We start from the raw sequence: 72,089 nt of genomic DNA on the forward strand, positions 1-72,089 counted from the left end.
GTAACAGGAGTTTTGGGGATTACGCTCAATGCATGGCACAACTACGGGGAAAGTTGTCTTTGAAGAGGCGTCCAGATGTGTAGATAAAATGGGGCTGCCGTGGGATAAACTTGTGGGACTGACAACAGATGGAACGCCTGCAATGTGCGGTCAAAAGAGTGGATTGGATTTCATAATTAATATTGTTTTATAGGCAATACTCTATAGGCCTCGTCAGTTCCAGGTTCAATATGTGCAATAAGGTCGTTTCAATAAATTTTCAGTAAACGTTGAACCCAAGCCCTCGACTTGTTGCAATTTTTTAAATTTGAGTTTAACACCCCTGAGTGACTCCTGCCCTGCACATACATGCCCCATCTTCAACTTTCTTTCAATAAAGTAAGGCATGTAATTACAGTTACAGTTACACACAAGGTATGATACTCTTGTTATTTTTTTATTTGTTATTTATCCCTCTATTATAAGCCTATTGCTCAATGTAGCAGGTAAGGAATAGAAGAACATGTCAGGTAAGCTAACAGTTTTGTTTCCATCAGGCTGGACATCACCTTTCTTTCATTATATTGGCTTGGCACGAGTAGAACCAGCCATTCGTCATGATGTTAGGCTTACAATAAAGTCTCAAACGTAACAAGAGTATCATACCCTGTGTGTACCTAATTACATGCCTTGCCTTTGTTGACCCAGTATGGTAGAAAGCTGTAGATGGGGCATGTATGTGCAGAGCAGGAGTCACCATAGATCCACGGGAGTCACTTGCAGGTTGAATGTTCTCGTGGGATTTCGAAGTATCTTGATAATTCAGAAAAAAAATGACCACGAAAAACATAAAAAAAAATTGTCAGAAAAACAGGAAATAAAATGAATTACTCGGAAAAAACAGAGGTTTATTTTTTTTAATGCAATACACTTCCGTAGGAAACAATATGCCCTTTATGTAAAGAAGCAGAATGTGTGGAGGTTCATGCAGGAAGACCAGAACTCAAGTCTTGTCACAAATCTGGAATTAATGTTTTCTTTAAAAAAACAAAAACAAAAAGATGTTTGCCCAACCTTTACCAACCTCCCCGAACATTAACCAAGGTCTAACCTGAACCAACCACAACCAGCCAGTGCTGCAGTAGCTCAGGTTTGGGAACTGGAGGGTGGCCAGTTCAAGTCCAGTGCAGACCACAGCATGAAGCATAGACCGGATAGCTGTAGAGGTGCCAATTCACCTTGTGGTCATTGATCTCCTAGCAAACCCCTAACTTGCGCTATGTGGTGCTACAAACACATTTGCAATGACATGTTGGAAGTGTTTTTATGGTGGTATTTCAGACCTATGTGTGTTAAAAAAGAATTTAGGGATAGATAAAAGTGAATGTTCTTCCATATATTTACCATAATGATAATCCTTTCAAATGATGCTGTAGTTACCATGCAAATATTTTTTTAGAAAGAAAGAAGTTTGAAAACATTAGCACTGAACATGAAATGAACATAATCTGAGGGAGGTTGCAGACACTGTCAGTGTTCTTGTCTGGCACTGTTATCCTGATATTGCAAAATGATTTTCACACATTACTTATGCTTTGGTTTGTTCAATAAAGGAACACATTTCACACTGAAAGTTTTCATCAAGCACCAGGCAGTGAGAGTGAGGTCAGTATGAATTTTGTGTAACTTAAAGGCCCTGAAAATCTATTTTTCAATCAGCTTCTTGAGTAGTACAATGAGTGATGTAATCCTAAATGAAAACACAATTTCCTGCCTTAATTGGAGCATTTTGGTTATTTCATAAGGTTGTCTGTTTATATAACAATATTTCAATCAAAATGTAATGATAGTCATGGTTTATTTATGTTTCCAGGTCAATCCAATCTGATCAAAGCACACTGACACAGTCCTGATCCTGAGCTCTAAACTCTAAATACCTAATGAATGGTAGGTTATAGAGACTAGGGAGCTTTAAGACATAAAATACTTCCTGCTGATGTCTGTGGCAAAGGTATTGTTAACGTGTGCAGATATCTTGCACAACTAAAACAAACAAAAAAAATACCACAACATCAGCCGTGTGATGAATTACAACCTCAGAGGCTGGTGCAGTTTCACTGCACATAGCAAGAGAGAGAGAGTATGTGTTTGTTCATCCACAGTCCGACATGGTGCCCAGACAGGTGACCTTTTTACCTCACGTCATGGCATGAAAGATGCAACCTGCTGCTGTATGAATTCTGGGTAACCTTGCCCCGTAGGCAGGACATGCCTAAGTATAGCCACATGCAGTGTGATAGGTCAGGAGGCGGCGTACTCGTCAGGAAAAACTGACTCTGTGATTAAAGCATCCTCGTGTCCTCCTCAAACCTGTGTTTGCATTTCAAGAAACGTCAGTAAGAAACCTTCCTGAATTTTTGCAAAGAGTGTGCACACTCGGGAATCATGATGATGTGATCTGACGTTAAGTGAAGCTGGATGGGTTTTTAGCAAGCTGAGAGGTGGAAAAGAGCAATATGGAAAGGGCTGGAGACGTGCTGGCACCTGAGCCTGAAGTGAACTCTTCCAGCGCATTCCAACTTCCCGTAGTGTCACTCCTGCAGGGTGGACGAGTATAATTATATGACGGACAGATCAGAAGTCGGCTCAGACCTCTGCATGATTCAGTCAATATTTATACATCTGCTCCCAATTGAGATCTTGAATAACTACAATGATTCACATGCAAAGGACAATCTGAGTCAAACTTGGGTGGATGCTGGGATCTCTGTGTTTTATTTAGGGTTATGTAAAACAGTTGAGTCATAAATTAGAACAGAAACAGACAGTGCGCGGTGCTTTTCACGGCCGCTGCTGAAACACAGATAGAGATGAGCGTGAGAAGCGTCGCAGAAAGTGCTGTGACTTGCAGCATATTACTTTGGATGTCAGCAGTTTGATTGTAATTAAATACTAAACTGGTGCCCTACTTTTGCCCAACTTTGGCAGCCGAGCACATAATCTCAGCGCTGCCGGGGTGAAGGACATGATTAATGACACGAGCGTCTGAAACCAAGACAAAAGTCTGTGTCATCTATTGCTTTTGTTTGTTTGTTGATGTTTTCTCTTTTTTTTACCCCACCTCCTCTGTGTGTCGGGGGTGTAGTTTTTTTTTCTTAACACCCGTCTCAGCTGTGATTTATCTCCCAGTTGTGCGCGTGCTTCACACAGTAGTCTAAAATTAAAAATGGGATTTTTCTTAAAGAAGAGCTGGAAACACTTGAGTAACATAAACTAGAACATGGCTATTCTGAGGATACATATTATTACTTGGTTTTATCCTTTTTTCATTAGCTTTCAAACACAATTAGCCTCCTCCCTCCTGCCTCGCTGTCATTTCTTTGATAAATCGTACTTAATCTCCGTACCGGGCTAAACAAAGGTTAAATAAAGTAAAAAATGCCCCGGTGATGCTCTGTCAGTGATGAATGACTTGTTCTGTTTTCTGATCTTCTGATGTCAGCAGATACTGTAGCTTTGTGTTTAATGGTGTGTTTGTGACGTCCTTGTTGTTGCTGCTCTTATTTGTTATGCTGTTTGCTCTCCACAGTTCTCAGTGTGTGTCCCGCCAGCTCCTGCCTGTCCTACTTTACTGTCTCCTTCAATATCGTGATTGTTTTATTATCCTGTCAGACTGTTGTCTGGCCTCTCTGCTATTTTGTTTGTTTGTTTGTTCACATTTTCACTATTGCCATACCATAACTGCAAATTAAAATCAATAACATGAACAGATTTTGGTCTGTTCAAATTAACAGTTTATGCTTCCTGCTGTCAAATAGAAATGACTTAATAACTTACTGATTTATTAAGATAAAACAACAACAAGCTACATAATGACTTAAAGCTGCTATAATCCAAATTTCTAAGTAAACACTAAATCAAATGACCATGTGTATCTGGTCAATTTGCACAGAGCATCTTGAGCTGGCAGTCATGGAGTTTTAAAGGAGACCAAAGCAGCGGCGTGACCGCGATGTGCCCAGTGGGGTTTTGGCGTTTTAATGATAATCTCATTGCACTTGCCCTAACAAAACTTTGTGAAGCATTTAAGTGTCTTTCAGTTCATTTTCTGGTGTGTGACTTTAATGTTTTGGTTCAGTCCCAGCAGCATCTCTGATTCTGTTTTTGTTTTTTTGCCTCGGCGTGACTATTGTGACCCATGGACAATGATGGCATATGACTGTGCGACACTCATTATCAATTCACCCCTTTGTAAATGCTCCTCCATGCCTCCATGCTCCACATGTCGACGAAGTCCATCACAATATTGGTGGAAACTCCGAGGTAAATGTGGAGGGACCCACAAGACGGCAACAAAGATCTTCTCTGCCAAGAATTCTACTAACCAACGTTGGATAATAAACTGGACCACCTCCCTGGATCAGGTTCACACTATAAAACTACTAGTTAGCAACCAAAGTTTGATTAAAAGATGTTTTGTATCTACAGTCCACATAACCAAAGTAAATATAGCCGTTTAATAGTGTAGCAAACAAAGATTTAAAAAATAGCCTTAAAATCTCTCAAATATCTCAAAATTGCAGTCCACCACTCACTGAAATGAATGAAATTGGGTACAAAAAACCTGTTTGTTATGTTCCTGAAGAAAAACATTTCATCTGACAACAAAGAAATGAAAACAACTTTGTTCGTTTTGACGTAATTACCAGATCAAACTCATTTCTAACCTTAATTTCTCAACACATGAAACCGGTGACTTTAAGAGGAACGTGTCAGATGCTGATGTGCAGTCTGTTTGTTGGTTATTAAAGTCCATAATTTCCTTGTGAAGCAGAATAACAACACAAGGACAAAACAAGGACACACTGCCAAGGAAAGGCAATTTTTGGGAGACATAAATTTTGGTGTTTCACTGGTAGAAGCTGCCCGTCTTCCTGCAGATAGCCTCGTTTGTTTGTGGTTTTTGTGCTGGTGCCTAAAATTGATTTATAGACGCAGAATTTTATAAGGAACTATGGACAGCCGACTCTTCCCTAAATTGATAAGGCCGATCAGAATGATGAATAATTGGAAAACCTGCACTGGACAGCGACACTGAGACGATGATTGATTCCAAAGAGTTTATTTGCTTGTTTTTGAGCTTTTACACCCAAGGCTTATTTCATAGTCAGGATGACAGTTGTGCAGCACAAAACCTGCCCATAAACCAGGAAATTCACCCTCAGCAGTGACAGGAGTCCACAAATTTGGCCTCCCACTCACTGTCAATAAAGCCAGAGAAAGTCTGTGTGTGATGACAGCGCAATTTGCTCTTCATCTAAAGCGAACAGTTGAAAAATCAAACGAGAATCCACCTTCAGGGTGGACTTTGAAAAATGCTCCTGTTGCCACAACATTTACAAAACATTTCAGACCTTAATTTGTGCTCATTTTCTTTTCCTAAATGATAGAGATTAGGAAACGCCAAGGCAGTCATTGAAGTTGAAGACAAAAGACACCAAGCTGTCCTTTCTGTCTCACACAAAAGCAAAATCACCTCAATAAAACTTGCTCTCTCTCCTCCTTTGAAGCCAGCCTCTATAAATAACTTCCCAGTGGTATTACATGGTGGGACTGCAGAGAAAACCGAGCTAAGAGTGCCCTCTACGTGCAGGCTGAAGCTTTGCATCTGCAAATGTGGCATACAGCCTTACAAAAAGGCTCAAGCTATACACTGAATATATAGAATCAGGCATGTCTCACAGATATTGCGTCAAGACTGCTTCTGCACAGTTAGCTCAAATTCTGATTGGTGAAACATTTTCCCTTTCACCTGCCTCTTAAGCAGCTGAGAAACTGCATTTTTCCATATGGGCTCAATATTAAGAGCATTTGAGGTGAAAGTCGGAGGGGGGGGGGGGGGGGGGGGGGCTTCACATTCTCGCTGCCCCTCTCTAAGTGCAGTGTCATCAGAAGTTAAGTGGGAAGACAGGCCAGATCAAAGCAGTAAAGCAGATCTTCACCGTCTGACTTCATCTCTGCTAAACCCAGAGAAACCCAGTCACAACCTCATATGCTCAAAAAAAGAAGAAGATTTTCCTTCTGGGCTCATTATTCCCTCCAGCACTGGATGATGCTACAAAAAGCAGTCACGCTCGTGTAACCCTAATCAAAGCGCTCGGTTTGAAGACTTGTTTGGTTAATATGTCTATTAGAGAGCTATAAAAACTGCAATTAGATGGAAAATCTGGAGTCAGTGTCAAAATCCCAGCTGATTTTCAGCAGTGAGATTACGGAAAAGAAAGGGTTTGTCACCTGCACCGACTCATGCTGATGAACTGAATGAATTAACAGTCAGAACAAAGAAGACTATCAACATCATGAGGAAAGAGCTACATGAACATATGAGCACACAGCATGTGGATTGTATAGATCAGGCTCTGGATGGTCAGATATTTCAGCTTATATAAAGCAAGTTTTAGTTCATATTTGGGTACAATATTTATAGTATATATTTTACACATTTGGGCCACAGGGAAATGAATGATGTCATATAAAAAAGTTAAATTTGAGATAAAAACAGACATGAGAGTAGTGCAGCTTTTAAATGAATAAAGAACGTTTTAAATAGCACTGTGAAGTTAAGGAAAGCCAAATGATTTTAAAGCCATAAATCATAAAATTAGCAGAAAATTGTAAGAGCATTTCTAAAATTGTGAATTAAAGTGGCGTCACAGTGCGACAAATCGTTCAGTGTAGTTCAAGAAGCGAACCCAAATGCAGACGTGAAGGTAAGAGAACAAAACGTATCTTCAATAACTTACAGGACAGGACTGTAAAGCAAGGGGCAACCTCTGTGGCTGTGAAGTGAAGCTCGTTTTTTAGATTAGCCGGAAGGCAGCAAAGGCAGGACTGCCAAGGTGGTGACAGCCAGAGCCATCACACTCTGACCTTCACATATGGACCTTCAGAAACCTGTGTGTGACATCATACAACCTCGATATTTATATGATAAATTGACTGTACTTATATAGCGCCTTTCTAGTCTTCCGACCACTCAAAGTGCTTTTACACTATCTGGATGGCATTGGCTGCCATGCAAGGTGCCATGCAAGGTGCCAAGGTGTCATCGGTTTGAGGATCTAACCATTCACACACATTCACACACCGATGGCACAGCCTTCAGGAGCAATCTGGGGTTCAGTATCTTGCCCAAGGACACTTCGACATGCAGACTGGAGGAGCCGGGGATTGAACCGCCGATCATCTGACTAGTGGACGACCCGCTCTGCCTGTGAGCCACAGCCGCCACAGGAGTAGTGTCTATGTAGTAAACACAAAAAGTGGCTGAGAAGTCCAAGCAAAAACAAATCCATCAATCAAAGAAAAGTCCAATAAACCGTCCAATGATGGAAAAGATACAAAACTTGGATACACTATACTGACAGGAACACAAGGAGAAGCGCAAATACTGAACAAAGCAGGACTGGGGAACAGATAACAGACAACCTGAAGTGATACCGAAGAACGCAGGGAACAAATACACAAGTAAGGGCAAGATGACAAGACACAGGTGAAACAAATCAGACTAGAAGAGACAATGAAAACTGGCGGGAAACACAACAAGGGAGAATTAGAAAATAAAACAGGAAATGATGAACAAGAAACCCAAAACCATGACACGGATGTAAATATAGAAATCACAGCATGACAACAGAAAATGATTGTAAACAGTAAATGTGGCACCCTGATAGCTCAGCTGGTAGACTGCTTGCCACATGTACAAAGACTGAGTCCTTACTGCAACAAGTAGGTCACCACAGCAGGTCTACAGCACTACATGAAACACCCGTGTTTGGGTGGGTTTAGGCACAAGAACTTCATGCTTTGGGTTTGAAAGAAATGTGTTAATCCAAGTGAATCCAGGAAGTTATCTCCAGGGATGTGCCATGTAGTGAAGTGAGTATGTTGTTCCAGTTCCAGCCCATGCACCTTTGCTGCATGTCAACCCCTCTCTTTCTTTACTCCCTTTCTTAATCTCTCCCTACATAATGTAAAATCGCTGAATAATAGTGCTGCTTCATCACTTGTTCTTTTGGCTTGAGGTGGAGGAATGTGTAGCTGTCCATCAGCAGAAAGTTTTAGACGACCTCAAGTAATTTGAAGGGGCAATTATGTAAGATTGGACTGGAATTATAGTTTAAGACTATTGAATCACCAGAAAGTAAAGACGTAACTGCTATGATGTTATGTCAATGACATCTGGTATTGTACAGATGCACAGATATTTACTGACATTAACAAGATAAATTAATAGCTTGCTAATGTCAGTTATTTGCAATAATGCTTGTGCCTCGAGAGACCAGAGTGAGTCAGGGGGATCTAGGAAGAGACAGCAGGGGCAGAGTCAGAGCTTCTTGAGGGATAAACACCTAGAGTCACGCCGGATTCGTCTCTGATCTGGAGCTGTTTACCAGCAGGAGGAGGGTTTATTTTTGGGATTAAAAAGTGGATTTATCTTCAATCTCGATTCTCAACCTGTCTGCAGCAGTCTGTAGGCAGCCAACTCTCTGTCATTCATGTTTAGACAAAGGCTGGACAAAAAATTGCTTGGAGAAAAGTGAGGGAGGAAGTTGGTCTACCTGTTCAAACGCTGAAACTATGTCCTGGTTACTTGATTACAGCTTTACTTTACTATAATGAACTAAATTAGTATAGCAATGATTGATCCTAACTCATCGAGGGTAGGAAGAGATGAAATTTTGCCCCTCTATTTTTTTATGTGTCCAGGAATTACCCACTGCCCTTTAAATATTGTTCCTTCAATTCTTAATTTGGCACTATGCATTTTTTTATATATCAACAATGGATCATTTGACTGAGAAAGAGGTCTCATAGTGACGAAACCTACAAAAAGTGATTATTCAACTCTGCATTTTATCTTCTCTCAGCTCATTGTTTTGATTTTAATGCATTTATTGATTCAGTTTCACTGCTGTCATCAGCATAATTTCAACAGTATTTATCCAAAAAGCTTTGATAAACCAACTGTACACTAGCTTTCACAGTTAGTGATTAGGTGGTGAACATAGTGGAACATTTAAAAGGTTAAGAACTGCAAAAGTGAATAGTGTTCACTCACTAACACAACTTCATAATAATGCTAGTGTTGATCTGTGTCAGCTGGATGTCCAATTAGGCAACTGCTGTTGCGTTACTATTGTGTTTACAGCTTGTTGCCCTCAAATGGTCAATAAAATCAATTAATACAAATTCAGATAAATGCATTTTTAAAAAGTTATATAATTAACATGTATTAGTAGGAATGTTTGCTATAGCTTGCATTTTTCAGCATTTCAGCATTTTGCTGGCTTGGTCTGATTCATTTCCAGTAAAAGTCAGACTCCTTGCCCCTTTAAGATCAGTATAATGTCTTTTCAAAGTGTCTTCCTGACACTAAAGTACAGTGCGATCCAGTCAGACAGTGGCAGAACACTAGCAGGAGAACGAACAGCCAGTTCTTCACTCTACAACCTGGTGCTGGAGCAGACAGATGTGCTGATATGCCATCTATAGCCGCAGGCCTTTTCTGACTTCTAAAGGCTTCCGCTGTCAAAGTGGGGCGCCTGGGAGTGCATGACACAAAAGTTAAATGAAGGTTAAATGGAAGCACTTCAAAGTGGGAGATCTCCACAGAAAAATAACGGAGGAAAGGTTAATGCGTGTCTTGTTGAGACACCAGAGCAGCTTGTAGCTTTTAGGCATAACGGTTTGAGGTCCAGTTTGGGTCAGAACGCCTTGGGGCCGACGTTTATTGGTTTCATTCACACAATTGCTATGTGCAACATGACAACAGGGTTGTTCACGGATGCTTGGAGAGCATTTTTTTCTTCCAAGTCAGATTTTCCTCTGTTTTAGCTTCAGTACATATTCTGTAAGACTAGAGGCACATAATATTAGCTTTGTACTTGCTGAGGCAGTTTGTAATTGTTAGCTTTTGATATGACAGATGGTCCTCAGTGATTTCTGAAAAGCAGAGAAGCCTCATGTCTTAAATCTTTCATTGGTTCCACAAGTCAACAGTTTTGCTGTGATGCAAGGAATCATTTTCTTGTCAAGAGTGAGTCACTGCACCCAAAAAGTTGTTCGTATGGAGTCCGAATTCTTTCCAACTGCTATCAGTTGTATCCTTATATTAACCCTCTGGGGTTAGGGTTAGGGTTGCTTTTGCAATCATGGGCGATTGCTTGGACCCTAGAGGGTTAAATGGGAGATGAGAATGTTACCAATCTTCTCATCCAACTCTTGGTAATTAAGCAAGTTGAGACGTTTAGGATAAAAGAAACTCTCAATATTCAATGTTCAGCAGGTCAAAAATATATCATGAAATGTCGTCATTGACGACAATGATTGGATGTGATGAAGATCTCTAAAACAAATCTTCATTTTAATTTAAAGACAGAGAATGTTTGAAATGAACAAGTGTTATCCAACCAAGTCTAAAAGCAAAATTGTCTCTATCTATTCAGAACAGAGACTCCAAAGCTAAGCAAAAAGTCTTATAGAGAAAGGTGAGTCATGAAAAGTCGTACAAACTGGGATACCAATGCACACATTCAGTCAGAGGGAATTGATTTCTAGCAAATTGTTGGGTTTGCCAGAGGCTCTGCTCTTTGAGTGTTAAAAGAATCCTAGCAGCAAAGATTCTGCTGCGAGACCCGATCCTATTTTAATAAACAAGTACTTAGACTTTAGCTCTTCATTTATTTTAATTAACAGGCAAAACTCCTCAGAAATAACAAAAATACATGAAGACTTAAAGTGTTTACATGAGGGAATTCCTGGATACAGCATAGAAGACATGTGTTACATGTGCCTGCTGCTTCTATCCAGATACACTTTCACAGTATAAGAGGAGCAGGAAAGAAATAGAAGCTGCCAAATGGTCAACATAAAAATGTTTTCATGTTTTCATGTTTGTGCAGAAAAAGAGCTAGGAATGGAAATCACAGGATTGAGAGCAATTGGAAGCAGGTAGATGTCAGGCAATTACGAGCTTGATGCCACATCAAAAGAATGGTAACATCTCCACTGGGACGCCTGCATCCCTTCACTATTTAACCTATTATCACAACATTGTTAGTGAAGTGCGGCTGGCCTGTTTGTCAGTGTGACAGCCAATTGCCAATCAACAGGACTCAAAGGCAGCCGACCTGAAACTCGGCAAATACAGGGAATAGAGTTTGACACTGTTTTGAAGGTCATCTTCTTCTGCATTCAAGCCCCAACAGCCCCCCCCCCCCCCCCCCTCACCATGGGGTGCCTGGTCCTGCTGAAACGCCTATCACAAGAAACTGGAGAGGCTCATTGTTCTCTCCTCTCCCGATGACCCTTACCGCCCCATTAAAATCTAGCCTGAAACTCTGCCTGAGGGTCTACAACCATCATCGGCACGTGCAGCCTCATCAAAGCATTGCATGCTAATGAGAGAGCGAGATGGGGGGAAGGAACTCGGAGAGGTGGAGGGGGTCCAGGTTTGAATCTTTAAAATGTGGGTTGGGGTTGGTTACCAGGCAGAATTAATGACAGACACACTCACACTTGATTATTAGTGAGTTTGATGCAGGAGGAGAGCAGGACGAGTTGTACTTTGAGCGTAATGAGAGCTGCTGGTCCCATCCAGGTGATCGTGTGTGCTGACTGTTAATGGAAATACACACAGATTTTCACCTGGTAGTTTGTTGTATTCTGAAAAATCTACAATTACAATTTCTGTGCTGATTAAATTAAGCCAGGCGCACACTGTATCCTGACTGAACTGTACCCACATGGTATATTGTATATATTGTATTTCCTTTATTATTGAATAGAGATGCATATATTTTGATCAAGCTCTGTGACCTTTCTTCTGGATGGACATTAAATATATATACATAAAACGATTTAATCTTAACTGAAGTGAAATGATCTAAATAAATATAAATATACCCTATCTATCTACCCTATACAAAAGTGTGAACTTAATGAGCTACAAAAACTCTGATTCATTTTGACAAATTTAAAGTCTTTTCAGTCAAACTCCAGAAAGTGGGTCATTATTTTTCTTTTGGAATATGACCCAAAATGAATACCCCCTCCTCGAATTGTGCCCCCTACCCCCAAAACTTTGTCTTGCATGACGCCCCTGAGTGGCAAAATAAAGGCAGATTCATCTGTCTATTTTTTATTGAATTTCTAGTTTTATTTGTCGACCTTTCAACATTTGCCAGGAGCCAAGTCAGTCGCAGCAGCTCCACACAGTCCAGAAATGAGTGTCACCACGTGCAGATCGCTGGAAGGCTAATATGCACCTTCCATAGCAGCCACCAGATATTACTGAACATTTACTGATGGGTATAAAAAATTGTTTCCAGTGTGAATCTTTTTTTTCTCTTTTAATACGTATCACTGCCGTAAGGTATTACGGTTTTTAACCAGTACATCCAGCATGATTCCTATCTAAGTAGCAGAATAACCACTTCTTCTTGGAAGGGAAACATTTTTAATGTCTTTGTAGACTAAAGGAAAGGTAAGGAAATAGAGTGATTATTTTTTAATAAATTGGGTGCTGAGGGCAAATCCATATTTTTTTTAATAAGTATATACAGTGTAGCTGAAGAAGGGTGTGTTATAACATATAGAAACCTGGTAATCTCACCGATGGTAAATGTCTGTACTTATAGCGTCTTTCTAGTCTTCCGACCACTCAAAGTGCTTTTTTTATACTACATATCTGATTCATACACTGATGGCATCAGCTGCCATGTAAGGTGCCAACTGCTCATCAGTTATAGGAGCTAAGCATGTATACACATTCACACACCGATGACACAGCCTTCAGTAGCAATTTGGGGTTCAGTATCTTACCCAAGGACACTTCAACAGGCAGACTGGAGGAGCCGGGAATCGAACCGCCGATCATCTGATTAGTGGTTGACCCTGAGCCACAGCAGCCCTGATGTGCTGCCTTTGAATAATTTCCCTTTTAGCAGCAGCAGAACGTGTCAGCTTGGTTCAAATTTCAGTGAAACAATAAAACTCACACAGAGTCATGTGTCATATTTGGATATATACTTTATTTTGCTACTGTGACAAGGTGATAACATTGTTAGAATTACAAAAACATTAATCAGTTTTCGATACCCGTGTGGTACTTTTCCTTGCTCTGACATGTTGGCTGCAGAGGTAGTGGAAAGACTGACACAATCTGAAAAACGGTCTAATGCAATTACCCTGATGAGAAAGTACGCGGCACGTCTGCTACTGGAAGGACATAACGGACTGAGTTCAGATTGCTGAAACAAACTACTACTAAGGTCCAAATTTGAACACAACTGCCCTAAACATACTTCATTAAGTGTACAAACCCTATAAACACAATATATAGCAAATGTTGACAAAGACAAAATCATTGACATGTTTAGACTATATCTGGCGTTACACTCGATTTGTTCATGTGTTCATGTGGTGACGCAGACAGATGTGAGTGGCAACGTGCAAGAATAACAATTGACCCTGAATGTTCCAAAAGTTTGAGCAACACAATATCACCGTGTTCACAGAAAAACATTTATAATGGTGAGTATGGCACAATAAGGCACAGTTAACTTAACAGCCAGAGTCCTTCCAATAGCAAACCACCTTTGTATTCAGTCAACACCAACACATGCTCATCTTCATACCACATCACCACGAACAAAACAAAAACGGAAAATTTAAGGGAGAAATGATGGAGGCAGAAATGATCCAAGTGGTTCAATCAGCAGTAACTTGCTTATTTAAAGTTCTGAAAATCCTGAATTCAATGAACCCATTTTCAAAACTTCTGATATAAGGGCAAACATTCATTATGAAAGCACACAATCCAGAGACAAAATTGAAATTCAGAACATCATTGAAATGAATTTGGTTAGTAACAACACTACAAAAACAGCAAAGTTCAAGAAAGAAGTCTTTACATTCTGCATATTGATTTCACACATCACTATACAGTTGTTAAAACAAGTGAACATTTATGAGTGCTTACAGAAATGATACAGGAGGGGTGAAACTATTTAATATTCATTTCAATTTAACTTAGCTAAATTTGGTCTTAAGCAAACCTCAAAACAAACATGTTTCCACACTTAAAGAAACAAAACACAAAATACATGAGATGCTAATCAATATCATTGATAAGGCTATGCATATGAAATTCAATCAATTATCTATATTTGAATAAAATCATTATGTATCTTAGAATAAATGTTATGAACCAAAAATACATTAACAAATCTCATGGTTTTGCAGCACTAACAAGAATACCATCAGATTTCAAGCACATGTTATTTACTACACATTGTGACCAGAGAGGCATGTTAAGGACCTCTACAGCAGCAGCTCCCTTCAAATGAAACAACTACTTGAGACCTTTTAATATTGTTAATCATCTCATGACACCTTAGATTTATCCTGCGACTCCTTGGGGGTTCCCGACCCTCAGGTTCAGAACTTATTGATTAAACAGAACATGGAGCATGATTCATAAACTCTACATGGATGAAAAAAAAGGTCCATCAAACCATTACAAGGATGTGTTTTGCTCTTTATGTTTACTTTTACACAGACATACAAAGTAATTCACTGACAAAACCGCCACCAAAAAACAACAACAAAAAAAGTACTGAAGTTACACACAAAAGTGAAACCCTGAATGGTAATTTAAAAAAAAAAAAAAAAAAAAAAATCCACTTTCATCCACTCCATTTCTGAAAATGAGTGGATGAAAGGGAGGTTGGCTTTCCTTTATCTTTTGGTCTGTGTGGTTTGAAACCAGCAGGGGGCAGTGTTATTTGGTAGAAAGTGATTGTACAGCAGTCTTTATCTCTCATTGAGAGTCATCATGTACAATAAGTATAGTGACGTCTTGATTTTAGTAAATGAAGGTCAAGTTAGCATTCATAAAGTGTTGATGTTATTCATTAATCAAAGCTATAAAGAATACAGACATACTGTCGAAAAACGGCATGAAATGCTGGTGAACTAAGTGGATTATGGGATTGAATCTGAATAGCTAAGTTAAAGTTACACGTGTTAAATAATAACTGGGTTTGTCCACATGATGATGGGACACAACCAAGACTAGCTCATCTCAAAATGGTTCAAAAGAACTCTCAAAAATGTCAAGAGCTTAGTTAAACAAACAAAAGTGTGCAAATATTTCCAACTGATCTTATTTACAGTAAATGGCATAGCAAATATTCTCAACGTTGCTCTGCCATTAGCTTCAGAATTCATCCAGACAAATACAACGACCTCCAAGAAGGTTTCACAGCTACGTAGCGTTTGCTTGGCATGACTCTTAAGTGGACGGTACATGGTTGAGAACCTTCGCTACACAGCTGGAAATCCATTTTCATGACAACACATTCAACTATTCAAAGCTCAAAACAAAAGAAATGAGGACAATAACATTGTTCTTTGTTCATGACTGCTTTGATAGATTACATTTGTTATTAAAATGTGTTTGGCTTTGTTAGGACATCTGAGACGGCAATTGAGACCAAAAGCTTGAGATGAAATCTGATCAACAACACAGCAGGACACTCACAAAAACACATGGAATGGATAGAATATTGAACAAAAGTGACATTTACAGCAACATTTAGACTGTTACATAATACGGTATGTTCATCTGGTACATTTTGCACACAATACAAACATGTAGTCTTATTAGCATCAGTAATTAGTAGTACTATTCCATACTGGTGTGTTAATGATGTTAGTGAATTAGTTCATGAAAAGACTATACAGAATAACAATACTTAATCTCGTAGCTTCAACACTTGAATACAGAAATGTACAGAGACATATGGAGGAGATTAAAGTGACTTCTTGTGAGTTTTAAAGTTAATCACAGCAAATAACACAAGTGGATCACATTTAACACCTTAACATAGGTTGAACTTCGTACAATACTATTGAGTATTCACTGTACAACTCCCCTGCATTTGTTACATTACTTTTAAGGCAATGTATCAGAGAATGAAGTGTCAAGCTGACCACAAGACAAATATTATATTGCTCATGGGGTCTGTGTATAAAACCCGCTAATATGCAGATGGTTTTTGGTCATTAATACCTTATTAAGGCCCACAGAGGAAATTACATTCAACCATAACGAAAATCATTGAATTGCAGCAGTTTTATAAAGATGTTTGGGGTGAAGTATGGCCATTTCTATCATAGTGCAACATACTGTATACAAGTGCAATATGGAACAATAGACAACTGACAGGAAGCATTTCATGACTTGATCGAAAGTACTAAAGTGGGACGTTTGTGCAGGCTTTACTACACAACATTACAGTGCTCAGGCGGGCAGCAAAATACACGAGCACCAGCGTCACCAGCTGTGTACACATCTGTTCTCTATCTATGAAAAGTGGGAATTTTAGGGCACCCGGTTGCCGTATTAAATGCAGTGCAGTTAGGATTTTGCGTCCTTGCTTTAACACAAATCACCAGATGGATTAACCATTTCCAGCGCACTGGGATTGCAAACACTGCATTCATACTGTGAACACAAGCAACAAGTTGTCAGGAGTTTTTGCTTCCCATAAAGCTAAGCGACCAACCACATAACCAAATTTTTCAAGCTTTTGCTTCTATGAAGTTATTCCAGCCTTTCAAATCTCCTAAAAGAGGCAAAAATGCAACTCATACATCAAATTAATCGTGGCACAGTTAGTAATCAGTGTTACTCACAAAACTTCACCCTCGAATGGACACTGGCTGGTATTAGCATCAAACCTGTGCCTTCTACCCATCAAGAAATCATTTCACTGCCTCGTCTTATAAATGTAACCTTTGAATTTTTACCAAGACTTCATTGTGACGATGATAGATTCCATTTTTAACATGAATTCAGGTTGCTGGTGCTGTTGGAACAGTGACAACATGCTGACACTACATTCACGTCATATCGGAAGAATGTTTGTTGCTACAGCTTGGAATATTTCAACTTGTTGAAACAAAATCAACCAGAAACAAACTGCAGCAAATAATACTTAATTACTGATTGTCTGACTGTGAATGTAAATCATTTTCTAAAAATCTGCTAACATCTGTGGATTTGGTGCAATGTAAGCTCTTAGTTGATACAATTTCAGTTGGGAGCGTACTTTTCCCCCCAATTGCAGTCTTGTATTTACAATAAATCCGATATGAGGTGAACGTGGCAAAAAGGAAAATATATTTAGTAGTTTACTGTTTTCTATTCCATTTTCTGACCTCTTCACATGCATACATTATCTTACACTTTTCTCTCTGGTTAATATATCTGTTATACTCACTCTGACAAACAGACATAACAGCTCACAGCTTCCTACAACTCAATTGTTGCTTTGGCAGTAAGCGTTTAGAGAAGTGCAGACAACTCTGAATAGAACCTGGTCGAACACCGCAAAGCCCCGCTTGGCTTGGAGCTCAGTTTGATCGTAGGACGGTGCTAAAGGGAGGACGAGGAGGCAATCTCCTCGTCCTCCCGTCCTCGTCCAATCTCATCGTCGACGAGGAGGCAATGCAGAGGGAAACCAACATTGGTTTCCCTCTGCATTGCCTCCTCGTCCTACTCTGCAGCAACAGCTAGATGTTAGTTTCCCTCTGCATTGCCTCCTCGTCTTCTTTGTCAACCAGCTCTTCTGACGCCTGGGCTTTACCATCAGCCTCCTTCTGATCCCGAGCACGGTCTGGATCTTCCGTCTCAGTCTGTTTGTACATCTCTGCTTGCTTGCGCTCACGTTCTAAGAGTCTGTAGTTAATGAAGTTTCCAATGAAGAGCCAAATACTTGCCACAATCACAATAGCTCCACAGCTAAAATACATGTATTTGTAGTTTTTTGTGATATCGACCAGTTTGCCTGCAAGACAACACAAGGTTCAAAATGTTAAAGTATCAGCACAGTTATAAAATTGCTCAGTAGAATTGAGATGTAATGTGCAAAAAATGTCAACTATTATAAATCTACACATTCGAGGGTAGCCCTCCATTGCTACCATGGTAGCAATTGCCAACAAGGCACTGTGATTAGTCACTTAACAGCTTCAAAAAACACTACCTTTCTGGTGTGACTGGGGCTTAATCATGTTGTGAAATTAATTGACTAATAGCCAGAAATGCTAACACTTCATTCCTTCCAGGAAGTAAAAACCAACGTAAGTGAATGGAATGATCTCAGACAAACCTGCTAGTGGTGGACCAATGAGGACCGGGCAGCACTCCACAATGGTGGTGAGTCCAACAGCACTGGAGAATCTCTGAGCCCCAACCAGGTCCATCAGTGTTTCAAAAAGCACTGAGCTAACCATGCCAAAGGCAAAGCCAAAGAACATTGCATACACCACCAGACCTGTGTAGCTTTCCACCAGTGGACAGAGGATGTGGCACACCCCATTGTATAGCACCGCAAAGCTAAAGAAATATTGGATCCTGGGACGGACCCAGCGCGAGTTGGCCAATAGTCCCATAGATGGCCTGGCAAACATGTCGACAAAAGCCAGAATTGAGAGTAAAAAAGCAGCTGAGTACTCATCCACACCCATGTCCTTAGCATAGGCTGCAAGGAAGACAATAGGTGCAAAGAAGCCAAGGAACATGATGACATTACCAGACAGGTAAATGAGGAAACCACGATGCTTGAAGAGTGTCAGGTCCAAGTATTTGTTGACGGTTTGCCAAACAGTGCTCTTCTCTTTTGTTGTGGTGACGATGGCTAACTCTTCGTCTTTTTTTACTTTGCTAGGTGGCGGTCTCAGAGGCCTCATGAGGGAACCAGCCACACAGCAGTTCAGTAGCAGACCACCCAGGATGAGGAAGCTGCCTCTCCAGCCAAAGTGATTGAAAAGGTACTGGTTGAGAGGAGCCAAGGTGCTGAGGAACACTGGACTGCCTGCCATTGCCAGCCCGTTAGCAATGGGCCGCTTCTTATAGAAGTATTTGCCAATCATCGTCAGTGCTGGTTGCAAGTTGAAGGCTAGTCCAAGTCCTATGAGGAAAGATGAGAGAGGAACATCAGGCTTTTTACACATATTCCATTACATTATTAATGAATTAATTGAATCCCTGTAATGAGAATTACAGAGATCTGCCCATAGTGCCCTATTAAGGAGCCTTGGTGCACAGTAAGACAGTTTTCTCTCTACACGTACGTATTGATTATTAGAAGGTAGATTCATGTTATTTCATAGAGATTTAAATGTACTCTTTTTTTGATATTCGTACTGCATCTACAGTAGATCTCTGACATATGCTGAAAAGATTTCAAGAAGCCAATGAAAGAAAATGTCATGAGGTTGAACAAAATCATACCCCTACTATGAGTAATGCAGCAGCATGATAAAATTAAGGCAAGAACCAAAATAGATTGAATAAACAAAAACATGTTCTTCCTGGAACAAGGTTTTATTTCATTTTTGGGCATATTTGGCTTTATTGACAGTACAGTAGAGAGAGACAGGAAAGTTAGGGGAGGGAGAGGGGAAGGACATGTAACAGAGAGCCTGGGCTGGACTCAAACTCAGCCACTATGGTAAGAACTCAGCCTTTATGCATGGTACGTGCTCTACCAGGTGAGCTTACAGGGACCCAACAGTTATTTTTAACCTACTACTTAGAATTAGAGGCTAATCTAATTACCTCAAAATTTAGTTGATTGGATTTAGATGGACTTACCACCGATAACTCCTATGCAGAGGTAAAGCTGCAACACGCTGGTGCAGAAGGAGGCTAAGATCATGCCAGTGGCACAGAGGCAGCCCCCCATCATGACAATCGGCCTGCAACCATATGTATTGACCAGTATACTGCTGATGGGACCTAGAAAAAAAAAAAGGGAAGACATTAAATCAAGTTACATGTCTGATGTTTACAGTAGTCAGGATCACTAAGAGTGAGTGCATAATGATTTAATCTGGTTAGTGCTACATGCCAGCGGAAAACCAGCTTCTATTAATAGCAGCATTTGTGCTGTTTTAGTTCTTAAACAGCACTCTCATCATCGCTCAGATCAGTTCATTTAGATAACTGACTGTGTGCAGAATGAGAAAAGACTTGCATCTCTTCTATTTAATGTTTTGTTAACATACAGTTTTTATGTTTAGGCAAAAGCAAAGCTGTGCCAGAGATGTTTCTGCCAATCTCTTGAGTTTAATTGAGTTTAATTAGGTTGAAACCAAATCCCCAGTTTAACCATATTACCTAAATGACTTAATTAGAAGTCTAAACAAGGGTCAACTGTAATATTATTAACAAATTGTCCATAGTAACTATTAGGCCTTGTACATCAACTTCCTTGCAGACTAGATTCAGAGAACCATACTATAGTTGTGCACACTATTACTGTGTTTAAAGTGAAATTGTTGAACAGTATGATATGATATGTAATGAATGTCTGAGGTGTGTTCCTTCATTTTCATTGACCTGATAATCTGTGGGGTGGGGTTTGTTTTTCTAACCTTTCAGATCATCAAATTTCTATATCTCAGAAATGAACTTGCTGTTTAAAGCTTCATTTATTGATTTTTGCCTATCTGGGGGCACAAACACTGACCAATCTACACATCCAACAAAGATCATTCATTCGAATCATGTTTGTGTCCATGTGATGAATCTGAAGTCCAGTATTCACTCTACTTTTAGCTCTGGTTTAGTGTCCACCAACTCCAGGTACTATCTGGCTCTTTTGTAGTTAAATGTTACATCATATAGTTGCCAACTGTCAGTGTGCTGTTTAGTCAAAGGACCCTTGGTTTGTCAGAGTCTAAAACTAAAACACTAAAAACCAAAAGCAACTAGCTGATAGATGCTACAACACTCCATTGAGCTAACAGAAACTGCAGTTCTCTGTGGATGTGGAAAACATCTTCGACATGACGGTCATTTGATTAGTGCAGTTTTAAAAGGTTAGCATGACTGTGAGGAATGATAACAACATTTGTTGTAATTATAATTCAGTACTGCTCGCATCAAACAAGGCCACGGAATACATAATGGACAGAAAGAGCATTTCCATTAAAATGACCATGATGAGGCAAGTTTCCTCTATACTAATGACTCATCATCTGCACTCTGTTATAACTGGAAGTGTTGTTGAGTCTTCTAACAAGGCCAATCAAAACTATAACTTAAGAAAATCCAATACACTCTGAGGTAAGAACGGTTGTTTGTTTGTTTTTAAAGATATTTTTTGGTCTTTTTGAGTTTTATTTGACAGAGACAGCTGAAGACTGACAGAAATGTGTGGAAACAGAGATGGGGAATGACATGTGGCAAAGGGCCGCAGGTCGGATTCGAACCCTGGGCCGCCACGGCAAGGACTGATCTTTTACTTATGACTCAGCTCACTGAGTTTTGAAGTAAAAATAAGTTTTCGATTACACTGCTGCTGTGTTACTTTATGTTGTATTGTCTACATTTTTCTGGTATGAGGATATTTGATCCGTTTTATATATCTTAGTACATAACATCTGATGAATAATGTGGCTGCTCAAAGCACTTTTTAGCAATCTGTGCATCTCATAATTGACACCTTCCCCTATCCCTTTGCTGAATTTTAAGTACAGGAGGTGTGAATCGAAGAGGGAGAGAGAAAAGTAATGAAAGATGTATTTTTTTGAAATAATGCTCTCATTACCAACCAGAAGATGTATCATATTTCTGCCAGGCCCAGTGCAATTTAAAAAGCCACAACGGGCGAGGAGTCATCTGACTTAATTTGCTCTGCATGAATCTTTTTTCGACCTTGAGGAAAGTTCCCCTCATTTGCATCCACAGCAGTGATCAGTATTCTCGGGGGCTCGGCGGGGACCCGAATCGGCCGAGATGAGGAAGCCCCTGAGCCTGCACATTACATCCCTTGAAAAAGGCTTATCATGTCCTGGCCAGACACAGCGTGGACTTCATTACACAGTGGACAAAACCCCAAACTAAATATAACCACCTAGATCCCAAAAGGAAATGACACATATAGAAATGTGTCTAACAGTTTTTTCCATGACCCTTTAATGTGAGCTACAGCGAAGAGGCCTGCTACAGCTCACGATGTGAGGATGCTGGCTATCCATCACACTTCAAATAGGATAAAGTCGACAGAAATGGAAGCAAACAACTTTTAAAAGCTGCTCTGCTGAGAGAGACACAGACATGGTTTTCTGAAGTGACTGTGTGTCTGGCTGCCGACCCATTACACAGGTATTTACAGGGTCATAATGGAGAGTAAATCAGCTCCAGCCTGGTAATAAAACTTTTAAAATATTTCCAGGTTGACATGAGGCTTTTAGGTAATGTTTAGATCCGTGTAACAGCAAGCAGCATCAACTGGATGGGTTAAAGAAGTGGGGAAGTGTCAAACCCCGGATTCAGGAGGAGCAATGTGGATTCTGTCCTGGCCATGGAATAATAGACCAGACAGAATCTGAAGGCGCAGCCGAGGTGAGGAGGGTGTCCGGTTTTGGCACCTCAGGATTGCATCTCTGCTTTTTGCAGATGATGTGGTTCTGTTGAGAACCACAGACCGTGACCTTCAGCACTCACTGGGGCGATTTGCAGCCCAGTGTGAAGCAGTCGGGATGCAAGACAGAAACTCCAAAGCTGAAACCATGGTTCTCTGCTGGAAAACGGTGGAATGCTCCCACTGGGTTTGGAGTGAGTTGCTACCTCAACCAAGGGAGTTCAAGTATCTTGGGGTCTTATTCACCATTGAGGGAAAATGAAGCCTGAGATGGTGTGGTGTACCGGACTGTTGTGAGGAAGAGAGAGCTGAACCAGAAGGCTCCAATTTTCTAGTCCATCTACGTGCTCGTTAGCCGACAGCTGTTTATTGATATATCCAGCAGACACGGAGCAACATTAGCATTCATTTGGAATCATGATGGAAGAGTATTGACTCTCCTTTTAGCTCAATTTTGCTCTTTGGCAGAGAGATGGATTATCCATTTTGCTCACCAGCTAGTTGATAACTTTGTTAGTAATTTGTCGTTGTGTACATTCAGCTTTTAGAGCTTTTTCACTGCTGCAGCCAAAAATGGCACTAATCGGGGCGGTGTTTAGCTCAGTTGGTAGAGCAGTCGCCCCATGTGCAAAGGCTCAATCCTTACTGCGAAAACCCAGGGTTCAAATCCAACCCAGCTCTTTCCCCATCTCTCTCTCCCCACATTCCTGTCACTCTTCAGCTGTCTATCAAAACAAAGCTTGAAAAGGGCAAAACAATAATCTTTAAAAATGAATTTAAACAACATTGTTTTGATACTATACTAAAAAGAGCCTATATAATTGAGGAGAAGTGCAGCTTTAAATGTTTTCTCAGGAACAACATCTCCTTTACTCTGGACAATTCACAGGACTCTCAGCATTTTTCATTTGAATGACTTTATACTTAAGAAATAGTCCCAGTGCAAACTGTTCCCAGCATGCTCTGTGGATTATCCAATCTGCTGTGACATGCACACTAAAAGACTGCAGGGGCTCAGCGCTCAGTCAGGTTCATATGCGGTAAATCCAGGGACCCTCAAGGTGCTCTTGAAGTGGAAAGGGCTTTTCTTGTTCAGGGATTTTTATGCAGACTAAAGAGAAAACTTTTAAAAGTCTATTTAGTTGAGCGCAGTAGCTTAAACTGCAGACTTTTATGATAATACAGAGGAATTCTCTCAATGCTTTCCTAAAACAAAAATGTTTTTTGCTTCAGGATAAACCTATTTATCAAGTGAATCACGTCTGTTCTGTTTATTTGGAATCCTACCATCTACCCGTCTTCACAGACAGTGAATGTAACACAGGAGTGTACTGTTTCCTCGCTGCCTTGCCCAAGGTCAAGCCTCTCTCTGGGTGCATGGATTAGCGACACTGATCCAACACAGCCTGCAGCTTAAATGCGTCATCACAGAGCGACGCTCGCTGTGCTGAGAAATGTGTTGCTTTATGGCTGTATGATGCAATGCAATAAAGGATTGCCCAGTCATCTGCATAGCCAACCAAGCAACTGACTATAAAAATATGCAAAGACGGGTAAGGCTGTAATTTATTATAGGCGGGAACATGATATGGTTTGCAGGTGAAACTGTCTTCCAGGAAGTCAGGAACAAAACTGCACTGATATCAGGCTGGGTGAAGTCTTTGCAGCAACATAATATAATGTTAGTACAGTATAAACAGATCAGAATCTTGTGAGGGGTGGATCAGTTGGTTTCTTCTGATAAATGGGAGACGTGAAGTTAAAAGTTTTTACCTCTGTTAACACTGATAGATGGTAAAGACTTACAGACATGTGACATATTGTATGGCTTCCTATAATTCTGTAGAAACAGGTGCTATAAGGAGCTAAAACTAAATCATAACTGAACAGTTGGAATGATCTTTGTCCAGAAATGCAACCAACTGAACAGCAGTGTAGGTTTGCAACTAATGAGCCCATTCAACATTGATGAATCTATTTATGTTTTTTGATTGACTAAGAGGTGATTCTATAAAATATCAACAAACAAAATAAACTTTTGAAGTAAAGAAAGGTGTGTGAGGCTGTACTTTGTTAGCAACACAAAGTACAGTTGAGGCTTAGGGGGATGTCATGAGTTTGACAAATATTTGTTAATTTTGGTAAAAAAAAGTATGGTCAAACAGAAAAAAAAATGACACCACCATTTCAATTTGTAAGGCTCTAATGAGCAAAGATAATTAGTGATGGTTCAATCTGATATTTGACTGCTTAGTTTTTAATAGAAAATGCACTGTAAAAATATTTGTTGAGTAAAAACCTTCTGTGTTTCTGTTTTGGATGATTTCATTAATAAATTAGTAATTAATAAAAAGGTCCAGTGTGTAGGACCCCCCCCCTTCCAAGTGAGCAGGAGAAACTGCAGTGGCCGATCAATTAGCAAAAAACAGAAAATCCCATCTCTAGAGCCAGTGTTAGGGTTTGTCCGGTCCAATAAAAACAGTTTATTATATTTTAATTCCTGCCATAATCTGTAAATAGGGTCCACTAATTCTTACACACCAGACCTTTAAAACTGAAGGATTACACACACTTTAATAAGACAAAAAGGTTGGATCAACAAAACTGTGAAGCTAAAACCAAGATTGATTTTTTACTTTAGTTACTATGAGGTTAACAGTTTGTAGACACAAGGTTGGCACTGGACAGTAGTGATAAGTAAACGGTCATGTCTGCAATTTGATTTCGAGTAATATTTCTGGTTGCTCTTTATCAGGCAGCTTCATAATAATGACCAAGCTGTGTAAACCCTAACACACACACACACACACACACACACAGGGGAATTAGAAAGGTGCTAAACATTCAAACAGTGATTGCTTCTTCACTGTGAGGCAGAACAAGAGAACAGATGTTTAATGAATAGCTGATGAGTGCAATCAATATGAATAAATGAGTAACGCCGGCCGATCGCTTAGTAACAGCACATTGACGACATCACCGCACAGGAATGACATGCAGTCATTGTGAAGCTAAAGCAGCAGTCAGTGATCGGTAAAAACTGATGGCCAACACACTTCATGGCAAGCATAGCTCTCACTGAGGTCAGCCAAAATACTTGCTTTTTTAAATATAAGAATCCCTTTAATGTCGCTATTAAATAAATATTATCAACGTCTATGCCAAGTGGAACATTTTTTCAGTTGGAAAATGAACTGGGCCTCATTTATGTATCTATGTATTCAGTTAGCCTAAACTGCACAGGTTTGGTATAAATCATTTCGACTTGTTGAGTGCCACCTATCCATGAGAAACTCCAAACTTGTGAGAGTTAATCGCGACGCAACAAATTGCAATATGAAGCTACCGGTTCTGCTGCATTTATGGGCAAGTTTCCACTTATTTAAAGAGTAAAAAAAGAAGAACAAGACAGTGCAGAATCTGAAGTCTTGCTGTCAGCAGGTGAAAATAGAGCAATAGCAGTGTGAGGAGTGGTGTAAGGAATAAAAGAAAGAAGAAATATTACTGTAGCTGTCATAGCAGAGCTGGACTGTGTCGGAAATAAACTGGTTTCAATGCCAAAAAATGTCTTGCTGAAGCAGAGTGTACTATATTTAATTACAGCTTACGTTACAGGATTGGGGGTAACGGGGTAAGATTTGAACCGGGCACGACCTGCATTCACATCGGACATGGACCACTTTTCTTAAATGACGTACTAAGAACGTTTCTGTTCGTGCAGGTGGTTGTTGCATGTTAACGTCCTCACACATACCGTATCTTTGGCATTTCTTTACTTATCACATATCTTGCTACTTATCGGTCAATGCATATGCTGATAATATATTGTCATCAAGCTAATATTGACCTGATTTTGATTGAATGAGCTCTGTTTCAAAGAGTGAAATGAGTCACAATATTTGACTTAACCTTATGTAACATTTATGTATTAAAATCTTGACACTTGCAGTTATAAGATGTCTGAATGAAGCATTTACTAAATTCTTTTACTGCTCTTGGTGGAGGCAGCAGTATAACAACACAGGAAATAAGCTTTCGAGGCCTGCTGTTGACCAGTACAGACGGCGACAACAGCGGTAGATCGAGTGACAGGAGGATTACAGCGTGGACAGATGGCAGTCGTTGCACTGCCAAACAGAAGGCTGCGGAGCCAAAGTGTGAGATACAGCAGGTGATCAGAGCAATGTGGCGGTGAAGATGACCTGCTGGAAACATATTCTGACCCTTCAAAAGGCTCCTTATTCATGAAGCAACGCGTGACCAGCTGTAGCATTGTGTGGGTATTTCATATGCTAAAAGATTTTGCCTTTTTATGTGGAATTGAATTGGTGTTTGAGCTCCTTGATATTATTTATATTGGCATGCAGCAAGAACAAATCATTTAAAATGTCTTTAAAATTCATAAGAAGTATTGATTTTGTTCTATGCTGCATGCATTTGTAATAAATGCCTGTTTTACATGCCTGCTCCACGGGCCCTGAGTTAATTATTTCCCAAAATCAACATGTAAATTATAAATCTGTAAGTGATACTTAATGAATTCTCATTTGTTGCTTTAGCTTGGCTTAACATGGTGTTTTTCTGGTTGTCTGGAGGCTCAGCATGTGACTCTGTGGTTTCAAATCCAGGTCATGATCTGATGACACAACCTACTTCCAGCTTCAGTCTCCATCTTGTTATTTACTACTGAAACCAAACCACAATGATTCCAGCGAGACCGAAACACTTGAATAAATCAGACTTTCTGGCCTTTTGAATGAAGCATCTGCTCAGGATATAATGCACCCACCTCCTTGTAACACATAATCCTTAACAACAACAATGTGTGTGAGAAAATGTAATCCTCAAGAGATTCCCCCATTTTCATTTGGGTTAAGAAATCGGTAGCCTACATATTCTTTGTATCTAAATGTCCAACTAGGGCAGCACACCACTTTCATGCTTTGTATTTGAAGCATGTTGAATTACATTTTTCCTATTAAATAAAATCAATTTCAGTTGTGTACTTATTTGGACCAAAAAGAAGAATTGTATTATTTGTTCATCCATTTTTTCTAAGCACTAATACTTTGCAAGGTCACTGGGGGGCTGGAGCCGATCCCAGTTGACATTGGGCAGGGCTGGGACTAAAGCCATGAAAGAGACAGCTAACAGCTGGATACGCTCAACAGGTTGATAACATCTTCCTCATGGCAGTTAACTGGTTAGACCAATTTTTTTGCCAATACCATCTGCAAGCATACACCCTTGTCTACAAAACAAACACCAAGTAATGCCAAGTTTGTGCCATGTTGGACGGACTAGTTCGCACACTGTGCCAACAAGGCTGCATTTGGTTGACGAGTGGAAGCTTGAAAGCTTGAACTAGTTTGCTAGTGTCTACATTCTGACTGGAATACAAACCTAACAGCACGATGGGACTTACCAAATGCTAAATGGACAGTTTAAAATCATCAGTGGTTGATGGCCAACGCTAAGTGAGCTTGTTTCAAAAAGGAGTAAGAGGTGTTGCATCAACATCATTCTCGATAGCCTTCAGCCAGTCACCTGGAATCACCAGCTGTCAGATTTAAGTCAACTGTTTCACACTGTACAAATAGCTGCCTGCAGTATGATGATAGTTTTGATTTCAACACACTAAAAAGTAATGAGAATTCAAGTTTGAGCGCAACTTTAAAATGAGATGAAGATTTAAAAAAACAACAACCAATGACTTACCTGCAGCATACATGACCGCGAGCATGATTGAGGAGATCCATGCGATCTGACTGTAAGAGGCATCGAAGATGTTCTGGATGTCCTTGAAGTAGACTGTGATGGCTTTGGGGAAGGCATACGAGAAGCCTATGGATATAAAACATGCGAACACCACAGCCCAACCCCAACCGCCGTCTGGTGGGGGCACGGCGGGGGGATTCGCGGCTGGGGGCGGCATCACTGGCCCACCTCAACGCTGACTATTCACTGCAACGACAGAAAAGAGAGGGAGAGAGGAAATCAGAGAAACAACCAGCATTCTGTGCCCTTTCCTTTTCTTTCTACTCTGTGTTTTAACTTCATTTTATCCTGTGATTGATTATTGATCAGTCACAATGAGGCAGGCTCTTTCCTCCTCTCTCTAAAATCCTTAAGGACTTCAGAATGTGAGCAGTTGTTTGTAGGAAATGTCACAGATCATCACTGATGGTTTATAGATAAATCAGATCACCAGCTGCAGGTCATATTGACAGTATACAGACGGCTGTGTGATCATAAACACGGTGAAAAGCTTTGTCCTGCCAAAAGTACACATGTGACACATGAGAGAGAAGGACATACCAGAGGTTTGTATGCTTGAGAAGACATGTGCAAACATGTAGCACACACACAGTATGAATTATTGCTTCTAGAGGGCATGCACTCATTTTACCTGACCCCACCCAGCCACCACGTGGGAATGAACAGGGTGGAGGCTGTCAACTGAGAGAAGCGTAGTAGAAAAATCAGGTGCTGCTGGTGTACAAAGCAAACACACCCTAATTACAAGAAACAGCTGTTCCCAGCCGCACTTCACACAGCTGACTCTTTACAAGCTAACAGATGTGGAGAAACACACACACATTCACAGACACATCACAGCATTAGGGATGGGAATCCAGAACCGGATCCGTGTGTTTCAGTTCCATGGAATCGTTTGGCAGTTTATCCAACGATTCTCTTATCGATTCCAGCAAGCACGACTAATTACGGCACGTAACTTACGCAAGTTCGGCACGTGCAGTGCAATCAGTAGTAAACAATGTCACCCACTCGGTTCAAACGCTCCAAAGTTTGGCTGCATTTTACCAAAACAGACGGCAACAGGGCGACTTGCAATCATTGCAAAGTGGAGATAACAGCGTCGGGAGGGAACACGACGAACATGCAGAAACATTTGCGCACACAACATGCAATATTTTGAAATGAATGTCGTGTTTTTGACACGCTTTGGACTGGAGATGAATCTCCACCTAGCAGCATCAGCAGCAGCCAGGCTATGACCACCTCTGCAGTTACTACAGAAGGTAAATAACACACTTCCTACCATGTTAGCGCGATGTGCTGCTTTGTAAAACATGCTATAACAGTTCACATTAAACGAATGCCTTCTGCATTAGATTTAGAAGATGACCATGACGAGAGAGAGAGTCTGGCTGGCTCAGAGGCTGGCAGCTGTACTAGTACTCGTTCCAGTTCACTACCTCCTCTAGATGATGCTGATCAAACTGTTTGTTCTCCTTTTTTCCCCAAATGAGAATCAATAAGAGAATCAAATCGTTAAGCAGAATCGATAATGGAATCGGAATCGTAAAAATCTTATCAGTTCCCATCCCTACACAATGTACAACAGGCATCTGTTCATTGGCTTCACCTTTCTACATCAGCCCTGATTCATGTAGTATTAGCTCATGGTGCATACTAAAATGATGGCCCCCAGTGGAAGAAACAACATGTTTACATTACAGTAATTATTTGAGATTAACCAGTCTAGACAGCTGTGAAATAGTTCACACAAGTTATTGCGACAGATAACAGACCAGAGACAAGTTAAAGGGGCACTCCACAGATTTTACAAGGTCAGTTCACTTCACATGGTTAATAATACTCAGTCTGTAGAAAATACAGTGTTCTGTTTGGATTTTATCTCATGTCCGGTCAAGACCACAACTGTGAGAATATCACCAAATTGCCTGCATACAGCCTTGTCTATAAAAACGAATAAAGCCAATGAAACCCAACCCTGAACTCTTCCGTCACAGTTAACTTCTCAGAAAACCATTTTTGAGTGATTCCTCCTATGCATAAAAGGGATTCATACAGCTATTGAAATGACATGAAATCTGATGTAAGTTTTTGAGTGACAGCCATATGAGCAGGTTGAAAGGTCCTTTGAAGCTTTGGTGCTTCTGTTGCTGACAAATAGGAGCCAACGCTGGGGAATGTGGGTGGAAGTCTCTGTTTTACAGCCAGTCTCATTTAAGAACAAACGCTTACAGAGGAAAGGGACACTTGAGTCTTGAAGGGACACCTGAAAATCAGCTCTCAACATCAATAAATAATGTTGCTCTTACCAGATCGGGTTGTGACAATGCTGTAGAGACTCTCGCATACCAAGTTCTCCTCTAAGTGTCGGGAAGCCATGAGATGACTCACTGTTGTGCCGATAAAAAACATCTGCCAAGTTTTTGGAAACATAAATAAGTTTGTCACTAGAGTGTCATACAGGTTGAAGAAATAGAAGGGAAAATAAACAGCAGCTGGAGGCCTGAATGGAGGCTGGAGAGTGTTGGTGTTCATCAGACACTGATAATTCTGATTCCTTTTAACAGTAAAGCAATATCACATGAGAGGTAATGAAGTCGTACTGAACATCAGCACGGGTGTGATTCTGTCATAGGCCGAAGATAATCACAGGCTTTGATACAAAATGTAAGGTTTGTACAGAAACACTTTTTTATGGATTATATTGATGCTAAATTGACATGAAGACTGTCCCCATGTGACGTTCCTTATCTCACGTTTGTAGAGTGTTTTTTAGTGCATCCTAAAGAATTCTGCTTAACTGTTACACACTGTGCTACAAATCTCTACGCAAATCATCACATTTAAATAAATGTGACCGCAATGATGAATGAGGTTATTGTTTTTGAAACTAATGCTTAACCAAGGTTTAACAACAATAGGTGGAGCATGCATTAACACTAAGTTTGTTTTGGTCTTTCATTTTGTAATGCCAGTTGCCTAAACATTACATGTATAGCATTGGAACATTAGTATTGGTAATACCTGGTTTTAACTGGGTGGATGACTGGATACTAAATAAACATCTCTTAGTGCGAAAACCAGCCTGGTGAATGGAAATCATCCTCTGTGTGTATCTCATGTATTACCCCTTTAATCAAAGTTAGAGATTATGCCTTTTTTCCACAGTTCCATACAGTCTATTTAATCCACACTAATCAGATTACAGGCGGTCTGCAGAAGCACTCAGTGTAGATACTGGTTTTTTGATTGATTGAGCATGGCAACAATGCACGGACGAGCTGCAGAACTCATAAGCAGCTTAAGTTGGCGGGTTTGAATGTGAAGCTCCGATGTGAATGACCGTAAAAGTAACAGCTGAGGAGAATGTAAAGAAAAGACAAACTTTCAGACAAGCCTGATGAATTCAGTTTACAATCAACTGTACGAGTACAAACAAAGTCAAACAAAGCAAAGTCACTGCTGAGTCACTACAATGTCAATATTTCCTTATCCAGATCCTCTCTGCTGTGTCCTTCACCTGACACCACTGAGTAAAAGAGCAGCTGACAGAGGAGTGAGTGACAGGCGGCGCACACACACACACACACACACACTCTGAACAGTGTATTAAAACACAAGAGAGTACCAGGTCAATTGATCTCTGGTGACACCCAAGTCCAACAACTGCGGTTTGTTGGGAATCACACCCACAGGACAGACTTCAGTATTACTTGAAGACATTGCAACCACTTGTTATTTTCATAACGGATTATTGATACCTGCAAGGAAATTCTTCTTCACATAAAGGTTCAAAGGTCAGCAGCTACATGCCAGCCAGCTCTTATTCCACCCCTCATCAACCAGCAGCCCTGGTGGGTATTTGGTGTCACTTCTTTGTATAATTAATAAAGGGCCAGCTTACTGTTATCTTCAAAAAAAGGGATTGAAGATATTAAGCCTTGATTCGGCCCACAAAGTAAAGTAAAAGCAAAGCTCCGTCTGTGTCTACACAAGACTTGGTGTAACATAAGCCGGTAGTGCTGTAGTCAAGACCAAACCAGAATTTATCGAGACAAGAGCAAGACTTTGAGGGATCGAGACCAGGTCAAGACCAAGACCAGACAGTATGCGGCATACTTAGGTAGCTAACAAGTAGCTAATATTCGCCATATCTCTTTGGGTGAGGCCCTCACCACCTTCTCAGTAAGCGTATTGCAGGATCTCAGTGCGTTTTTTTGGATGCTGTTACGCAGATATAATCTGTTCGGGGGGTCCAGGGGCTCCACCAAAGAAAATGTTAATACATTTTAAAGTTACATGCATCAGTCCCGTGAACTTAGAGAACAAAATTGAGAGGTGAGATCTTGAAAGAACTTTGTGCTCTTGTGAACAATTTCACCTTGAACACACTGGTTGTAAAGGTACAATTTCCTTTCAGACATTTTCAAATATTTGGCTTGGCTGAGTACTTGAATGTTAATATTAAAAGGTGTTCCGATCAGGATTTTGGAGGATTTTGATGTTAACTCACAAATGACTTTAATGATCATCATGCTTTTTATTTTATTTATTTATTAAAAAAAAAAGAAGAAGAAGAAGAAGAAAAGTTCAGTTCCAAAACTGAACTAGTTCATATTCATTTCTTTTTTTTCTTTTTTCTTTTTTAATGACTTGCTTTATAAAATACTGAGTTTGATTTCTTGGAGGAACTTTGCAGCTGTTAGTTCATGGTTCCTCTGCTGTACCACACAGGTGTTTGCTCTATAACTACAGCCTGTAGAACAACTATTGTGAACTAAATAAGAAATTAAATAAATAAAATCCAGAGCCCTCTTTGTCTGAAACTGAGACAAAGCTGAGTAAAAATGCAGTCGATTCCGAGACGAGACCAAGACCTTAGAAAAGTAGCCTCAAGACCAAGGTCGATTTCGAGTACAACACTGACAGTTTTGATTAAAACATTAAATTGCATCTTGAGAAGAACAACTAAAATACTCCTGTATGCTCCATGCTATCCATGCCAACATGCTCACAGTGACAATGCAATTGTGATTCTAGTGGGTTTAGCATGCTGATGAGAGAGAGACATGGAGCAAAGGGCCACAGGTTGGCATTGAAGAAGACATACTTTATTAATCCCATGAACGGGGAAATTATTTTTACACTCTATTTATTTACATGCATTTTACAAGTACAACAGTACAAGGCATAGACATGCAATTTTGGAGAGAGATGGTGGAGTGATGGGCAGCCCCCCTGAGAAGCGCCCAGCGAGCAGTTAGGGGGGGTCGGTGCCTTGCTCAAGGGCACCTCGGCAGTGCCCAGGAGGTGAACTGGCACCTCTCCAGCTACCAGCTTCCAGGATGCCCCGGGGACCCCCAAAGTCATTACAATTCAGCCTGAGGGGGACATGAAAGTCTGAAGAACCAAATTTCATGCAAAAACATCCAAAAGTTGCCAAAAATTTAAACCTCATGGTGGCATAGGTTTCATCAACAGGCAACTTTCAACGCACGACAGACATTGCCATCCTGCACAGCACTTGGCTAAAAACAAGAGAGTATAGGTGTCAATGAATTGCTACAGTGTCAAAAACAATACAAAGTCATGTCCAAAAATGCATGTACTTGAGATGGCCTTTTGCCTTCACCTTGGTGAGCCGGTTCAAACAACAGGGCTGAGTAAGTCAGCAGTGTGGAGAAGGCGGGAGTACAGGAACCAAAATAGTGTGTCTGTAATCAAATCATCCAACTGGCCAAATTTCATCAGACCGGGTTACATTGTACTGGATTGCAAGAGTGCAAGAGTGAAATCTGTCTGTGTCTGTATGTCCTCCAAGGGCTTTTCTTAGTACCCTGGCAGAAAGCCTCAAACACGGCCTTCTTTGTAGCATGACCATACACAGTATTTAATTTACAACAGGAGCCCAGCTGAGACCCCAGAGTTTCACTCAAGGAGGTGTAGATAGGTGTGGCTATCAAAGTTTCTGAAATTTGCACAAGCTTTGCATTATTTCCCAGCATCAAATCTTTACTCCCTGAATTGCTGTGGCCTACCTGCTGTACTTTGTTTTCTTTATGTCCTATGTGTTGCAAGTATTTTTAAAAATTACTCACACATTTGTCCATTTACACATCCAGCAACATTAGCATTCAATTAAAGTTGTGTTTCTGATCAATATTCACTCTTCTTTCAGCTGAGTTCTCCACCAACTCAAGAAAGATCTGGCTATTGTGTTGCTAAATGCTACACTATGTTCACTGGCTAGTTGCTAACCAAGCTTTTTGCTACAAAATCAGCTTCCAGCGTCTAGAAACGAAAGAGAGCCATGAGACTGAACCAAAATAGCTCTGAAAATCAAAACAATAAGCTGAAAGACACAAAAACGCAGTAAGAAGAAATGCAGATCCTTTATGGGTTCATCAATACAAGCAATTAATTGTTCACATGACACAGTCATCTGATCCTTGGTTAACACAGAAATATTGACTAGTGCTGCTTTAACTGAAGCAATAATTCTCATTTGAAAAATGAGTGATTATTCTTATATAATGGCTAATTATATACGAGGTAAGAGGATTAGGGCCACATGTGGAAAATATATTTGAGTTCTGAGTTTAAATTTTTTACTTTAAACTCAGAGCTGTGCTCCTAATCCTCTTCCATAATTAAGAACTCCTGGGGTGAAGAACTACCTTATATTTTGAGACATACCAGGACTTCAGAATTCAATACAGTTAGACTTAAAGCAAGAAGAAAAGAACTGCAAATGTACAGAGCAGAAGAAAGATTACTTTTTTCTACTTTCTCAGGCAGTGATCATTTAATTACCATTTCTTAATATGGGCTTTTGTGAATCCTTGTAGGGCTAGAAGTGTAGTGAAGGACAACAGAAGGGTAGCTGACTGACAGGTGTCTGGCATGGGAACGTGACTAAATTAGAGTTAGGGGGTAAAAAGACATTCCTTTAAGACATGTATCCTGAAAATACAAAGCCTATTATTTGTTGAAACCTTAAGCATTCAGTAGTCCCTGTTCAGATAAACAAGTGCTGTAAGCCCCGTCACACTCAAGGAAACTTGACCTCTACAGTCAGTGACTGCCAGCATGACCCTTACGACACCTGCCCCCACCCACTCACCCAAGTCTCATGATGGGACTTTAGTTATGGCAACGCAAGATTAGCTCAAAGGTAACCTTCGAGTAACACTACTCACTTTGCTTCAGAAATAGTTCATCATTAGCCCAATCAGCAACTCCAAATGTTAACTAAACCACACATTTGATTCATCTTATCAACACGACATCTAATCTCACTGCAGTGATGCAGTAAACACACTTGACCTTGGTCTTGGTCTTGCACACCAACAAACGTGAGAAATGTCACAGAAACAATGGCTGCCTATATAAGCTGCTTTCTGGTCAAAAAGGCCACAGGCAGGGGGTCTTCCTGTTAAATATTCTAAGACCATAATACTCTTTCTACTCAATTGTCAGACTCTGCACTTTGAAGCCTTTGGGCTAATTCCTGAGGAAGAACCTTGATTAAAAAACTTTCAAGTGAGCCAATAAACATCCTTTCAACACACCTCTGACCACTAAAACTGAACGGCAAACCTCAGAGGAAGGTCCAGACTCCCATGTATTTATTAGTTCTTTTGGGGTTGAATTTACTAACAGGAAAGGCGCTTCTTGTTAGTTTGACATCAAGAGATCAAATCTGTGAGAGAAAAAAAACTGCAGTAGTAAGGATGTCCTTCCATTTAACTTCTTTCCATGTGGGCTGCCAACACCCACATCCAACATCCAATCCCAAGCTGCTGCTCCGCTCCACTCCTCTTCTCTGAACACGTGATGAAGCCCAAAGGCACTGAAGCTCTGTTACATGTTGAGCCTCATGACTTAAGATAAAAGGCATGGGCATTTGCTTACATAGCAAATTAAATATCATACATCAAGCATTTAGCAGAGCATCTGCAGATTGTGGAGATTAAACTGAAGTGCTGACAAAAAAAAGGTACCATACAGCTGCAGACATGTTATGTAGTCATGCAGAAGAAAATCCCTCTTTAGAGAAAATACTCCTGGTCTGCATCCTCTGCCAGAAACCATCAGTATACTGTTAGATTCTCAGCTTCCAACCATGTCTATAAACTTGTCCAGTCTTTTCAATTAGGAACCATCTCCAGAGTCCAACAGTCTGACCTTGAAAAAAATAATCCATACCTTTATATTTTCAAAACTGGTATCAACATCTATATCCAACTAGTCCAGAACGCAGTAGCTAGGCTTCTAACCGGCTTCAACAGGCGATCACATTTCACCAATTTAATCTCCACTGGCTTCCTGTGCATTTTCAGATTGATTTTAAGATTTTAAAGCTACTGATCATTTTTAAAGCCTGTCAGGGTCTGGCCCCTTACTATATTGGTAGCATGTTAACCCCGTATGAGCCAGTTCATAGCCTTAGGTCTGTTGTTTTAAAAGGTGCTATATAAGTAAAGTTATTATTATTATTCATCACGTGACACTGAACCTTTGATTCCTAAAATGAAGGTTAAGAATTTAGTTTTTTTGCTTCTGCCATCTGCAACCTATAGAAACTACATCAACAGTGAACCTGAGGAAAAGGGCTTTCTGAATGTACCCACACAGTTTGATTGACAGGTGATCTCTGGGTGGTAAAGTGCTTAATTAAAAGCCTGCCAATTACTTAATTAGCAACTGCTTGCTGCTTTTAAAGTGGGATTTGACAGCTCTTCCATAAAAACCTAGACTTCTAATTATACCTACACGTTGTTTTATATGTTGATGGATACTAGGGATGTGTGGTCGCAAATGAGCCGATTCTTTTAAGTGAACGTTGGGAACCGGCTCCTGTCCACCCGCCAGCCATTCTTTTTTTTTTTTTTTTTTTTTGTGCTGCGGGCGTTTGCTACGGTGTCATGCGCATGCTGTGCAACCAATCATGTGAGGATTGACAAGGATCATACCACCAAGCAGGGAGGGCTGGGGGTAGCAGCGCTGAGATGGTGACAGGAGACAAGAGGAGGGAGACATGCTGAAGGAGAGAGAGGAGTGAAGACTCTATACCAAAAACATTGTGGTTTTATTTGTCCAGATGTCAGTGCTGGGCATTAACAAAGCACATTTACTTGAGTGCAGTTATTTAATATCTCTTTTTTCAGTATTTTACTTGTTTTGTCAGGTGTGCGTGTTTAAATAAAAAAATGAAATTGTCAATACCTGTCCTTTTTTTTTTATTTCTGTGCTTAGGTTTTAATAGGCATTTCTATTTACTTTGTGTAGCAGAGTGGTTTTTCAAACAAGTTAGTGCATTCATTGGGTGGTTTCAGAGAGTTACAAGGGATTTTACAACTGTAAATGCAATTGGCTACAGCAAATTATTGAAATTTAAGTGATATGCAAGTCATAACATTAAAAAGGTATAAGTGGTAAAATGAAGAGCTGTCTGGGAGCCGAAAGAGCCGGCTTCTTGGTGAACTGAGTCAAATGATCCGGCTCACTAAAAAGAGCTGGAATTCCCATCACTAAGTTCTCTGGTGGAGAAACTGCAATAATGACAGTAAATGACTTCAAATTCATCTTCTCTGCTGCAACTACTTGTTACTTATTCAATGCCATCATCACCAATAGCCAACTAATAGCCACTGATATATCAGTCTGGTCCAAATTCCCCAAAATATCCAAATTAAATGTTTCCTGTCTGAGTCTTCACTGTCAAATGAAATCACACTGTTCATTACGAGACATTCATGTAATGAATTTATTTTATTTATTATCCTGATAGACATGGGGTCAGATATGGAGGGAAACCTGTTAAAGACATCTTTACACAACAGGACGTTTTCCAGACAAACAGGGTGAAAAATGACAGTTTGGGCTACTAAAGGATGCCAACTGTCTCAAATGTGGACTCTTTATTATACTAATTAATTAATTTGGATGTCATTGTGTTTAATAGTAGCAGATGGTTTTAATGCAGAGTATCACTGCTTGTTCTGTAACTGTCAGTTTGCATACAGTAAGTTTGTGTCCACAACAAACGTCCCCCAGGGAAAATGGACGAGCTCCAGTTTTTGAAACTTTATCCAAAAATTAAAAAACAGCCCCTGAAATAAATTCAGGTAAACAAGGTACACAACTAGTCACTGGAGTTAACTCACCAAGAAAACTGGACAAATATTTAAACCGTATATGTCAAACACCTGACTAATGAAACGTTCAAAAAGGTTTGACTTTGACGCTCTTGCCACATGATCTGAGAGGCCACCGCTTCGAGGGAAACAAACAGTGTGGGCAATGACAACGAAGAAGGGTTACCTACACAAACAAGAAAAACAAGACCGAACAAAAGGCAAAGCGTCTCCACTTTCAACCAAGGGGAACTCAAATATTGAAGGTTACCAGGAGGAACGTTATTTTAACCTTAGGTAGAAATAAACACTGTGCAAGTCTACTACAATACTGACTAATAGAGCCCAACCAATATATCAGCCAGCCAGTATCAGCAACGCCGACTAGGATCGGTTGATGTTAAATTAAAGAGCGTTTGACTTAAAAGTCCAGTGTGTGAGATTTAGTTCATCTATTGGTATTAAGTAATGTACTACTTAAGTTTTTATTAGTGTATAATCACCTGAAAATGAGAATTGTATTTTCGGTACCTTAGAATGAGCCCTGTATAGACAGAGGGAGCGGGTCCTCATCCAATGAGCCCGCCATGTTGCTACAGTAGCCCAGAGCAGACAAAACGAACACTGACTCTAGATTCTCCTACAAGCTTGGAAGGGGAGGGTGAGGTGAGGGGTATTCAGTTCTACTAACTTCACCGCTCTGTGCCACTAAATTCATCCCACACACTGAACTTTTAAATATTCATTAATAAAGTTATTTATTTAACAAATCGGCCTTCTGAGTATCTCTGTGTAGTCATTTCGGTGCACAATCGTTCATCCCAGCTGAAAGAATTCACTGTATCTGCTGCCAGATCAGTCTCATACTGGTCAGGCTCTAATAATACAGCTTAATCCACAATGTCCTTAATAACAAAAAACTATGTTCAAGGATGCAACGTCACTGACCTGAGTTAGGTACTGAGGTAAACATTGCCCTTGGAGCACTGTGTGATAGAAGATCTCATCTTAAACACTGCACTTATTTATTCAGATGAGATTAATACCCCTTCAATGTGTGTACAGTAATTATGAGCTTCTACCAGCAGCAGGCGAGCTTAGCTCCAGGAAGTGACTGCATCTGGCCAAAAAAGAATCCGGCACAGCCCTCCATAAATCCATATAACTTTTACAGTTCACCTTGTGTACAGGTTCAACACAGAGGAATTGATGTAGGTGAGAGGTGTCGAGGGGGGGGTTCTGTTTCCTTTGGACGGAGCCAAGCTAGCTGTTTCAGTCTTTGTGCTAAGCTGGGCTAAGCTAACCTGCTGCTAACATGAGATTACATTTATTAATCTAACGCTCAGCACAAAAAGAGTATTTCCACAAAATGTTGAACTATTCCTTTAAATGGAAGTCGTTTTCCAGTTGGAGGCTAATTTTGCCTTTGTCTTAAATCTTATTGCAAGTCTTCATCTGATGTAAAGTCCCTTTACGGTTCAACAGTTGTCATTTCCAAAAGTAACGGAATAAAGTGATGTTTAGAAGAAGGTAAAGACATATGTCTTCACCATGTAACTTTTGAGAGCAGAATAATTGTAAATGACAAGTTGAATTTATAAGAAATGAAACAAACTTTGTCTCATTTCAATACAATCAGGCGTTCTGCTGATACAGTTCTACTTTAGTCTGGTATGACCATTTTCTTACGGAGGCTGATAGTACCTCATGTTAGCCAGGTTGAGATAAGTGTGTTCTTTACAGTATGCTGCAGCCTACTCTTATCTTTTCTGGCTCTGGCAGCTGTTCAGTACTGTGAACTTTAAAGTGACTGTGATGCTCTTCCACAGCAGACAGTAGCTACAAGACATGGAAACAGAAAATGACTGTTTATGTCATTGATTACTGTGGAAGAGGATTAGGGCTGCTGTGAGTTCAGAGTTTAAAGTAAAAAAAACAAAGTATATAATGTCATAATTCTGAGTGTGTCTTTTTCAGAAGTCAATCAATGATTCACATGTGGCTCTAAGCATCTTCTGTAGCACACAGAGCTGTTGGGTCTAAATAAAAAAGAGCACTTTCCGAGGAAACAGGCACAATGTGACATGTTCAGTTATTTATACAGCTCACCAGCTGACCAGGAGTGAGTCCTCTCCTGGTGCCAAACATGGGCCTACTCAGGACAAACACGTCTTTGGATAAGAATAGACTGGGCTGTGATCTGTCATTCTGAGAAAACCCTGGAAAAGTTCTATCACCGTTTTCCTGGTGGGGGTCGATTCTCCAGCACTGCAGCCTGATCATATGATGCTGCTGATGTAAGAAAGGGGACCGGATGAAGCCAGTCGGCATGCTCAGGGCCTACATGGAGTGAGGCGGAGGCTCAGAGTCAAAGCAGCTCAAAAAAGTCCATCTTCTTTTTATCCAAATCATTTTTATTCCTGTCTGACTGACTGCTCGGACAGGGATTTTCCACCTCTCTCCAAAAAGCTCCTGAACGCATCACAACATCTATTCAAACATCCGTCAGGGACACTCACGCCTCGCTGTGCACACATTTTTCATTCATTCAGCCAACACATGCTCATCTGCGTCCCGAAAAACCGCCGAAAGCCCGGTTAATCCTGCCGATCACCGGCAGCCACGGCTCGCCTTTCAGCGCCGTCAGCGATAAACATGCATTAAACGTTACTTTACCTTTTTGAAGGGGGGTGGGTGGATGGATGAAGGTGTGTGTGCGTGTGTGTGTCCTGTGCAGGCTGCCGCTCGGTGACCTTGGAGCAGAGAGATGCGTGTGTCTGTGTTGTGGACTGATCTGTGTTTGAATCCTGAGCTGCCTGACGTGGATGTGCTGCGGGCTGCAGAGGGCGGCGCTGCCTGCTCACCGAGCACAGACCTCCTCCCGGAGAGGACCGAGCACAGACCTCCTCCCGGAGAGGACGCTGCCCGCTCACCGAGCACAGACCTCCTCCCGGAGAGGACGCTGCCTCTGGGCTCCGAGGTGACAGTTGCAGTTGCGATAAGCGCAGATAGAGCAACACAGGCTGCAACTGAAGATTGCTCTTCTGTGATATTGTTTTTAAAAAATGGCGACCACATGTTCCCCAGCACCCCAGGATATCTAATTTACTCTCACAGAAGACAAAGAAAACCAGCAGCATGCAAACAGGAATCTCAAACAATCCCACATTTGATGTTTCTGCTTCAAAGTAAATAATCAAATCACATCATTTTTATTTTTATACCCCAAAGTCACAAAGTCCATTTTCCTCTGAGGCTTTACAATCTGTACAGGGAGTGACACCCTCTGTCCTTAGACCCTCGGTTCCAGTGAGGAAAAACTTGCCCACAAAAAACCTTTAACAGGGAAAAAAGGTGGAAGAAACCTCAGGAAGAGCCACAGAGGAGGGATCCCTCTCCCAGGACGGACAGAATTTCAGTCAATGAATCATCTATGTTAAGCTTGAAAATTCAAAATGTGATTCTCAAAAGCAGAAATAAAAAGTATTGAAGGACTTTAAAGGTCCGGTGTGTAATGCCTGGATGCTACCAGGAGGCTCTTTTACGTGGTGACCGTGATGTTGTCTTGGTCCGTTCTCTATGTGGCTTCATTTCCCACCAGGAGCGTTTCATAAGTGCAGCATTTTGCCCTCCAGACTTTGTTAACCTGCTCAGACTTTTTCCTGGTTTATGAGTAAGATAAGATAAAATAGACTTAATCCCACACCGGGGGAAATTCACTCGTCACAGCAGCTTGTATACAAGGTACATATATATACAAGGTGGATAAATAATGACTCATAAATAATAAATATGTAGAAAAAGTCATGAAGTCCTGCTGGTGTTAAAGAGTGTGACAGCTGTCTGAATGAAGGACCTGTGGTAGATCTCCTTCTTATGGTGGGAGTAGCAGGCTGTAGCTGAAGGAGCAGTTTAAGGCCTTCCCCCTCCTTCAGCTACAGACTGCATAGAAAAATGAAAATGCCACCACAGTGTCATAGAAAGTTTTAAAGTCTTACACACAAGGACCTCAGTCTCCTCAGCAAGTGGAGACAATTTGAAAAAAATGACTCCAATTTCAACCAAACTAATGATTCAGCCGTTCTTCAGACCAATGCACTCGGCCAGAAAATATTTGGCGTTTTGATGAATTATTTAGAGACTCAAAACTCGTCTCACCACAGCAACACAAATGCTTATTGTTGGAATTGTTCTGTCAAAGGCTGCTCTTTGTCATACAAGTCAAATAAACTCCAGTTGTCCTTACTTTATACTTGCTGATGCTGTCAACAGAATGCGAGACAAACACTTTCAAAGGAAAGTGATTTGTGGTGTTGACAGAGTAGTTCAGAATACGTGCACCCAACATGGGGCTGGAATCCACGACCCTGAGATTAAGAGTCTCATGCTCTACCGCCTGAGCTAGCCAGGCTTGTGTATTTGTGTGTGTTGGTTAAATGGGTCACATTTCAGGGCTGTGTGGACACCAGCATGACCACACTCATGACAACTGTACTGAGGGTGAATGCTTATACAGCTCACCTGTTCAGATTATATTAAAGAATACAGTTATGCATAACTGAGAGCGTGGCCACTGCGTGGCACTGACAGTTGGGTACCAACCAGGCTTCATTCAGCTCCACCTGCGATCCATGTATTTTCCCATTTTTGGATTAGGCGGTGGAGGCAGGACTGCCAAGATGGTGACAGCCAGAGTCAACACACTCTGAGCTTCAAAACTGCTCTTTAAAAACGTATGGGTGTTGTCATGGAGACTATGTTCATGTTTTATACAGTCTATGGTTTGTTCATTCTGGGCTACTGTAGAAACATGGCAGTCAACATGGCAGACTGTCTGTAGATAAGTCTCATTCTAAGATTTTAATTTGAAAACATAGTCATGTATATTATATTCCATCATTAGAGCCCATAAATCTGACAAACTGCACCTTTAGAAGTTGAAATTTCAGTTCAGCTGATAGCATTGAATGAATCACATATCTATTTAAGTGTGAGCACTGAGGGAAACTGCAGTATCAGTTGAATTTTCAGCTATGAACAAAGCTGAAACATCACTTGAATTAATTTGTGATTAATCTGAGAAGTGAGTTAAAGAAGAGATGAATGCAGCTGTGTTGATCAAAGTAGTTGCAAATTGATTTTCCGTAGGCCCATTTTTACTTCAGAGCTATATCATATGTACTGTTTCTCCCAAGTGTTCCTTGCCTGCATAAAGCTGCTGGCATCACAAGCTGCAATCTGGGTCATTTATCCGCGGGATTAATGTGATAGGGCTACAGTGAAGCCTGCATATGGTGAGTCACTTTCAAATATGAAGAAGACATTTAAGAACTCATTTAAGGCCTCAGGTCCGTCAATGATCCACGTATTTTGCTGATATTTAGATTAACCAGGAGGTGGAAAAAGCATTACATCCAAGGTGGCGGTGGCTAACACTGCTTATTTTTGGCTTCAGGATAGCCCTTTGGAAACCTACAGGTTTTTACTCTTGTCCCAGCTAGCTCAGTCAGTTCCAATCCCACCTTGGGCAGTGATTGTTGAACTACTCTGTCCACTCCACAAATAACTTTCCCACAGATTTGTTGGACTCATGTTTTGTTAACAGCATCAGCAAAATGACAACAGTATGGGAAGTTAGACATTTGGTCCAAGTCTGCATGCATGACAATGAGCAGGCTTTGTCAGAAAAAAATTCAAGAGTACGCATTATTATTATTGTCATATACTGTATGAGTTTGTGAGTCTCAAAAAACACCAAACTATTTGTGGCCAAACTGCAAGGGCGTTGGTCTGAAGAACCACTGGATGTTACATCCACGTCTGTGCTGCCCATGTTGTTGCTCTCCTCTCCTTGTGTGTTTCTCCCTCCCTCCTAGGGGCTGATCCCAGACGAGGCAGCTGCTGCAGGGCACACCTGAAGCTCTTCTGTTCATCACTCTCCTGCTGAAATACTCTCTCTACTCTTTACAGTTCACCACACGGTAACTTCTCAGGTTCTTTGTTCTATGATCTTAGTGTTTTCTCAACTCCCTGTGATTTTTGAAGACTCACAGTTTTTGTTTTTGTTTTCCAGTTTTCCTTCTGCCTCCCAGAGTCCTGTGCCCTAGATCGCCTGCCCCTGCTCAGCACGCTGCTCCCCAGGACCGGCTCCTCTCCCGGACCCCCACCTCCCCATCGTCATCTGCCCTCACGAGTATCCCAGCTTCCCCCTCCTCAAATTCCCTGGACTCTTTGTGCCATCTGGACCTCCCTGCTCTTTAGCCTGTCTTACATCCCCAGTTGTTGAATAAACCCTGTTTGCTCGTAAAGTCAGCGTTTGCCTCTTTGGTCCACCTAGCCTCCCGTGATCACACTGGATCATTTATGTTTTGATGAAATCGGTTTCTCATAGACGTGTAATTCTCTTCAGTGTGGAAAAGTTTACAACACTAAACAATTCAAGGAATTAAGAAAATCTACATAGGAACACATGTCACTGCAGGGTTTCCATACTCATGAATTTATATAATGTATGTATGTAAAAGCCATTTTCACAGTCACAGCAAGTATGTCCACCACCGCAGTTGGTTTCTGCTCCGATGATGAATCTGGTTTTGGTGACTTACTCATCTCAATGATAATTTATTTTCAGGAGGATGTGCCAGATAATTACCGAAACATTCATTCACTGAGTCATTCCTGTCATTTTCGGTCTTGTGCTGTAGTCTACTGTTTGTGTGAGCCTGTATCGGTAATCTAAAGACCATCTTGTTCTGTTTGGCTGCTCGCTTTTTTGTGTTAGAAATGCATCCATCTCCCTCTTACCCGTACTACTACTTCATTTTCAGTCATCTGTGTGCTGCTTTGCCGACTTACATCATTTTCACGTGGACTGAAACAAACTAAATGAGGAAACTGCAGTTTTCTGAGTTTAGAAGATTCTGGCTGTAAGTAAGTCCATCATTAAATTTTTATTCCTAAATTGCATCAGTGGCAGAGTTGCTGAATATAACTCAGGGCTGAGGCTCTCTTGTCTTACTTCCTGTCAAGAGTATTCACCATTACGTTTTGATGTAACATACCTAAATATAATCATAGCATGTGGACCAACTGACACAGTGGATTACCTGTTCCACGAAACATCCTGATCCAATCAAAAGTCAAGTTTTTGAAAAATCTTTTGATTTTTTGGTAATTCGTCTATAAAAAAAAAAGACCAAGATTCTCACAGAAGATACAAAAGTGCAGAGTGGGCTGAAATAGTGCCGAGTTTTAGTATTACGAGCACTGTGGTTAATAATAATTCAAAATCTTGCCAAACATGCTGTGACTGGAATTTTCTTCTTCTTTTTTTTTTTTTTTACATAGGTTCATGTGTTTACTTGATTGAGAACTGACATGAGGATTTTCTTAATTCACTGAATTATTCAATGTTGTTTGGGATTTTATTTCATGTAAAACTCATACACAAAATTCATTTTGTTTCAGTCCATAGTTTAACTGTCCCATGCTAGTCTTCATGTTGTTTCGGAGACTTTTCTACACTAAAAAGAATTACATGTCTATGAGAATTTCATCGAAACATGAATGATTCAGTGGTTCTTCAGACTAATTCACGTAGGTTGGCCAGAAATGATTCGGCGTCTTTAGGGACTCACAGGAGTCTCAACCACAATAACATAAATACTTGTTATTGGATTTCTTTCTGACAAAGACTGCTCATTCAGTGTCTAACAGCTTTTGGACTTTGACCAAACGTCTGATTTGTCACACTTTATTTTGTTGATGCTGTTAACAGAGTGCGAGTACAGCACATGTAAGGGAAAGTATGTGGAGTGTACACAGTAGTTCAAAACACCACCGCCCAACGTGGGGCTCGAACCCACGACCCTGAGATTAAGAGTCTCATGCTCTACCGACTGAGCTAGCCGGGCGACATGTAGTGTGAAAATGGGTCACGTTTCAGGGCTGGGAACAGTCAGTCAGGCAGTGGGGGGTTGGGTTTCTGGGTCAACTCTGCTCACACCCCCGGCCATATTTTTTTAGATAAAGGAGACTGTAGTGGGTTATTATGCCTTAAAGGTTAATGGTTATTTTTAGTGAAATATTGTATGTGCATGCAAGCAAGTGCCATAACACAAGATACAGTGCTGCTCAAAAGTTTGTGAACCTCTTGAGCATTTTGGAGTTCTATTGTTTCACCCTGATTTCCTGATTGAATCAAAATCATTATTTCCTATATGAAATAACGGGTGCAGGTTTTTCAATTCAATATACTTTAAATCGTTTGTGTAGTCAAGACTAATTTAAAAAGAGTTTTTGGTCAACTTATGTAGGTGGAAAAGTTAGTGCACCCTGAGCTGCATTGGTTAAAACAAGCAGTTTAGTGGAATCAGGTGGGACAAATTGGTGTCTAAATGAACCACTGAAATGGACCAATAACATCAGAGATGTTTAGGGATGAAATTGTGCATCACTGATTGAAACAGAGATACAACCAGGTCACTTTAGTCTTAGGTGAACCCGTACAGGTAAATCATGCAAAGAGGAAGCGAGATCTCAGAGGACCTCAGAAAGAGGGTAGTGACAGCACATTTGTCTGGGGTAGCTATGAAGTCATCTCAAAACAATTTGAGCTTCATCGTTCCAACGTGAGGCAGATTATCTACAAATGGAGAGCACTGAAAAATACTACAACTCTGCCTAGAAGTGGATGCCCTTCTAAAATATTAACAACAGACACACAAGAAAAATGGTAATGGAAAATATCCTACAAAGTAGATGTGAGAGACTGCTGACTCATTACAGAAACCGCTTGGTTAAGGTTAGGAGTTGCAATATCCTATTAACTGAAGGGGTTCACATACTTTTGCACCCATGAAATCTGAGTTTTTCTTAAATCTACCGCTTTTTTAAAATAAAGAATGACAATATAACCATTTCTTCAGTTTGAGTCCATTATTTCCATTATATCTGCTCCCCATCAGCATTCGCCCACTGGCCTGAAAACCACCTCTTCTTCCTGGTTGTTCAAAATGCTGTGGCACAAACACTAACACTCCCTCGGATCTCGGCTAACAAAGTGAGCTAACATTAGCTTACAGCAACTACAGTTTACAACTACAAAGTGCGAAAATAGACATACAGGGCACAGAATGGGAATGACGGAGATGGATGGAGATACTATTCACTCAATTATACATCAGTGTAGCATCAACATCATTTTAAATCTGTTATTTTATGATAGAAAAGTTATACACTGTTGCTTTAAAGACTCTTTGTCTAATGACTACTTTCAATACATACAAGCTCTCTGGGAGCTTTCATCTCAACAAAACCTTGTGCTGTGAGAACTCACATGATCCTCACTGTTTGAGAGTGTACACAATAAGCTTTCAGGATGTAGATAAAAACACAAACACAAGAGCTGAGATTATGGAAGCACGGCACTCCCAAAATTCAAACAGAAACCTCAGACAGGCCTGCGCTGTTGAGGTAGAGGTGTGGCTCGCAGGGGAAGCCAGGAAGAAGGAGGATTTTGGTGCGAACATGATCCATGAGAGAAAATAGAAAATATCAGAATCCAAACATTGCTCTTGTTTCATGAACATTTGTGTTAATTCCCACCTTCTTAGGAGATCATGAGAAGGTTCTGTGGATAATATTAAAGCAGCTAAACAAAGATCAGTTGCATGCTTTATCGCTGAATGATTTGATAATGTCACGTTTGATGTATCGAGAAAAAAAAAATTCCCAAAGGGGACTAATGAAGTTCTTCTTCTTCTTCTTCTTCTTCTTCTTCTTCTTCTTCTTCTTCATTTTGATAGTCCGTGTGTTGTGTTTCTACTCCAAACAATACATTAGCAACTTGTCGGTTGCTGTTTGTTTCTGCAATTTACAACAATGTATCATCCCTTCTGAGTTGCAAGCTGTCTGATTGAGAATTTAAACCAACATTGCATAGAAATGTGTAGAGTGTAATACAACTGTCATAAATATGAACTGCTGTACATGTCTATTTGTTATGATTACATTACTCATGGTCAGAAACCAAGTGTAAGCAAGTGTAAAAACCCAAGACATAGCACCCAGCTAATATTAGTCACTCCTCTAACAGCAAGAAGGCCAGCTCAGAATCTGTCTTTCAGCCGTGTATTTCTGTTTTTATGACTATGGGGAGTGTTCCAAACACTCCCCATAGTCATAAAAATTCACAGTTTTGGCAGCCATTAGCTAACATTAGTTAACCGAAGTTATCCTAACCCTTCACCTGATTGAAGTCAATTTAGCATCAACGTGATTTTAAACAATGTTGCAATTACACATACAGGCAAGATACAATGGGTTTTCTAGTTCTTAAGTTTCCTTAAATCAAGCATATCGTTAGCTCAGGCTGGTTAGCTTCCTCAGCAGAATCTTCTTTGTGGGTTCTTCAAACAGCCCCACCAAGTCTAACTTCACAACCATTTGCCATGACTTGTCAGTCCTTGACACGAGTATCTCTGACTGAATTAGTAGTGTAAGAGTTGGGTAAAGTTATACCGTGGAGCCAGTAACCACGTCATTTCCTTAAAGTTAGGTTCCACTAGTGCAGCAGTGAGCTGTATATCATTCAGAGCTCTGACAAATGTTCATAGTCATAAAAGGTTTAGATGTATAGTAGTAATGAGTTAGCACTAGCTACACTACATACTCATCATGTTAACCAGTGTGTAACAGTAATATATTTGATCAAGTGTCGTGGGACCTAAGACTTGGTTCTCAAACCCAAATGAAGAATCATTCAACCTAAACAGTTGTACATCAACATATACTCACAGTTTTATATTGTTATTTCACTTTGAGCCATTTTAAGTTTACACAAACATACAGTATTACAAAAATAAAGTGTTTGAATGAATGAGAATAATGTTCTTAATGAGCGTCAGAAGAAATGATATATTCAGGGAGATTGCACAGAGAAGATACTGTCCGCTCAAATGAAGGGACAGATGTCACACACGTCTCTTCACTTACAAGCTTGTGCGGTGGTGAAATGAGAAAACCTTTTGTGCTTCGAGGCAGGGTGGGGGCAAGTCTCAGCGGATTCACATGTATGCACATTGCTGAAATAGCTCTCATATAAAATGTAAGTCCACCAATGAATATCATGTTTGAGAGTTGCCCTTTGGATTTTAAATTTGACCTTTGAAATGTTTTGTATAGCAAAAAAAGGGTGCTAACATAAATTAGACAAGGACAACACATGATGAGTTACCACAAGTAGACATAATATATCCTACCAGCAGGGGGCGATGTTGTAAATGAATCCAAAAGGTCACAAATGAGCCAAGGTTGCCCTTGAATCCACCCACAGTGGAGTAATGGCTCAGGTTCAGTAAAAGAGTAACGGTTGAAAGGTCAGTTTAAGGTGTGCTCGACATGTCATAGAGTTTAGGGGAACCAGACACCTAAATTGAACTTTTATTCTGTAATTAGGTTTTCTTCAATACACTATACACTGACCACGATTGAGCAGACAAAGCATTCAATGTTACACATGATTGTAGTGCAAAAAAACAACAAATATGACATGATATTGGATTTTATGATATTTTTGTATTTATTTATTATCTGTTATATTTTGTTTCATATTGACATTATGTCCATAGAGGTTGCTGAGTCTGGTTACAATGCCCCCTAATACATTTCTGGTTCCGGCACAACACCAGCGTTGCTCTCCATCAGCATTCCCCCTGCTCCAGGCCTGGAAACCTCTTCCTTCTTGAAGCATAAACATACTAGCACTCCCCCGGTGTTCTGAGCTCAGTCTTGGCAACCTGGCTAATAAACTGAGCTAACATTAGCTAACAGCAGCTACAGTTCGCAGTAGTATTATTTATCTATCAGGAAAGTGTAAAGAGTTGAAAGAGAGTTGATGCAGAGCAGTCAGAGGGCATCAGAGGGAAAACCAGAAAAGATTTTCTCCATAAAATATGATCCAGTTGAAACTCCAGACTGTTGGTAATGGTCCTAAAAAAACATCCTGATCAGTAGAGTCCAAGCACATCTGAAGATCCTCCAAGGCTTCACTCATCCATTCTTAGTTGTCCTCACAATTTGAACAATATATGTTATAATATTGCAAAAAATGTTTTTAAAAAAGCAATGAAAATCAAAAGAAAAACATCAATTCTGATTCAGATTTATTACCTCCTGTTTATCAAAATGTAAGACTACCTAGATATTTTCTGACACAGTGTATTTAGAAATAAAAGTCTAATCTACAAGACTACTAAACCACTGTGTACTGTTTACGTCCTCTCATTGATAAACCTGAATAAGAACTAGACTTGCAATGAAAGTACTAATTCTCAGTGACTCTCCTTCTTTCCATGATGACATGAATGCAGGTCAAACAAAGGAGCTGATGTAGATAAAGAAGTCATAGAGGGGATTTGAAGCTCTGAGTCAGTACAGACGGGGACTAGACTTGGCTTTAACATGCACTCAGACTGGTTCAATGAAGCCCATTCCTCTCTACTGCCTAAGCCTCTAGAGGTCACTATGCACCAGAAATCTCTTTTGCACACTCGGAGAAGAGCAGCACTGTGCTCTCATGTCATCAAGTCACTTCACACATCGTAATTTTTCGTCCGCGCTGGCTTATGTTTAAGTTTACAGGCCGTGTTCCTGATTTAAAGCTGTATTTAAACCACGCAGGGCTGTGTGACTGATGAGACCACCGAAGGAAGAGCCTCTTTCCACACCTTGATGTTTACCTTTCCTGTCAGCTTGTTTCCACAAAGGCAGCGAAGACTCTGACTGTTTGGGTCAGAGGGACTACAGCTGGGGAGGGCTGCATTCTCACCTCAACACCTCCCTCTGGAATGGGGGTGAAGGAGTAAGGAGACATTTAACAGCTGTATCCATAGGAACCCTCCACCTGTCTCATGCTTCTTTTTACATCCGTACACTGCCAAAAATCTCTGTTTTAACAAGTCATTAAGCCCATTATTGAGCCCACTTTTTTTTAATAGTTTGAGCTTTTAATCATATCATCAATCATCTTCAAAAGATGGAGTTTGCCCAGTTTGGTATTAACTTTAAATCACTTTAAATGACTGCTTAAAAAAAGTGATAAACCCACATAGAATGATCACCAACTCTGTTGCCTTCAGCTCTACAGTCGGTTTCAGCGTATTTTAGTGAATTGTTGCTGTTCATTGTACAGCCTGTAAGTTTTCTGTTATGTTTCAGTCTCATGGTTTTCCTCAGTGATGCTTCCAGGAGCAGCAGGAAGGTTTTTGCTTTTTTTAGCAATAAACTCTCAAAAGCCAATTCTACCTGTCCTGCATCGTACAGCATGCAGGCAAAGTTAGCAAGTACTTTGAAAACATAGTTTGGCAGCAATGCAGATATTTCTGCCAGGGAGCAGAAGGTTAGACAGTGTAAGTGGGCGTTCAGACAGGGACAGGCAAACCGGATGCCGGCGGAAGAGAAGTGAGCCAGATCCAACTTTTGGGAAAATGGAGCCCCACGTCACGCTCCGCAAGCCAATCAGTCACTCAGAAGAGAGAGAGAGAGCGCTTTGGTAGAGAGACATAGAGTAACAATAAGAGAGAGCGAGCGCCAGCCTTGATAAAGCTGTAAATCAGAGAAATAAAAAGTTATTTCCTCATTGTTTCACAGCGGTCACATTCAGCAGGTATAGACACGTCCAAGGCAACCTACCTCAGCTCCCCTCACCCCACCACCACCGCACTCCCCCACCACCGGTTTCCGGTTTTCCTGTCCCTGTCTGAGCGCCCACTTAAGGAGAGACTGGACTGAACAGAAATATGACCCTAAATGATGCTCACATTGTGCCGTATCACCTGGATGTGTGAAACGTTCACTAAATAAGTTGATAATATATCAGTGTTTCAGTAAAAGTTGGGTGTCATAGTTCATTCTTAGCTGACAAAATCATCTAACCAGTCTTTCAGAAAAAGCTAAGCTAGCTGTTTCAACCAGTTTCCAGTCTTAATGCTATGCTAAGCTATGTAATTGGCTGTAGCTTCATATTTACTGTACAGGGGTCATATCAGTCCTTAAGGTGTTGTGACAAATCTTCGCAGGGTAGTGCAGCCAAACCAACAGGGTACACGAAATAAAGAAAGCCAGAACACAACAGAGGGATTATCATATTTTAGTCCATGACATTCCAAGCTGACTGTTGAGCTGTTTGACCAGTTTGATCAGCTGATTGGCCGCACATTTCCCAAAATGTTGAACATTACTTTACCTGTGAACATAACTGACTGGTGTCAATGAAGTGGCACTTGAGCTCATCTCATGCGGCTGTGGTATGGCAGACAATGGGTCTACTGGAACCACTAGTCCGGGTAAAAGCTAAGCAGGTAAGTTATTTCCCCTTCGATCCCCAAAAACTTTTTTACCTTCTTCTTTTTGGGTGGTTGACCACAGGTCATCTCCTCTCCACTCCGGAAACAAAAAGCTCAAGCTGGGCCGAAATACCGTGCATCGTCGGTCACCAAACAATAGGTCAGGATGGAGAAACAGGGGAGGTGAGAATAGGAGGGCGCACACTCAAGAGACAAACAGTGGGAGGTTAGTGGAGGATAAAAGTTGGGTGGGGGGCTGAATCAGAGTCCCTGAGGTGCTATGTCCCCCTCACACTTTCCACAATGTAGAGCAAACACCACAAGTGATTTGGCCTGACAATTGGAGGGGTGTTACCCAATCACAACTGATAATCTCAACCAACTGCTGTTTGTGTGGTGTTTTTAAAGTAAAGTAAGTAATAGTACCATTACCTCCCTGAGTTAAAATAATAAGCAGTCTGGTGACGCTCAGTGTTCAGTCCAAACTGTCACGCTCTAAATGAAAACACGTTTTTTCCCCGCAGGCTTTCTCCCAGTTATCTCCCATCAGATATGTTCACTTCCCCTGCTCTATTCAAAAATGAGTCACCTATTAACAGTACATTGTTTTCAGCAATGACCCTTTTAACCTATCACTGACCTGACAGCCATGCAGTTTCATCTAACAAGTGTTCTTTGAAATGCAAATTTAACAACACCCACACATGCACAAACACCATAGTCCTCTCAGCGCCATTGTACTGAAGCGGTTCCCTTTTCAACTCCAGCCAGCAAATGATGATGATCAGACATTTTAGATGTTTTGTTGACTTTTACTAACAGGATTGATTGAAGTGGTTTGCCTTCAGGCTGTTGGTGCAGATGTACAACCCTTAGTATGTGACACTTAGTTTATATTAGACTGACATTGAAAAGATATTGAATATCTTGATGATGAAGGGCTCTTTCCGATTGCAGCTACTCACAACAGGCTTAAAAACACAGTTTATCTAACTTTGTGTTTATTCATGATGGGTTTGATTGACATTTACCTTTCAGGTGTACTGATACATTCAACTCAGTTTAGTTTAGTTGTTGTATCCTTGTCATCTTAGCTCAGCAGAATAGCCGCAGCTTCTTCCTTGTGCAAAACCTCTTTTTTTAACTTAACTTATGTAAGCAAAGATCAGATCAATATTTATACAATCTACGTTCTTTTTAGGTTCATAACCTTGTTGCAACCCAAAAAAAAGCTAGCTAGCCAATGTTCAAATGATAATGTAAGAGGCACTTTTATCTATTGAAATGTGTTGCTGGAATATGTTACTGGAATCTGGTAGACTGGTGAATGTGTTTTGAGGACTAGATAAAGGCTAAGGAGCTGCCAACACTAATAGAATTCCATCAGTCAAGCGTCACTGCAGAGTTTTAGAGTCTTTTCATTTCGACAGTCATATTTGACATATGGCTTTTGCTCTGGTTATTTGGTGGTCTGTTGATGTGCATGGAGTTTGATTTATAAGAAGTAAATATGCTGATGCATCCTTCCATCCACCCCCGCCGTGTTCCTTCCAACTGTTTGAACAGCTGGGCTTTCTTTATCACTGCTCTGGACCCACCGCTGATTCTTCGTGGTGGGAGGGGTAAGTGAGGTGAGTATGTGAAGGTGGGGGGTCCTGGGGTTGGAGGTTCTCAGCAGGAAGGAGGTCTGGTGTGACTACTGCCTTGTTTGGCAGAACACAGCCAGAGTCAAGAGAAACGCACACACACCATCAACAGCAGACTCTCCCAGTACTGCAAGAGTCTGATAATCGTGACACTAATGCAGCAGAAGGTAAAAATAGAACAATGTCTAACAAAGAACATTCTACTGAGATTCTATGGACGCATCTCTCTCCCTACTTTCCTGTCTGTTTTTGACCGTCCTGTCAAATAAATGCAAAAAAAACCCCCAAAAAAGTAAAAGTAAACAGGGTTAGGGTTAGCCTTAAACAATAAAAAGACATTGCAAGGCAAAGTTCTCATGAAACAGGAAAGTTTTAGCAGCTACTAAGCTTTTCAGCCTAGATTTTGGGACTACCTGACAAAAAGGTTGATTGACCACAGAGGTCTCACCAAGGTCAGCTGACACAATACCGTAAAGTGCACCTGTCTATGTAGTGCTTTGAGGTGATTAAAATAATACAATTAATTCTACATTCATTTGGACCAATTGGAGCCAGGACACAGAAGAGCAACTCACTGTGTGAACAATGACTTTTACTTGGAGCTTTGCCTTTTGCAAAGAGAGAGGATCTGCTGAAGTGTCCTTCAGCAAGGCAAAGAATCATTGAAGACTTATTTGAGCCATGTACAGTAAGAATTCAGGGGAAGGGGGAGGAAACAGCATTGTAGATATCCACACCCTGGTTTTCTTATACAATTCATCATGTCCCTGCATGCCTACAATTTCCTTTTGCCTCACTTTGAAATGTGACCATTCGGAACAGATATAACCTATCTGTTATCTATCTATCTATCTATCTATCTATCTATCTATCTATCTATCTATCTATCTATCTATCTATCTATCTATCTATATATATATATATATATATATATATAATAAACAATAAAACACAATCAAATCTCCAGTGAAATTAAACAAAACACTTTTTTTTGTAGCTGACTGCACGTTGCCTGGCCTGTTTAGTACGTATTCATGTGTATCAACATTTGAAACACGCGTACACACTAATTAAGTCGAGCCTCAGAGTACATTGTGAAATAAACATCAGTGGGGTAAAGTGCAAAAGGTTGATTGGGAAGTTAAATTAGATATTGAACTGACTTGTCTGTATGGTCAGTGTGTCTGCGTGCAGCAGGGTATTGCTGGATAAAAAGCATGCCAATGTAAGAACTAACAAATACAAGAAAACTGGGTTGCAAAGGCGCTGCAGTTTCACCTCAGGGTGAAAGATAATTACAATCATTCCTTGGGCAAAAGTCCTATATGCTCTAACCTTGAACCCGAGGTGAATGTTAATATGCTGTGTCTGCTGCGCTTGGTGCATTTAGATAACTGATGTTGATGTCGCCTGATCTCCATATCGAGAGTGAAATTTCCCTTTATGTGAAAAGCAAGACAGGACTATGAACCTGCTCCAAGCCAAAGGTGTTGAGAAGAAAAGTGTCCTCTCCTTGGTTTTTAGACAGTGTGTGTGCGTGTCTGTGTGTGTTTTTGAGGGGGGATGAAATTATGGGGTGAAAGGACGCATGTTGACAAATCATATGGCCATCAGTCTGGGCCACCTCACTCCATGCCAAAGTGAGACGTCCCATTAATTATAAGAGGCAGGCATCCTAGCCGAGCTCCACACACTGCCTCATTTATCCCCGCTGACCAGTTCACACAGCAGACATTTTGTTTTGCAGGCTCTGAGAGTTGTAATTGGTGGCGGCCACACAACGCAGACTTTAACACGGGCCACTTTGGAGCCTCTCAGCCACCCGTCAGCTTCAACCTCACACAGGCTTAGCCTTGACAACACATACACTGTTCTGACGTTAAAATGCTCCTGTGTTGGGTGGTGAGAACATTATATGGCCCGACACCTGGTATGAGGCTTAATGCAGCACGGCCCAATGATCCTCTCCTTGTCAGACATAACATGAAATGTTTTCATTCAAATAAATGACTGACTGCTGTTGTGTAACACTGATATACAGCCAGTTTATGAAAGCTCATCAGTGTCCAGTGGCTTATTTGTCCTCCTGCACATTATTGATGATTGAATTAATGGTCAGACCTCCAACTCATTAAATTCATGTAGAAATTCAGATTCAACAGTCAGAAAGCAGTTACAATAATAAAATCATGCAACAGAAGTTTTGTAACCAACCAAAAAAAACAGCCAGAACTCCCAATGGTCTCTGACCAGATTCCGTAAGAAGATTTTCTCTGGACCTCCTCTGTGAAGCTGATGTGGCTGTAGAGGGCATGCATGCGATTAGTCTGGAGTAAACTGAAGAAAAAACGGAGTTGTTTCCTGCGTTCACTGACATATTTGGTCACTTGGGTGCAGCGAAACAATACAGACACTGACATACCATCATCTTATAAAATTGATAAGTTGCTTATTTACACATGCAGACAGCAGAGATGGAGCAACATTAGCATTCTTTTTGAAGCCACATTTCCGGTCACCCAACCAATGTAAGTCCAATGTCTTTGAGAAATATCTAGCTTTTTTCAGCTGCTAGTTGCTAACATTGTTTTGTCTGTTGTTTGCATGCTGCGGCTGTGAAATGAGGTTGACGAGATCTGTGAGCTGTGGAACCAAAACAATGAGCTGAGAGGTGCTAAAACGCTCCATAAAGTTTTTTTTTTGTTTTTTTTCTGTTGTAGATTTGTAACTATAAGCAACCCCTTTCATATTATACATAATAATGTCATGCGTTGTTGACATGAAAACACTGATCAGGGCAGCTTTAACGTCAGCAGTGATTGCTCAACCGACGAAGAAAAGAGCGCTGCCTACAGAAAGTAAAGCTTGAAAATGGAATGGGTCTCAATTTCGTATCACATTCAGAAATGCAATGATACTTTTAATCTGATGATAATATGTTTTCCATTCTGTTTTATTCTGCTCTTTAAAATAAGCAACGTCCACTGGAAACACATATGCACACTCAGACATACCTTCCCTGCCATTCCATCCCTTTACTGTATGTTGTTACTGGCAAAGAGCGATACCTGGAGCTAGGCATGCTGGGTAGACATTTTTCAGCACGTTACTATTCTGAGTATAATGTCTGGCTGCCAGCCACGTGCAGCATTAGCAGCTCAGCGAGCTCACTGCCAACATCTGTATGCGCTTCGCACACACTGCAGAGGTTCTGGCACCGCCACTTGACTGACGGTCCGACCTACAGCTCCACATACCTCCAAAACTTATACTCCAAACTGTCTGAGGGTGTTTGGGGGGGCGGCAGTGTGCAGTGAGGGGTATGGGAGGTGTTTCACAGCCAGAAAAACATCTATCATGCAGGCGCCGCTGTGACCAAACAAATGAGCGGCGGCTAGAAAATATGATTTCACCAGGAGAGGAATGCGAGAGCTGACTGCTGTAGGCTCCGTAAGCTGCGCAGAAAGAAGGCATGATGGGATCAGGGTTGTCTGCTGTAGGGATGATTCCAGGGGCCTATAGCTGGGGAGAGCCTTTAGGTGCTTAGGGGCGACCTGGACAGATATTTCCAGCTACGCCCTTTGATGAGACATTTCAGGTTGTTCAAAAGAAGGGAAGAGTAATGAACAATTCGCACTGGAAGGAGTGAAATTATCTCAAACCACTGTCAGATTTTTTGGCACATACTTCAAGAAGAAGTCAGATTTTCTCCTTGGGCTCTAGATAAACCACATGTCAAGCTAGAGGGAGGTGTTGTTGCTGTCTGGTGTTGGTTACCAGTGTGAGGCCTCAGCAGAGGAGACCATGAGGAAGCAATCAGCCCATCGATGAGTGGGCCTGTTGGGACGGTGCAATCCCCCACTCTCTGCTCTCCGAAAAAATCCTGCAGGAGTCTACAGGGATCTAATCAATCACAGAGAGCAGGAAAAATACTCCAGCATGCCATTCCTGCCCTAGATTCCTGCTAAGTTTGTGTTTTTGTTTGTGTTTTTCCCCGCTGAGAAGAAGTCGGCACGCCGAGGCGCTGAAAAAACATCAGATTCCTCAAGGAGAGGAAAGTTATTATCGGTGGTGTTGATCAGCTGAGTCTAACGGGACATTTTCTCTACTTTTAGTTATTCAGCTGCAGGCGAGAATTTGATTTCATTATGTTTCACCCAGGTTACACTGGATGAGCCAAATGCAGTATATTAAATTGAATCATTTGTTCAAATCAGATTAAACTGCTCTTTGCACAAATAAGTTTATATTGCTGATGTAACAAACTATAACAGCAGGAAGTGGAAGTTTTTGTTATTTTTCAGGAAAATTAAATCACTTTGATGTATGTCCTTAAGTATAGAATCAATACATTGTCCAACAGCCAGTTTCTTTCTGGCACGATCCAATTTATTGACAACCTTTAATTAAAAATGACTGAAGACAGGAGAAAGCGGAGCAGCAGGAATGGTTGCATGCAATATTTTTGCCAAATTGTTTAACCAAACTATGTTCAATAAAACAATTATATGTGTGATTAAATGCCTCTATCACATCTCTCACCAGGAATAATGTGTGCTTGAATAAGCTTAGATCAGATTGGGGGGGTATGCCCTTTCTGAATACAAAGGAGTTGGATACCTGACCTAAGGATGCGTCTCACACCTACAGAGGCAATAAAGCATTCACAGGGCAACTTTCAAATAGACAATAGGAATGCTTATCACAAATCATCTGCATTGTCAGAGCGGAAAGTCTACTGAAGTCTGTTTACTCAAAGTGAGGTCTGGTACTGAATGATGGGGCATTACTAGATGTTTATTGTCAACATAACATCACACCATGTGCATTAATTTATCGTGCCCAGTTAGTTTCTTGTGAGGTTGACTGGAGAATAAACACACACATAATGAATAAAATAGATGAAAAATATACTCAGTTGTGAAAAACAATTAGTCGATCAGTTGTTGACAATTAATTTAATCACCAACTATTTTGATCAACAATTAATCATGATTCTTTGAGGAAAGAAATGCAAAATTTCTCTGATTTCAGCTTTTCACTATTTTCTGCTTTCTTTAGTTATTTGACAGCAAACTGAATATCCGTGGTCAAGACATTTGAGGACATTTTATGGACCAAACAATTAATCAGTGAATCAAGAAAATTATCCACAGATGAAATGATAATCAAAATAACCCTTAGCAAGTTGTCAGCAAGGATTCAGCCTTTTGTACATGGGGCACATGCTCCACCAGTCAAGTCACCAGGGTTCCACAGAATGGAACATATATTATATGAAAATAGTACAGTGCAAAATGATTTCTAACTGCAGTTATCCAGTGTGTAGTTGCCTCACCTTCTTGTTCCAAGCACTCAGCTGAAATTCACATAAAAAGCAAAAGGCCTTATCTTAGAGTCAGTATATGGTTTGTCCACTCAGGGCTACTGTAGAAAAAATGGCGGTCATGGTGGACTCGCTCTCTCTGTAGATATAAAGGGCTCATTTTAAGGCAACGAAAACATGATGATTCTTATTTTCATATGATTCTACACCAGTGAAAACATACTATTGGAATATAATTAATATTATATTCAGTTCCTGCAAGTAGATCCTCCTAAATCTTACACACTGGACCTTTAACAAAACCTTTGTGTTAGCTTGCTAATATAGAATATAAAAAGGTACTGTGATACACATAAAAAACAACAACACATTATACCATAATGTAGGCTATAAAACATGTTAATACGTTAGTTTAAATGACCAAATAATGTCGGTTAGCTTAGCATCATCAGACATTTCCTACTTGCTACATGTTGTTCATGTATGCACGGATGAAACAAAATCATATCCAACATTTAAAAAAAGGGTTAGGAGTTATGTTTATGGAGGTTATGTTAGCTTAACCTAACCGAACAGCGTTAAGGTTATATCTTTGCATCTTTGCTACTGTTTACAAGCTAAGAAAGTCTTTAAGTAAAATCAGTGATTTAAAATGTTAAACTAGCTAGGAAATGACTCATAAATTCAGTCCATTAAAAAATATGAAGTGCAAATAAATCTGGGATTGTTTAATTGTTAGGAAATGACTATGACCACATCTATTGTGGGCACAGCAGACTTTTTGAGAACAATGCAGAATCATGTCTTTTAAAGAATACAGAGGTGAAAATGAAACATAATGAGCCTTTTTTGTTTCTAGCCCACATTCTGTCTTGTCAGAGCACGTTTTGCATCTTTCAAGCATAGCATACAGAGCGACTCATTGACATTTACTTTTTATTCAGTTACCATCGAGATCAGTCAGACTTTCATCTGCATGTCAACAGATTAATGAGCCTGTGTCCTCGCTGAGAGGAGGAAGTGCCAGCAAACAGTGAGAGTATGACCTTGGTCAACAGGAAACTGTTGAACGCTTTGCCTGAGGGGAACCTGACACATCTGCATGGACATGAATATCCCATGAAGGGCCTTTTAATGTGGAAATTAAAAAAAGAACACACCTTGTAAATTGCAAATGAGGAAATATCAGTCAGCTTTCAAGTGTAAAATGTTAATTAAAGCCTCTGTTAGTGACTTTACCTTTAATGTTGTTTTGTGTCCTACAAAAAGGTGAAATTTGGCCTTCTGTCTAATTAGCACTTTCATGAATTATGTGCACACAGTCCTGGCACGAGGAAATAACTACTTTTGGATTTTCTATTATCGGATTACAAAACAGGATAACAAAACATGATTAGTCAATCATGAAAATAATTATTAGTTGCAGCCCTAAATGCAAGTAGCCTATGTATGAGTATTTAATAACAAAGGTGTTAAATGTAAAAATGTATTGCTGTAGGTGGTTAAAGTGGAGCTTCTTCCAGGGCAAAATCCTACACCATCAATTGGAAAGACATTGAGGATCCGTTGAAGAGTTCCAAACTAAAAACAGGTTGTTTTTCAAATGTTCTCATCATTTAACATTTGAGAGATTATGTATATGTATTCTCCTATTCATTTCCCTGACCATGGCAATATGGATGAGTTTATGTCATAGAAATCAGTCAGTGAATCAGACTTTAGTTGTATAACAATTTCCATTAAAACAAAATGTAACAAAAGTACTTCACACAATAAAACAAACCACAGCACATTCCTTTATATACAAAAACACATGAGGACATTAAAACGAATTCAAATGTATAATTTATTGGACTGAATAAGTAAGAATTAAGTTCCCTATATTATATAATATATATCTATATATATATATAAATATATATATATATATTACATATATATATATAATATATAATACCGGTACGGTTCTAATTAGGTCTAATCCAGAACTCAGGAAATAGGTTCTGGTTTTGCCTTTTTTTTTTTCTTTTTTTTTTTTACATTCCTCCAGAATTCTTTAAAGTTTAAAGTTATAATATAAAGGAGATATTTCACTTTGGACATAAAACTGACCTGACTAGCACAAACATGCAGCTTGAACTACACGTCCCATGCTCCCCCGCGGCTGTGGCCCCTCCCGCCGCATACCTCTGCTCTGTGGGGATCCTGCACGGCACAAGTTGCCCCAACAGCAGCAGAGGCAGCGGCAAGTCGGCACAAAAGTTTGTTCACAGGAATGGGCACGTTTGAGAAGAACGTTTTTCTTTTACATTTCACAGCCTCGGTGCTCAGAACAACAAGGGGTTGGATGTAAGGATCGACTGTGCTTGAAGAAAGATCAGATTCTGGAGTTTTCTTGGTGATTCCTCACTCTTCTGGCTCTTCTGGATTCGTCGCGCTTCATCTGAGAACTAAAAACAGGGGTGTCCTCTCGGAGAAAATGTGGTCCTCGACGCAGCCTCGCACTTTCGCGAGGTTTGCCGTGGTTTTTCTCGTGTTTCTCAGACTACAGCGTGGATCTGCTGCTGGCACAAGGACGTGTCCCCCTACCTGCGTGTGTTCCGGGGAGCTTTTGGACTGCAGTCGATTGAAAAGGGGCCAAATTCCAGACACGATCCCGGAATGGACAGTGCAACTGTGAGTCCAGTTAAAGAGCCATTGTGTGCCTTGTTACTGTCGTGGATAATTATGTTATCTTTCACTTATGGCTTAATTATTTGAATGTCTTTTCACACCTCTGCACTGACTAGGTTGGGTTTACCGTTTTGCCTCAGCACGGATGGGATGATCCACATTCCTGTCGCAGTAAAAACACATTGGCTTGTAAGCCACATAAGTCGTGACTTTGCTTTTGCTTTGATTGGTTCAAAACTGCCAGAAGAACTTTTCTGAAGTTACAGAACAGCAACAAATTCATGTGTTTATGTGTCCTAGCAGGTTTTATTTGTTGTATTGCTCCTTTAAAACAGCATGCCAGGCTTCCCGAGGCCAGCAGGGAAGCTGGAACTTTTTCACACATCAATGTGCTGTTGTCAGTCCCCTCCAAACCTCTTTAATAAAGTGTAAATGATTCTAAAGAAGTGCTCCCAAGGCCTGTGGGTACTCTGGTGGATCATTGAAGCAGCAGTGAAGCTGCTAGTACAGTTTTAGTAGTAATAACAACACTATTAGTGGTTGTTAGCTGATCTACCAGTTCTCACGTTGCAACCAATGTAATGGTTTGACAGAGTGGTTCACGTCCACATTTTTATTTGTCAGTCTTCAGGTTTCAGCCTCACAGACCTTTAGGCCTCCAAAGCCATAAAAGCATAAATCAGATGCAGCCTGTGTGAAGCCTTGGATTGTTTCCCAAAGTAATACCTCCATTACTGTTTGTCTACTGGCCCCATAAGAAGAAGCTGAGCTCGGCCTGAAGCCTGTTGGAAATGGCGAACACAACTTTAATGGCATGTTGCATGTGTTCTACTTTACAGATAATTATTCTGACTGCATTTTTATTGCCCTGCGTTGAGCTGCAGTGCTTGATTTTTATTGTCCTGTGTTGGGCTGCAGTGCTTGATTCACTGCCTGCTCGAAAAAGCTGTTGCCCTGCTGTTGAATTTAGTTTTTCTCTTTCTAAAATGTGCTGCTCTGGAAACTTGACGTTGCCAGAGAAAACAGACCCAGCCTGAGCCTCATAACCAAGGCCGACCTTCCAAAGAAAATGAAAAAAGAAAAAAAAAAGTTCCACATGGGGGAAAAAATTCTTTTCACTCTGGCATGCTAATTTACGAGTGGCTCTCCAGCACATCTTAAACCCCTTAAACCGCCCGACCCTTTGTTTTCCAGCACCCCATTATTTCTGCTGAATTAGCAACTCCGGAGCCAGCGATGGTACTGATTAAGGAGGAGCGTGTAGGATTAGTGCGAAACAAACTCTCAGAAGGAAAAGGGGAAAAGAGAAAGTAGGAGGGAGACGAAGAAGAGGAAAGCATGGAGAAGGAGGGTTAAGCCATGAGTATTTCGGAGGTTGCTGGGGAGAATATAGGCCCATATTTAATGCCTTTTCACTCTTTAAGAGTGAGGCATGCTTGGAGTTTAAACTTGAAAACATTGTGTGCATTAAGGACAAACTACTATTTAAAGTTTTAATACGTCACAGAGTGACAGTATGGCATGAAACGTTCATCTCCATGGAGCGATGTCTTGTTGAACACATTCATCAGAGGAATTTGATGTTTTTTTTTCACCACATTTCTTTGCCTGGGTAACATTAGTAGCCAGGGAAAAGAAAAGAAGTGGAGGAGGTTGATAACATTATCAACCCCAGTGATTTGCATCATCACTAATGCTAATGGATCCAGCTAATGCTAATTATCGTTAGCGACTAATTTGGTCATTTAAACTAGCTATTCTATATTCAGGAGCTCAGGAGAAACATTTGTTTGACCAAGTTCCACTAATGCTCAGTGAAAAAGACAGGAAGTACAAGAATAGGTAGATCCTTGGGTCACAGCTAATGTTAATTTATTGTTACCATAGCTGGCTAGTAAAGTTTTTAGATTGGTGCTCTGTGTCATTAAACAACATGTGTATTAACATGTGTATAAATACTTAATCATTTGATTTTTTTTTTTAAATAAACAGCATTTAATAAAAGTTTAATAAACAATTTGTGAGTCACAAATTAGCATGAAACATTTGTATCTCCATGGAGAGTTATAGCCTTTAAAGTTGAACAAACATTTAAGCAATTTAATGTTTTTTTTTTCAATTAAAAGTACTACATTTCTGCCTAGGTAACATCAATAGCCAGGGAAAGAAAATAAGTAGAGGCAGTAGATAACATTACCAAACCCCGTGGTTTGCAGTATCGCTAATGCTAATGGATCCAGCTAATGTAAAAAAAAATTTATCAGGTCATTTAAACTAGCTAGGAATCTAAGTTATTAGGAACCCTTGTGCTTTGTGACGTGCGCCAAGAGCAAAATACTACATCATTTGATTTAAAAAATAAAAATAGTTTAATAAACGATTTGTGAGCCACAGAATGACACGAAACACTGCTTAGTTTAGAATGAAAACATAGAACCTGGACAAATATACATACTTTAGCCATGTTACGTTAATTGTGAGGTAAAAAAACAAGAAGTACAAGATGGGGTAGATAACATAATTAATCCCAGTGGTTTGCAGCACAATGCTAAGTTTCAACAACTGACCATTTAAGATAGCTATTCTAGCTAATAGCTACAAGCTAGTTAGCTACAGTGCTACATACTGACCTGTCATGGTCACTAATGAAAGAAACATGACGTACATGATATATATATATTTAGATATTTTAACCAAAGTTTGCTGTTGGGCATTTCAATGTGCTCACTTGCATTCCATAGAAACTTTAACCCAACCTACGAAGAAACATTCCTGCAACTTAATTTGAAATCTGCTAAGTCCCATTATCGTAATCTATAAAGTTACTGACAGCTCTTGTAACCTAAAGAGTGGGTCGTTTATTCACTTTTCAGTCTTTGATAAGACAACATTTTCACCAGACCGGCTGATACAGGCTGGAGCCTGTACGCAGCACTGTGTTATCTTGCTCCGTTCAGAGGCTGCTTTGTGAGGGAAGTGGAAGTGTCAGAACTACTTAGGGTTTATCTCGGAAGTATGATAGGACACCTTTCCCATATGCCCCCAGAGCTGGAACTACAACAGCAATGCATGGCTCCATGCTTGGAAAGAAAAAGAGGAGGACGGGGGGGTTAGTGTTAGCGAGCCGACTAAAACTCTGGTTGAGTGGTTCATGAAACTTTCCACCAAAGAACAAAAACAGGCCTCAGAAAATTCTACAGGGGTGTTTGAGACGTTTGAAAGGCGTCCCTCTCGCTTTTCCCGGCATTGTGAATACATTACCAGTTGATAGGTTCTTCCCCTCCTCCCAGAGCTCCTTGATGGATTCCAGATGAGGGAGGTAAGGAGAAGGAGGAAGGGTAGAGGGTGAGGGGGTGTAAAAAAATAAAAATAAAAAAAGAGTGTCTGGCACCGCAGCGTTGATCGTGCGCAGCAGCGTCAGTAACTCCACCACTTTATGGTGCACGAGGCTCCGCTTGCCAGACTCCTTGAGCTGGTTTTCAGGCTCCTTTTCAAAACAGGCAGCAAAAACAAGAGTCTCACCCCGGGGAGCTGCAGCCAAGAGTGTTCAGTCGAGTCCAAGAGCAGGCTCAATTGGGTTTGTGTTGGGCCCAGATCCAAAGGGGGGATCCAGACAAAATCAAGACATAGACCAGAGCTAATCGAGAACTACTCAGGACTACATTAGACAATAAGAAACCTATGTACACCTTCCTTCTATGTGTGCAAACACTGATTTTCCAATGTGACAATGATTAATCGATATATACATGCTAGAGAAGTCCTGGCTTCTTCAGGGAAGATACTCTAAAATATGAGGCACCAGACAGAAAATAAACCAAATATCAGCAAAGAAATAACGTTAGATTCGGTTTGAAAGATTGTAAATATTGAAGTCAAAATAGGAATGTGGGTAATATGAGTCAGGCACTAGAAAAGAGGTCTGAACCAAGCCTCGTCCAGTACTGAGACCCCGACTCCGGCACTTCATCAACTTCCCTCGCCAGGTTTCGGCCTCCGTTTGGGTACAAACAGAAAAACTTCTCAGCTTGTATCTGTTTTGGCTCTGCCTTTCAGCACAGGCCTGGATATGAAGTGAGCTGTTTTGACACAGACATTGTCTTCTATGTTCTAAAGTGGGGACGAAAAGCCAAACACGAGGACTTTAACTTGTAAGCCCTTCTTTTTTGGATGGCTTGAATGGGAAGCAGGACCTTTTCAGCTGCTTTCAGATGTGACTAACACACAGTCAGTCGACGGTATCTGAAACTGATTTAGTCTTTTCACCCCTCGCCTGTTTGTGACAGTATGTCGGTAACAAATCTTGCTTATTTTTTCTGACCGTGTTGTTTGATTTAATCACCAGTGGTTTTGCACCATCTTGCAGTTTAATTGCAGCAGCTTTTCTTTGATCCGTTTCCTCTGTTCGCAGTGTCAAGTCACAATAACAGAGAATTTGTATGTAATTATGTTTGCAATGTTGACCCAAATGGAAGACTGCAGCAGTCGAGAAATACAGTCCATGGTGTATACTTTTCCCTTAATTTTTCCTTTTTTCCTTTACAGGGACCTGAGCCATAACAAATTGCAGGTGCTTGACAGCACTTTGTTTTCCAAACTACAGCATCTAAGTGAAATGTAAGTATGCCCTGTGTTCTCGGCACTTTCTAGAGTAAACAGCCTCCATCACTGTCCTGCATGTGACAAACTTCTCTTTTTTTTTTGTAATGTGTACAGAAAGCTGAACCACAATGAACTGGAGGCAATACCAGATTTGGGCCGCTACGCTTCAAATATCACAACGCTCATTCTGTAAGTAAAACCTTTAACGTGTTTAAAACCTCCCCAGACTCACCTCGTCTCGTCTGCCTGAGCTGACATTGCCAGTTCGGGTAGTGAGCTGGGAAGTGGTTCCACCCCCTTTCTTTCTCTCTAGAGAGCAACCCTTCTGGCTGAGCCCGTTCCCAGACGGGGCAGTCAGAGACATGGCACCCAGCCCCAGACGGGTCACGTGTTTCGAAGACAAATGCCATCAACAGAAATGGAAATGTTTTGTCTGGTGGCTGTTGCTGCTGTTGGTGTATTTTTAACTGGAGGCTGTGACGTATCGCTGGAAAGAGAGAAAGTCTGTCATGCGAAAATGATAAATTTGGTCATTTTTCATGTTTAAGCTTCAGTTGGCATATTGCGTGTTTTTGTATTGGACTTAATGAGACTCAGAAAGTGTCTGAGTTCCTGAAAATGTTAGTGTCTTGATCCATCACCTTTAATAAGCGATTTAATCTCCATGTTGTGTAAAGATGGCTGATACTGTGGAGAGTTCACTACTGCTGATAGGTCCAATGAAAAAGCGTTTGACTTCCCATCCCATTCAGACTCTAACCAGATGATCTTTGGGAATATTGTTGTGCAATACGTGCTTTCAGAAGAACACCAGATATTAGTGTGTGAAACCTCAACAATTTTATTTGCTTTCTGTGGCACGTCTCTCCAAAACCAACCGACGTGAAGTTATTGTGGAAGAATGTATCCGTCTCCTCGACTTGATGAGGCGTATTCTTCATCATGCCCCAACACGATGCTCTGCGGCAGCCGCAAGGAGCTCAGACGTCAGCCATCGACAATTTGTTTGCACATTTGGTGCAGGAGTGTCACCTCCGGCTATGAATTTGAGCAGAGGAAGATGGGCAGGTTTTTACGGCATGCTTTTCACACCTTAGATGTTTTTCTTCTGCTAGCTGTAACTCTGGATTTGGATTTGATTATAAATGGATTTGTTGTCCTGACTGAAGAAGAAAACATTATTTTCCATTATTTGTTCCACATATAAATAACACCTGGTGTGAATAGTTGCATTGTTCCCTTAATGGTTAGAAAGGGGTCACTGGTTCATCTGCCACAACTGCCGTGTGTGCTTTTCTTTTTCAAGTACCCTTGAGCAACTCTGGATTGAAGTGCAGAGTTCCTGCACAGATTTTCAAAAATTCCAGACTTACTCCAAACCATAACTTGATTTGAAGATGTTGTTCAGTTTGGTTTACCCGAAGTCATGTCATCCATGTTAACTCAGTCCAGATAAAACAATAGTTTTTGATTTTTGTAAAGAGAGAACTTTGAGTTACAAAATAACACGAAACACAGACACTTATTTGTTTGAAAACAGCACATTATGTAACTCCAGAGAGGTGTACAAACTCTTAAGATTTTACAAGCATCCATCAGAGAAATATTACACTTCTTCATGCTAATGAACTACATCTATCTGGCTAAGTAACGCTAATGCTCTGTGGAAAAGACTAAAATAGGAGGTAGGTGATTAGGATTCCCTGGGGTTTGTGTCATTGCCCATGCTATTAGCTACCGGATGTTCCTGAGTTTTAATTAGCCAGGAGAGGTGTAATTATAATGCAATGTGTTACTAAACAATATGTGCACCAAGAGAAAAACACTACACTATTTACTGTAACTAAAGAACTGTTAAAGTCACTAAAGTGGCTCCGTAATTTCACAAAAGTATCAACCTAAACTTTGTTAACATTAGCCACCGTTAGCTACTGGTCACACCAGACCAATAAAAGGTAATACCAGAAAAACCTGTGTGTATTGAACTAAGTAACAGTATGTTGTGTTGCGTTTTTCAGACGTATTTGATTTTTAGCAGTAAAGAACATAGTTATAATAGCAAAACTCAGTCAAAGAGACAAGAGGCAGACAATGTTAGGAATCCTAGTGGTTTGTTAATAGCTAATGCTAATTCACGTTAGCTAGTTAGCTAGCTAGCTTCTTACTTGACCTTACTAGCCCCCAAAAATTTGTCAATGTCATGCTCGACCTGCCTTTTACATCAAATTCGAATATACAGAACTTTGGTTATTGCACTACACACTACATTGTGAGTCAGGAGCATAATTCATTTCAAATGAATATGAAACAATGTGAATAAAAAGTGCACACACAGAAGAAGAAGAAACTGAAGATCACACTGCCTGTGCTAGCCGTCGCCCTCTTTCTTCAGATGAGGTGGCGCAGTGTGATTTTTCCAGAATTTTTCTCCCACCTTCAGTTTCTCCGAAACAGGGAGGGCAGTAAAGAAAAAAGAAAAAAAAAAGACCTCGGGGTATCGAATACCACTTATTCAAACAGCCAGTCAGACACAGAGGCAGCTCTCGCCGACTTCTTTGACCTCGCAGCTCTGAGTAAAAACAAACGGCAATAACCCTGCAGCTGGTAGTAATTGAGTCGTGATCATCTTAATTAATTGAACAATTTCCCAGGAATTTATGGAGGGGGTAAACCCCACCGCCGCTAAATCCCTCTGCATGTTCGGAGGGGGGTTCACAACAAATGACCTGGAGATTCCAGGTCTGATTAGGTATATTAGGAGGGTGAACCTCTTGGTATGTCTATGGAAATGGAAATCTTGTTGAAGATGAGAATAACAAACCAAAACATTAGCAAATATAGTAATAATCTTTTCATAATAGGGTTTAACTAGGGCTGCTTCTTAATCTCATTAATTATTGTATTAAATGTTTTTCACAATAACCCAAAATCCATCACAAAACCCAAAGGTGTTGAATTTACAGTATTTAAAGGAGAGATGGAGCAAGTCCTTACATTTGATAAGCAGGGCCCAGCAGACATTTGGTATTTTTTGGTTGATTTATCATACTTTAGCACGAGATTCAAGCTCAGGGCAGTTTGTTTTACAGTTTTTGTCCTGCTAAGAAGACCCAGTTAGTTAGCATGAGCGAGAAATCCGTTGATACTACGTGAATTTTTACAGCTCCCCTGCCATTTTATGTAAAGTTCCTTCAGTTCACATGTTAATTCGATCCCTGCTTTTTCCCACTCCGACTGTGAGCCGAAGTGTTAAGATGATCAGCCATTTGAGTGAGATATGTGCAGAGTTTAATATGGCGTCTCAACAGCAAACGCAGCCCTGGTTTTCATTACAGGCGCCACTGCAGAGAGAGGGAGTCATCAGATGGCTTCTCAAAACTCTGTTCTTTTTCCAATAGGAAATACCACACACTCACACACATGCACGCACACACTGCGACCGAGACGGTTTTAGAAAAAGCGACTTTCCATTTAAAGAGCTTCCCCCATTAAAAGAATTAGTCGCTGCTCGGCGGACAAAGCTTTGCTGAAAGTACGAATCAACAGCAACAAAAGAAACCTTCATCGAGGATCTTTGGATTCTGTGTAACAACATAACTTTTCAGTGTGTAAATGTGGTCAGTTTGATGGTGGCAGAGGCCAAAAATACTATGGGGTTTCGTCAAGAGTGCTGGAAGGTATCCGCTTGTGTGAAACCCACATGATGTTGGTTGCTTTACCCACATTTCTAGTGCTCACATTTCATGAATTCGACTGTTAGAAGCTTTGGAGAGTCTGGAAACGTGCAGCTGAAGAGTTTTGTAATATTTTTTCTGACTATATGCATAGTAAACACTTTCTGTGGCTCTTATCACAGCAGCATTGATTGAGCGCACATATTTGATCAATAGTCAAGACGCCTCGGGCTGTTATTGACACACGCTTGGCCTTCCATCGACTTCCACTAACGGCAGTGAAGCCCTACAACCACGGTTGTAATGGCTCTATAATCACGTTATCTGATAGCTAAGTGGATGAACAAATTTGAAGTGTGTATAATTAAAGCGTACAATGCTCGGCTTGTTTGTGTGTAGAGAAGATGAAGGAGGGCTCATTGAGTGGCAGCGCAGATGTTGAGATGGAGAGGAGAAAAAGAAAACTGTATGCTGGCGCAACTCTCTGTCCCTTCAGTCACATAGTTCACAGAGTTCAGGATGCAAGAATGAACCTCAGAGGGCTGATTATTTTTAGGATTATGGAATAATTGGTTGGACAGATCACTGATACCCTCCGGCTCTGAAACTACAGGGTCGAACCCCCTCGTCCTCAGACAGGAAGTGTGCACCAGCTCCTCTCCGCGGCTCTGCTTTCCCCCCTGAGAGAAACTGGAAAGACTGGTTCTTTCTCACCAGGCAGCCTTCCTTCTCTCAGCGACCAGTCAGGGAAACATGAAAACTGAGACACAGGTGGTGTGTGGTGCTTTTGTTTGGGACCAGGGGGCCGTGGTGCGTGGAAAGCCCTCAGCAAATCTCCAAACAAAAGAGCTGCCTGTGCCGTTTTTATTGTCGACTATGATCTGTATTTTGCTATAGCCATGTAGTTACTGCACACCAAGAAAACGTCTTTAGATTCATGAGCACTGGCTGTCAAGTTCATTTTTTTTTCATACAGTCCAGTATCACAAATACTTGCAAACTTGCAGCCAGTTGAAGTCTTGTGTCTTGTGTTAGGATTCTTGTGTTAGGCCAGTGCCATGCTTTCAATGATATGACAAATGGCCTTGAAGCTTCTATTGTGCACAGGCATGCTATCTGGCCTGTGTTCACCCCCCACCCCCCAGCCTACCTACCAGTCTTTCCCTGCCACAGCGCCAAGGCTGACTCAGGCACTGAGCTCAGAAAACATGCTCTGGCGGGTTTTATTCCAGCAACGTCCCACAGTCCTGGCTGCCAATCCGTCTTGAATCTTTGTTGACTGGATCTTCCCTGTTTTGAATCGGAAGATTTCCGAAAGGTGTTGGGAACCCTGTTTCTATGGGAACATCAACACACGGTGGAAAATGGGTCAGAGTTCTCTCGTTGTTGCCGCACAGTGTTATGAATAGGTGAGACATC

The 72,089-nt window shown here is 40.7% G+C and overlaps 2 protein-coding genes and 1 non-coding gene across 4 annotated transcripts in view; 1 reads left to right on the forward strand and 2 right to left on the reverse strand.

The window, feature by feature from the left end:
* Positions 1 to 14,961: 14,961 nt before the first annotated feature.
* On the reverse strand, positions 14,962 to 41,625 carry zgc:165507 (monocarboxylate transporter 2). 2 transcript variants are annotated; one of them, XM_019267367.2, is made up of 6 exons: positions 41,345 to 41,359; positions 41,081 to 41,260; positions 28,203 to 28,448; positions 19,709 to 19,852; positions 18,222 to 19,022; positions 17,623 to 17,897 (listed from the first exon to the last, which is right to left on the reverse strand). In XM_019267367.2, exons 3-6 carry the CDS (start codon positions 28,417 to 28,419, stop codon positions 17,623 to 17,625), a joined length of 1,437 nt encoding a protein of 478 aa, XP_019122912.1. In that variant the 5' UTR covers positions 28,420 to 28,448; positions 41,081 to 41,260; positions 41,345 to 41,359. The 2 variants fall into 2 exon arrangements, with proteins under 2 accessions (XP_010752227.2, XP_019122912.1); XM_010753925.3 differs by having other exon boundaries at positions 14,962 to 17,897; positions 41,081 to 41,625.
* Positions 41,626 to 46,244: 4,619 nt separating this feature from the next.
* trnak-cuu (transfer RNA lysine (anticodon CUU)) lies at positions 46,245 to 46,317 on the reverse strand. Its single transcript has one exon. It is a non-coding gene; the product is annotated as a tRNA-Lys (tRNA).
* Positions 46,318 to 61,909: 15,592 nt separating this feature from the next.
* The window catches only part of lrig3 (leucine-rich repeats and immunoglobulin-like domains 3), a 21,678-nt gene continuing 11,498 nt past the window's right edge, over positions 61,910 to 72,089 (forward strand). Inside the window, exons 1-3 of the mRNA XM_010737885.3 lie at positions 61,910 to 62,397; positions 66,940 to 67,011; positions 67,111 to 67,185. Of these exons, the coding sequence (XP_010736187.1) occupies positions 62,201 to 62,397; positions 66,940 to 67,011; positions 67,111 to 67,185 (344 nt within the window). The 5' untranslated portion in view covers positions 61,910 to 62,200. The remainder of the gene's footprint in view (positions 62,398 to 66,939; positions 67,012 to 67,110; positions 67,186 to 72,089) is intronic.

The sequence above is a fragment of the Larimichthys crocea genome, chromosome XII, assembly GCF_000972845.2.
Source record: "Larimichthys crocea isolate SSNF chromosome XII, L_crocea_2.0, whole genome shotgun sequence".
NCBI classification, from domain to species: Eukaryota; Metazoa; Chordata; class Actinopteri; family Sciaenidae; genus Larimichthys; species Larimichthys crocea.

Excerpts from the sequence above, each read along its gene's own strand:
- zgc:165507 (XM_010753925.3), bottom strand. The coding sequence starts at position 28,419 with ATGCCGCCCCCAGCCGCGAATCCCCCCGCCGTGCCCCCACCAGACGGC. Across the intron at positions 19,023-19,708 it reads CTGCATAGGAGTTATCGGTG|GACTTGGACTAGCCTTCAAC; the intron begins GTAAGTCCATCT and ends CTTTCCTCATAG. Across the intron at positions 17,898-18,221 it reads CATTGGTCCACCACTAGCAG|GCAAACTGGTCGATATCACA; the intron begins GTTTGTCTGAGA and ends GTTGTCTTGCAG.